Source organism: Ambystoma mexicanum, chromosome 5q, assembly GCF_040938575.1.
Source record: "Ambystoma mexicanum isolate Mex_15411 chromosome 5q, UKY_AmexF1_1, whole genome shotgun sequence".
Lineage (NCBI taxonomy): Eukaryota > Metazoa > Chordata > Amphibia > Caudata > Ambystomatidae > Ambystoma > Ambystoma mexicanum.
This window is the reverse complement of record NC_090933.1, coordinates 635,144,970-635,217,058: the sequence shown is the minus strand read 5'-3', so window position 1 is coordinate 635,217,058 and position 72,089 is coordinate 635,144,970.

Genomic DNA, 72,089 nt, shown 5'->3' with positions numbered 1-72,089 from the left:
TGAGGATTCAGCATGGGGGGGGTGAGCCCATTTTTTCAAAAATTCCACACAAGCATTGTCCTATGTGGAGGCATCAATACCCATGCCCCCATGACAACCACACCCAGAGGCAAATGCACCACATAACAATGATGAAGAATATAGGGATGACAACGATTGAAAGAGATGAGAGATAATTAAATGAACTCAGAAAATTCTGATACCCTGCAGTAACAGCGACAAACAAAAATGAAGATCTGGGGTATGTTGAGCTGGTCAGATGGTAAAGACTACCAACATAGCTCCCCAGGGTTTATCCAAAAGTTTAGAGTGGCCACATCATCAAGTTGAGGTTGATGGTCAGGTTGGGGGGCGGGAAAGGGAGGGTAGGAGGGTTATACGATTGTTCAATGTTCAAGCAAACCGGATCGGTAACAGCCCGGTAGTTATGGGGAGAAAAGTTGGAAAAAGTAGTGGCAATTGGTGTGCAAGCTCGGTTACATTCAACAATAGACAGGGTATGAAACAATGAATAGCAGAGGGATGAGGGAGACTATGGAATGGTATGGCTGATATCCTTAAGTTGATTTTGTGGAATGTGAGAGGGCTAAATAACCTGATAAAAGTGAGAAAGATCTGGGCATACATCAAACAACATACACCCAACATAATAATGTTCCAAGAAACTCATGCACTGGAGGCCACTCACAGGCAGATGGCACAGAGAAGGGGAAAGAACAGATTTTACACAAACTACTGATCACAAGCGAGGGGAGTGATAACGTTAATACACAAAAGCATTGACTTTAAGGCCGAATCAGCACATATTGACCAGGAGGGCAGGTATGTTGTAGTATCGGGCACAATCAATAACAGAGCACTGACCCTAGTAAATACATATGGTCCTAACACAGATGATCCTGCATTCTATATTAAAGTGGCAACTCTGATAGGCCAAACCCCCGGCACCCCAATTCTCTGGGGGGCGGACTTTAACACAATACTTGACCTTTCCATGGACAGATCAAGCACCAAACATAGAAGCATGACCAAAGCCTCCCTCACAATAAAGCAGATTATGACCCAATACGGATTAGTAGACGTTTGGAGAGCAGAACATCCTACTTCCGCGGAATACACATACTTTTCCACTGTGCATGATACCCATTCCAGAACTGACCTCTGGTTCATGTCTGAGCCCTGGGTAGACGACGCATGTGAAGCCACAATATTACCTACCACGCACATGCTCAGATCACTCACCAACGGTACTCGAAACACATCAGACATACACACCTAGACCAGCATCCATGTGGAGAACGGCCCCGGCAGCACTGATGGACGATTCCTCGGTAGAGACACTTAGAATCTATATTGAAGCATTCTTCGCAGAAAATGAGAGTTCAGTGACCAGATTTTCCACAGTGTGGGAGACATTCAAGGTATTGTTCCGGGGAGTGATGATTGCATCAACATCTGCAAATTTAAAAACCACTAGAAGGGAACTGGGGAAGACGGAAGAGGACCTTAGGAGTTAGAAAATGAATATGGTAGAACACACGACAGGGCACTACTAGGGTTATTTAAAGGTAACAGACTGAAGTTCTGTGACTTAGCGGATCGAGAAACTCGGTTTATGGCAGAGAGAGTGCAAGCCAGACTATACGGTGAAGGGGACTGTCCCGGCCGGCTGTTGGCAGGGATAATTAAAGGGGAACGCAAGGCACAGCACATTAGTGGGATCACGAGACCCAATGGGCTAACTACCGTCAAACCGGACGAAATAAATGACATGTTTAGAGAGTACTATCAAACATTGTATTCAAACAACGACATGGCGATGGAGGAGGAGGTGGGGGACTACCTGGCAAACACTAAACTACCTACATTGGACAGTGAGTCCAGCAGTAAACTAAGCAGCCCAATAACAAAGGAAGAAATAGCCGAAGCTATAACCTCTGTAGCGTCCAGCAAGGCCCAAGGCCCTGACGGCATCAGCATTGAGCTATACAAAGTTTACAAAGACATCCTAGCCCCTAAACTGCCCAAAGTATGGGAGGAGGCTTGCAACTCTGGTGCACTGCCACCCTCCCTTAACGAGGCGTTAGTAACAGTCCTTGCAAAACCAGGAAGACCCCCAAACGTAATGTCCTCATATCGCCCACTCTCTCTAATAAACATGGATGCAAACATTTTTACAAAAACACTGGCCAATAGACTATTACCCTACATGTCCGAACTGGTACACACGGACCAAGCAGGATTCATCCTGGGTAGATTAACGGCCCTAAATTAGAGAAGACTGTTTGGCACCATGGCACAGATCAACTTAGAGATTCCCGCAGCAGCGATGGTGCTGGATGCTGAAAAAGCTTTTGATTCACTGTCATAGAACTTCTTATTCGGGGTCCTAAAGAGCATGTGACTGGGGGAGGAATTCAATAAATTTGTAAGACTGCTATACAATGACCCCAAAGCTAAGATACGGACTAACAGGAACTATTCCAAGGTAATTAAGCAGAGGGACCCGACAGGGATGCCCATTCTCCACTTTGCTCTTTGCATTAACAATAGAAGCTTTCACAAGTAGAATTCGAGAGTTTCACAGTCATAGAGGAATACACATATGGGGTCCCCCGCAGATAATATCGATATACGCAGACGATACCCTAATATACCTAAAACACCCTGAAGAAAACATAGAAACAGTCCTTGCTGAAGTCAACAAATTTACAGTATATAAAATGAAAATCTGAATTTTTCCCACTTAATGACAAAAATACTGATGCAATTACATGGGATGAAATGGGCGTGGGAATCTGTGAAATACCTTGGGGTTAGGGTGGCACGGTCACACAAACTTCTATATGAAAATAACCTTGCAGACTATCTCAACACACTTGAAAACAAACTTAATTTATGGGGTAAATTCCTGCTGTCACCAATAGGCCGGATCGCCGTCCTGAAAATGATAGTTGCTCCAAAACTCCTATATTTCTTTAATACTATACCAATCTGGCCAGGACGACAGTTCTTTAATACGCTCTGGAAACTAGCGGTGGGATTCATATGGGCTGGGAACACTGCCCGGACAAGATGGGAATCCCTTACTGAACCATACCAAAGAGGGGGGCTGGTGGCCCCCGACTTCAAGCTGTATTATTTGGCTGCTCAAGCCCATTAGACGGGCCTATGGTATAGCCCGGACAACAAATACTCTCATATCGACCCTGAGAAACGATCCATAGCGCCAAATGACAAACACTACCCTGATATCCAAGTATAGGGTGGACCCCTGCCCATTCGACCCTCTGCGCACTACATTAGATGCGGTGAGGCATGTAATGGCAAGACTAAAAATCATGAACCCATATAGGAAAAACATCCAGTTGTGGTATACCCCTGACCTTCCCCCTACTATAGATGCAGATGTCCAGAATGCATGGGGACATAAGACGATGAAACTAGGAGATCTCTTCGCCAAAGGCAGATTTGTCACATTAAATGCATTTAAAGATAAACTGGGCGACAACCCTGTGAAAATACTGCAATACTACTGCATGAGAGCGGCTGTAAGACAGAAATGGCCATCATACCCTGCCGAGCTAGATTCAAACAAATATATGGAAATGATGATACAATGTGACAACAGGAACAAACTACTGGCGAGACTATATTCAAAGATACAAGACGGTGCTCCCCCAACAAACACACTGAGGGAAAAATGGGAAGGGGATACAGGGTCAGCGATCGACAAACACAAATGGCAGAAAATGTGCAACTTAACCAGGGAGGTATCACTCAATGCACGATTGCAGTTGATACAATATAAGGTGCTGAATAGGCTCCATTATACCCCCAAACATATCACCAAATTCAACCCACAAAATGTGCAGCTCTGTCCGAAATGTTGCTCCAAAGAGGCTGATACGATGCACATGTTCTGGAATTTCCCCCCCAATTGCCGATTATTGGCAACAAATTGCACAAACGCTATATGAAATGGTAGATATACCCCCGACGCTGTTGCCATTAAAATATCTTCTGGGAGATATTGGCATGGCAGGAACAACAATCTGCAGATTTTTTAATATAGGCTGCATAATCGCCAAAAAATGTATACTACTTAGATGGAAAGCGAAAGAGGCACCAACACTAAAACAACGGTTCACTGAAATGGCATATGTGAATGATAATGAGGAGGGCTATGTACAGACTGTGGTAACAACGTCGCGGCCTAAAGACATATGGGCCCCATACCGAACTTATTTGGAAAACACAACCAGAAATTGATGTCAGTGAAAAATACTGTAACAGGCAAACAGTCTGAACCGTGTAGGCGAGAGCAAATGTATAAATGCAAAAGATGATTGTAACACTGATATATGCAATGGAAACATATTCAATATGCACTACATGACTGAATGAACCTCTTGTATACAATTGCCTACATGTTAAATAAAGTTTAAAAAAATAAAATAAAAAAATAGGTGGTTGTGCAACAACTGCTTAATAAACACCCACCTGTCACCTTTCTTACAGAAACACACTTTGCTGGGTCCGACTGCAAGTCCATTACACGCACAAACTATCACACTGCACGACACGCAGGTTTTTCCATGGGAGCGATAGGTACCCTTATGTTAATATTTATTTAATTTATTTATTGGGTATTTATCAAGAGCATATACAGCAGAAGGTGTTTCAAGGTGCCACAAGACAAAAAAGGGAGGCGAGGGGACAGGGAAGAAAAATAACGATAACAGTCCTACTAGACCTTGTGTCAATCGGATCGTGCAAATGCATTAACAAGAAGTGCGAGGGAGGAGGGAGTGGGGAAGTGTCTGTTGGTGCAGAATGCAATAGTGCTAGAGTAGGAAGGGCTGTGCCGGGAAGAGACGAGAGAGTGCAGGAGGTGAGGAATGAGGGCCTCAGGGGCTATGCAAGTGCTAAGGGGAGGGCAGGAGGGCAAGTGCCAGGGAGTGAAGGTTCCCATGTTAAGTGCGACGACAGGGATGGACTGGGTGGGGAGGGCCTGGTGCCCTGTAGGACTCAGAGGGAACCAGGCAGTCAGACAGGACATTAGCAGGGGAGTGGGAAGGAAGAAGAGAAAAGGAGGGTCTTGAGGAACTTAAGACGGTCCGGGTCAAGCTTGAGAGGGGCAGGGAGACCATTCCAGAGGGAGGCATTAACACCCCTGCCCCCGGCAAACCCACTCTCTGCTTGGAAAAGCATCTGATCTGCAGAGATTTTATGCTAGAAAGGGCTCTAGCAGGGAGGTATTCAGGGAGAAAGAGTTGGATATAGCGGGGTCCTAGACCCCAGAAGGATTTGTGGATGATACAGAGGGTCTTGAACTTGATCCTCACAGCAACCGGGAAGCAGTGGAGAGATTTTATGGCTGGAAAGATTTGGTCCCTGGGCTTGAAGCCAAGGATACGTCTCAGAGTCCTATTCTGGATTAGTTGAAGGGGGCGGAGGGAGGATAAAGGAAGATTGAGGAAGAGGCTGTTGCAGTAGTCCAGAGCTCTGGATACATTGGGTCTCATTCCGAGTCTGGCAGTAAAAATCTGGTGTTACTGTGATGGCGTTCCTACCAGGTCCACCACCGTGTGGTGCCGGAAACAAGGTAGGATTACGGCTCGTCAGTCGCACACATCCCTTATCAGCAGAACCGGTGGCACCGCCATCACAGTAACACCGGTGAATACGGGTGTACCGTCACAATATGCCTCGGCCGCATGCATGCAGACCTAGAGACACTGCGTACACAGAGCTGTAAACACTGGAACCGGAAATAACGTGATCGCCGGAAACATAAAGGGCCCGGCGGCCATTACAAAAATCACAATCCACTCCAATCTCCCTGTTCCTGAGGCATCCAGCCTTACTGACTGCCACAATACATCCAGGGACATGTCATTAAGGAATCCTCAAACCCACCAGCGGAAGCCACGCTTCAGTGAGGCAGAGCTCACCATGCTGGTGGACCACAAAGTGGACAATGCTGGGGAGCTATTCTCTGCAGACCAGTGCTGCAGCACGCAGCTCTGACGCAAGGCAATCTGGGCAGAAGCAGCCCGGAAAGTGACAGTTGTGGGGGTGATAGCACGGAGAGTGAAAGACTGCCACAAGCAGTGGGATAACCTCTGGCTAATGGTGCACAAACATCTGGCTGCTCACCTCCACAAATGCACAGCTACAGGTGGCAGACCACCCTCACCACTGAAGCTGCTTTCCTGGGAGGATAAGTCCATCTAGAGGGCATCGAGGGAATCAGCGCAGCAGAGGCAGGAGCTGGGACACCTGTCGAGGCTGGACCGTAGAGAAACTGCCTCCCCTCTACCATCAATGCACATAACTGCCCATAGCATTGGCCACATTACCCCGACCAGATCCAGCACTACCATGTCCCCCTCACTGAATTAAGTGCAAAGAAAGTCACATGCCCTGCCCCCAAGCATGCCCGATACACAACCACAGGACAATGCACCACACATAACTGCGTGTGAACTGACACGCCAGGGAGAGGCCTGCCCGCCTGCTGATGGTAGAAGGAGATGCAGGATGAAATCCATCAGGAAATAGAAGGTTTTGAAAGTGCCTTTCCGCTTTCAGATGGGCCAAATGTAACAAAAAAACGGAAGTCTGCCGCAAGAGCTTGGTGCGTGAGATGTATTTTAATGCTCACACAATGTCTAAAGTGTGCAAAGAGTGCTCTGCCAGGGAACTCAGTGAAGCAAAGAATGCTGGCAACACCACAGGCTCAATGAGGTGAAATGTGGATGGAACCATGGGCACAAATGAGGGATTGGTATGTAGCGGTACACCCTGTTTCGGCGCCGCTGGTTCAGCGCAGGCCGATTCGCCGCAGCCAGTTCGGCGACGGGATGTTTTGGCACGCCAGTACATGCATATACTTGGTGGGATTCATTTCTGTGTAGAAAAAAAAAGTCTCCATAGCACGAGTGCCAGCCAGAGCAAGTAAGAAAAACATATGTCTCCATGGTTGGATGCTTGCAGTGCAGAGACTCCTTTATTTTCAGTGCACGTGTGATCGAGTCATTCTCTTTGGTTGCAGGCTATGACCAATGGTAGGTGCGCCCTACAAACTTTTAACCTAGATCTTGCCAGCATGAATGTGGAGATTGCTGCAGGATAGAGGGAGTGCCAACGTGTCACCTCTGTGGGCAAAACTAAAGAAATGGGAGGACTGAGGAACGTGTTTGCAAAGGCAGTGATGGGGTGTTTCTCCCGTTAAAAGATTATTACAATAACTTTAACATGATGAAGGGAAAGAAGGAGGAACTGATAAACACAGATTAGATGCAGGTGGGGAGGGGGATGCTGGTGCCTCTGAAAGGCATGCCGAAGCAGAACATTTCGGTGCGGCCAGTTCGGCGCGGGCTGCCGCGCCGAACCGGCTCCCGCACCGAACCGGCCGCGCCGAAATGTCCTGCTCCGGTAGGTAGAGCCTGCAGTGAGGTATCCGAGGGATGCAGCAGGACATCATGCCCAGTAAGAACTTGTAGCTGCGGACAGATACTGATGGCGACCCTGAAAGGTGTTGCACATTTGCTAGAAGAGTGTTTACCCCTTCCTTTGATAGGGTCACTTTGCAAAATATGGTATCTGGATTTGCACCCAGTTACAGCACCTGTTGAGGGAACGAGGCAGTATTTTGGGTAGTTTATGGAAAACCCCAGTGCCTGTAGACAGCAGATGGTTTGAGCAGTGCTGTGAGCTGCCTTGGTGTATGATGTTGCCCTCACCAACCAGTCAAGCTATGGGTACACATGTGCCCTCTCGACAGAGGTGCGCTACCACTGGCACAAGGCATTTTGTGAATACTTGCAGTGCTGACCGCAATCTAAAAGATAGGGCTTTGAACTGGTAAAGTTGGCCTGCTACTACAAAACACAGGTAGCAGCAGTGTGTTCGATGAATAGGGATGTGAAAGTAGGCACCCTTTAGGTCTAGAGACACCAGGAAATCTTTGTGCTATAGCTGCGACAGCACCAGTTTTAAAGTGACCATACGGAATGTCTGAGCTTTTAGATATTTGTTCAGCAATCTGAGATCTAAAATAGCCCTCCAACCACCAGTCTGTTCTTATCAGGAGGTATCTGGGAAAAACTCCTCGACCTCGCTGTGCGTGAGGGACTCTGTTTGTATGGCTCCCTTGGCAAGCAAACATTGGCCTTCCCACAGAAGCATAAGAAGGCATCTTTCTGCCTTCTTGTGTGGGCTGGGTGGTGGTAGGTGGCGTCCTGGCAAATCCCAGCGTCTGGCCCTGCTGGATGAGGGATAGCACCCATTACTCAGTGGTGATGTTTCTCCACTTTTGTACAAATTCCAAAGCCTTCCTCCGATTTGGGTGCTGAAGTGGGAGTGAATAGCCTTGGGCGTGCCCGGGCTCCTTGGACGACTGGCACCTGGACTGAGAGGAGCCACACCAGTTTTGGTTTCCCCCTTAGTTTTGGAATTTTTGCCTATAAGGGTCCGGTGAGGTGTAGGCCAGAGCTTTGTAGGACCGAGACAGGAAGGTCGGGGCGGTATTGTAGTTGACATCAACAAGACCTTTTCAGTCATTGACGGTGTGGTTGACTAGGTCGTCTTGGTAGACAATGGCACTGACTGTGATGAGGTCTTGGTCGTCGAGTTGCAAAAGAGGTGTTAGTGGGTTGCTTGGGTGTGGTTTTTATCAACAGTGTTGACAATCTAGGTGCAGCCAACCCAGATGTATGCCCTTTTCCCATCAAAGATCCAGAAACTGACCTACCGTCTTCATGTGGCATGGACAGGGTAAGAAGTTTCTCAAATGTCCTGGTAGACGTCTACATTGCCTCTGACTGGGAACTGCCAGAGGGTGCTCCATGCATTTTGCCGAGACATCATGTAACCTTGACCTCTTACTAGAGGTGGATCACTGCGTAGACCCACCCTTTCTCAGAGAAGCACGACTCTGTATGGATACAGAGTCAAGAGGCCTCCTGTGGTATCGCCGAGCCATGCCACAAGTATCCGATGACGGTTCCTTCCAGTTTTATTGGAGGATGGACAGACACATTTCACACTCCTCAATGATATGAGGGTGAAGGCAGTAGAGGTACTTCTCACGTAGATCTAATATGAAGACATTCTTTAGCTCACATTGGGTGCAGGACTTGACAATACTTTTCTTCTTTGCTGCCGACATTGTGCTAGGGCCGAATGTCATAGTTTCTAAAGGTGTCTTTCCCCTCTGTGGGAGGACTGAGGATAGGTCTGAACAACACAGAGTAAAACTCCCTGGCACTGGGATACACGATCAGTCGAAAAACATTTATCTTGATTTTTTTTATATTCATAACTTCTAATGAAAAGAGATAGAAGACTCCCAGCATGAAAACGTGCAGTGATAAAACTGAAGATGGCCTCCAGTGGTGAAGATAAGGAAGCCTTTTCCGGTGGCTGTGGGCAGTATGACCCAATATGTTGACAATAGAGCACTAAAGTGACAGATGTTTTCAGTTTAAAAATTAAGCTTCTCGGGGGGGGCGTGGCCAGCAGTGCGATGGGAAAGACGCGAGTCTCTCCAGCTCCCGCGACCGCCAAACACATCCTGATTAAATTGCCTGATTCCTGCATGCTATAGAGGCACAAACACTCCGGACGGATGTCGGACCCCCCCCCCCGGGCTAAAGTGAGCCGGAAAGCAGCTGAAACCGCGGCTGTATCACAGAGCTACCGGCGAGAAGAAATCTGAGCGGGCGCCAACCGGCCCGACTTCAAGATGGCCGCCGGGGCTGAGCGCTAACTCAGTGCCTGAGAAGCGGAGCTGTACGGCAGGGGGACTCGGCTTGCCGCCTGCCCGCTGTCGACGTCGAGGGCAGGCGAAGCTCCGACTTGTATGCAACAACTGACCAGCCTGTTGGAAGAACTACAATCCTGCGCACCTCTGCTGGGGAAGACATCCCGAGCCGAGGCGGCCTTGATACGCGGCCCACGCCGGTGGAAGGGGGGTGCGAGCCTGCCGTCGTAGTGAGCGGGCTGGCGGATGAGTGAACGCGAGTGGCCGTCTGCACTCGCTCAACCACAGGCCAGGAGGGTCAGCGACGAGCGGAAATAGAGGTGCCGGGGCTGGCCGGGGCAGAGTCCCAAAGCACACCAGCAAGCACACCAGCGCAAAGGACACCGATGGCACCCCGCAACACCAGTGTGCCGCACCGCCTTGCAGTCTACCGGAAAGCTGTGAATCCGATGCTCCCCCGCTGGTGGGGGGTAACCGGGCTGGGGCGGCACCGGACTGCGGGAGACCACCCGCAGCAAGGGCCCTAAGCACAGCAGCACACCCACTGCCAAGAGCACGGGGCCCTGAGGCCTGCATCGAGGATTCCAGGAGAGCTGCACTACACAAGACCATCAACCGCACCGTCTGTGGCGAGGGCGAGGGCACCCGAGAAGAAGCTACATCTAAGAAACAGGCGAGCGGCACTGGAGAGCAGACATGAGTAGCAGTCCCGCAGCCCCACCACTTGCATCGGCCAGGGCAACTGGCCAACAATCTGCCGGGGCAAGGGGGTAAAGGCACGAAGCGGACTCGCCAGGCTGTGAGGAAGCCATTACATGCTCCTCCACCCCGCAGATAGCAACGGTGCGTGGCCCCCGGGACCGAAGTGGTGGAACTCACTGGGGCCAGATTGGGTGGGCAATCCATGACCAGTCCCGATGCCGGAGCAGGCCAGTACGCTACACAGAGGCAACAGCTCAGTTCGCAGTCCGGTTGCTGCACAGCGATTTCCACACAAAATCCAGACCCACCAGGCGCAGTAAGAAACATGGGGAAAGACAGATCTAGAAGACTGCCCACGCAAAGCAGCATGGACCAATACACAATTCCTCCTCCACAAGCTCCCGACCTCCACTCGTTGTCCTCGGAGGAGGTGGAGACAGACATTACGATCTCCCTCAAAGACATAATGACCGCCATAGCGCAATCCCGCACGTCCATGGAGCAGAAAATGGACGGAATAAGCATGGACGTGTCCCTTCTCAGACAAGACCTCCAAAAGCTAACGGCATGCACGGGAATGGCCGAACAACGCATCTCGAACACAGAAGATGGGATTCACAACCTGAGACAACAACTCCAGAGTGTCACGTCCAAACTCAAGGTGCTGGAGGATAGAATTGAAGATGGAGAGGGGAGATCTAGACGCAATAATGTGCGAATACTTGGTATCCCCGAGAAAGCAGAAGGTGCCTGTATGGAATTGTTTTTGGAGCAGCTGCTCGCTGACCTGTTCGATCTGGACTCATTCTCCAAGTTCTTCTCTATAGAGCGAGCGCACAGAATGCCCACCGGCAGACCAACGCCTGGGGCTCCCCCGCGCACAGTAATTGCAAAATTTCTAAACTTCAGGGACTGAGACTCATTACTGCAACATGCACGTGCCAAGGGCACGATTACCTTTAATGGTTCCAGGATCGCCTTTTTCCCTGACTACACTAGGGAAGTGCAGAGGGCAAGAAAATCCTTTGACCACCTCAAGAAGCAGCTTCAATCAATGGGAGTGAAGTATGGGCTGCTCTTTCCCACGCAATTAAAGATCTACCACAAGGGAACCACGGTCCACTTTAATGACCCCAAAGAAGCATGGTGCTGGGCTGAACAGCATATAGAGGGCGACTGGTCGTCTTCGCGCGGCAGAGGGGGAAGGAACCACGTGCCCCCGCCTGCCCAACAGCGCGAGCCCTTCAGCCTCCACCACAAGACCCACCGGAAGACATAGGTGGCTGACCCATGCCCAAATCTCTATCCAGTGCCCCGGTACTCAGCAGTAAGCTCGAACTGTAATATGGCACCTTATGCGGCAATACCCATCTTAAGGTAACACACACTTGAATGTGGCGGTTGCGGGGACGTCTCGCACACGCGCTCTGTAGGCCCCCCCGGCTAGTAAGTTTCAAGTTAAGTGCTAAAGGTGTCACCCCCCCCCCCAGTCATAGTTTGTAGGGGGACCACCTGAGCCTTAGGCTGCAATTGTCTTATGTAAGCTGTCCAGTTGACAGCCGGTAGTGTTAAAGTTCGGGCGACCGATGCTTCTAGTTGGGAGAAGCATAGGGAGGGTGGGGTTGGGTTTATTGAGTTTAGTTAGGGGAAGGACCAGTCTAGCACATAACACACTAAAATCACATAAGAGGGTTATAACACGGAGGCGCGCGGTTGCCGGGTACCTGGCGTCGTCATCAGCAGCACTCACTCCATTAGCCAAGGATAGATATGGCATCACGTAATGCAAACAACCAGAACACTGAAATGTATGACCTGGAACATCAATGGCCTCGGCAATGCAATCAAACGGCGATTGGTGGGGCAATACCTGAACAGGCACGCACCGGACGTCTCTTTCCTGTCCGAAACACACCTTGCAGTCACAGAATGCTCCCTATTCAGACGCCCAAATTATGCAGTCCATGCAGGCTTCACAATGGGCTCAAGGGGGGTCATGGTACTGATACACAAGAATCTCCCTTTCCACCTGAACACAGTAACCCAGGACACTGGAGGAAGATACGTATATGTGGCTGGCACACTCTGGGAGCACTCTGTCACACTACTAGCGATTTACGCACCGCCCACTTTGTTGTCACCGCTACTCGCCGACATTTCCCCCCTGATTACCGCAGACACTTCTAACATCATGATAATAGGAGGGGACTTCAACGAAGTCATGGACATATCCCGGGATCGCTCACACCTTCGAAATAGAAACCCCAGCGTGCCTACCAAGCTTGCAACGTTCACGAACGCCATGGGCCTGTGTGACGTATGGAGAGAACTCCACCCTAATATCAGGGAATACTCCTTCCACTCGGGGGCTCACGCCTCGCTCTCCAGATTGGACTACTTCTTTCTCCCAGCAACCTACCTACACAGGGCACATGAAGCATGCCTAGTCCCCAGAGGCATCTCCGACCACTTCCCACTGGTGATGCAAATCACAACATCCAGGCCGACTCCCCCGCCCTGCTGGCTCCTGAATAATTACTACCTGGGCAATCCAGACCTGGTGGTCAGGCTCCAAGAGACAACGCAGACATACTTTGAGCTGAACACAGAGTCCGCATCAGACCCAGTGTCACTATGGGAGGCCTACAAGGCAGTACTGAGGGGGGAACTCATCTCATGGACGACCGCACAGAGGAAACAATACCTACTCAAGGTACACGCAACGGAACAACAGGTGAAACAAGCAGAGGTAGCACACATAACCCAGAACACACCCGACACAAACCGGGCCCTGTTGCTGGCACAAAAGCAGCTCCAGAACACTGCACTGGATAATGCCAGGCATGCACACTCGACAATGCGTGCAAGAGTTTATGAAACGGGCGATAAATCCGGGAAAATGCTAGCGTGGCTAGAACACAAGGAACAGGGACGCAGTCATGTCCAGCAGCTACAGACAGAGGGCACAACCCCACTTGTGGCAGATCAGGACATCACGAGGGGCTTCGCAAATTACTATGCTGAACTGTATAAGTCACCTAACACCCCCGCAAATACCTCAATCATAGAGGAAATTAACTTCCCCACCTTGAGCATAACACAACAAGAATTGTTGGAAAGAGACATAACGGAGGACGAGGTGTCGAATGCCATGTCCGGCCTCCAAGCTGGCAAGTCCCCAGGTCCAAACGGCTTCCCGATTGAGCTGTGGCGGAAAGTGGCAACCAACATGATTTCTCCACACCTACTGCAAATGTTCCAACATGCAAGAGAACAGGGCACCCTTTCCCCAGATCTTAGGGAAGCCACAATAATATTACTACCCAAACCGGACAAACCCCCTGAACACTGCAGCTCTTACAGGCCCATTTCACGTATAAACAGCAAAACCAAAATACTTGCGAAGATCCTGGCAAACCGGCTACAACAAGTCATCCCCTCCCTGGTCCAAACTGACCAATGCGGCTTCATGCCCGAGAGATCGACACACATGAATCTCTACAGGTTGCACTCAGCACTAGAAAAAACTGGCAGCATACAGGGTCTGCTGGCTTTGTTGGCAATAGACTTTGAAAAAGCTTTTGATTCGGTGAGGTGGGAGGCCATCTGGGACATAATGAGGCACATGGGTTTTGACGCAAACTTTATCGGCTGGGTTCAACTACTATACAAATGTCCAATAGCCAGAACTAAGGTCAACGGCTGGCAATCAGACCCCTTCAGATTGGGCAGAGGAACAAGGCAAGGTTGTCCCCTGTCGGCCATGATTTTTGCACTTGCCATCGAACCACTGGCCATCCTTTTACGAAATACCCCACTCTGGGAGGGCTTCCGGTGGTCAGAAACATGGGAGGATAGAGTGTCCCTCTACGCGGATGATTTGCTTATCTACTTGAAAGACACACGCAACTCCTGCCAAAATGTTACCCAAATGCTGAAAAGATACGGAGCCTTCAGTGGCCTACGCGTGAACTGGTCAAAATCCATCCTATTTCCCATAGGAAGCGTAGCTGCCACTTGCCCCATAGACTGCCCCTACCAAATTGTTACTGATCAGTTCAAATATCTAGGGGTGAAAATCACAAAGCACCTCACAGACTACACAGCTCTGATTCTACAACCAGTCGTGGCAAGATTCACTGAGGACACTTGCCACTGGAGCTCACTGACACTGATGGGCAGAGGTGCCCTATTCAAAATGATCGCCCCTCCCAAGTTCTTGTATGTTCTGCAAAATGCACCGCTGCATATCCCGCACCAGGAATTCCTCAAAATAGACCGTATCCTCCAGAAACTGCTTTGTAGTGGAGGGCCCCCACGGATCGCTCTTTCCACCCTTCAGAGATCTGTCTGGGAGGGGGGGGCGGCTGCCCAGGCTGCCCAGCCAGATGGCGGTGGTGAATGACATGCTCCATGGGGAAAGGAACCTGCCGCATATCAGAAGGTTTAACACCAACAGCAGCATAACACCCCTGGAACTTCTATACTGTGGCATGGGCCGCACATCAGCTCCTACCATGGAAACGCACATCACACATATCTGGGCGGAAGCAAACCGGCATGTAGGCTGGGAATCGAAACTGACACTGCCCCAACCATTGTGGAACAACAGGCTTCTCCCCGAGTTACAGAAGCTGCCGAAATGGCCCGCCTGGGCCCAACCTGACATCACCAAAGTAGGAGACGTAATAAAAGAGGAGAAATTGGTCCCCTTTGAAACACTGCGTTTGGAATTCGCCCTCCCATCCTCGGAAGGATACCATTATACGCAACTGAAACACTCGCTGCACGCCCATCAACAGATCATCAGCGACACGCTAGAATGTACCCCGCTGGAGCGTAACGTAGTCTGGGACCAAATACAAAGAAAAGTCACTTCAACCATGTATAATGTAATCACATCCTTTGCTACACCCAAGCTCGTCAGCTTGAGGGCCAGGTGGGAGCGAGACGTTGGCCCTCTACAATCAGAAGACTGGATGGAAGCCTTGATGTACCCTCGTGAGGCGACCATTTCATCGAGGCTCCGACTGGTCCAACTCAAGATCCTACATCGTATTTACTATCCGAGAGTGGCACTCTTCAGGTGGGGCAAGGTCTCAGACCCTCGATGCAGGCGCGAGGAAGGAACCTTCTTCCACATCATATGGGAATGCGACGAAATACAGCAACTATGGCGGAAATGCTGTGACAAACTGTCCAGAGTCTTGGGCAAGCCAATACAAAGGGGACCAAAGCAACTCCTGTTAGGGATCTCCGATGAATGTGACCTGACCCGGTATGAGAAACTGCTCTGGTCAACTGCTACAGCGATACTGAGAAGGAACATTGCACAGCTATGAGGATCGGAAAGAACACCTAGTTATGATCAATGGATCACGGACGTGGACATCTGTGTAACAATGGAGCGCAGGGTATACGCAACAAGGGGATGCCCGCAGAAAGCGAGCAAAATCTGGCAGAGATGGGAAGACGATGGCTAAGCCCCCGAAGCAGCGTCACTGGCAATGGGAGCGTTAAGAGCAAGGTGCCCATGGACTGGCGGGCCTGGCGCATGGGGACTGTGTCCTGTGTTCCCTCATCAAAGACTAGATGGTCCAAGGGGCAGAGGCCCCTCCCCAATTTTGTTTTGACCCCCCCCTTATGGTTTACCCTCTGTTTCTTCCTTCCCCTCCAATGCACAGTGTTATGTGTAATGTTTATGTATGTGTGGAAAATGTAATACACATTTTTTGATCAAAAAAAAAATGAAACTTCTCGATGTTACCGAGGATTCCCAGCCTAACGACCGGGAATGTTCACCACATGTGAATCTATGAAAGATCCAATGCTGGAGAAATATCAGAAATTGAAATCTCTTTCATCCACTATCAATACAGTAGGCGGAACATGGGAATGTAGACTGGTCCATTTCTTTGGATTGCAACAAACCACAAGATGAAAGAGGAGGTGATTAAGAATTAAGGCTGAGACAAACCAAGGCCATATGGATTTTTAAAACGAAAACTATCAAAATGAGATTACATTGTTAAATACACTTTCTGCATAGTTGCAATAATACCATTCTCTGATTATGAGGTACTATTAGTTTAAAATACAAACAATGGATAGTTGAAACTGTGTCCTGCATATGACTACTCGACGTACTATTGTTGATTTTGCAATCAGGTGTAAACTATGCTCGAATTGGCTTTATGACCGTCTTAACAATGTTAGATGAAGTAAAAGAAAATCATGGGACAGCATGATTATGTACTCCACCTTCATCTCTATAGGTAATAGGACAATACATAACCAATGCTGTAAAACGGCGTTTCAAGCAAGTGACATACCTGCAAAATGAGCATGTCGCTTTATTTATTCTCTTAAATAATTGCAAGCACAATGTGAGCATTTTATTTATGGAAATTACAGGGAAAGCAATTAATTTCTGGCACAAAAATGGTTACAAAATGTTTAACATTGATTTACAGAGCTGAGGAGGCTCAAAAAACAAATCGAAAAATAGGGGGGTGGGTTAAGGGGTAGGGGGTTTGGAGAGCAGGGACTAGATAATAGTAAAGGGGTACTGGGGAGGAGCACCCCCAAATAATAATAAAAAAATGTGATGCGTTCTTTCGGCCAACACGTTTTGGCAACAAACTCCACAAAAAAATACCTGGCGATGTAAGAACTTAGAACCGTCCTTAACAATAGGTGAGAGGATATGGATATAAGACCAGATGATGCAGGGTATGTGGAAACATGAACCAGGGATGAGGAGAGTAAAGCATGATATAGGAATGGGATAGTGGAGGAAGTGGTTTGTTTAGGATGATGGAGTGAGGGATAAGTGCCTTGGGATTGTTGTAGAGAGGTAGGGGGAGATGTCATGGCCTAGAATGCTAGGAAAGTGGTACTTCAGAACGGCATAGAGCTAGGAGTTCATATTTAAATAGTTAAGAGGCAGAGTAGTGCAAAGGGAAAGATCATTTCATAGTAAGGGAGAGAGCAGAAGCTAGAGGGCGTGCAAGGGGTATGAGGTGGCAAGGAGGTGAGGATGATCGTAGGGAGCAAGGGGAAGAGTAGGGAGTGAGATGGGCCGCTAGGTAGGGTGGGGCAAGTCTGTGTTTAGTTTCGAAGATTAGAATGAGTTTATACTGTGCCCGGTCTCTCAGATAACCAGCCCAACTAATGACAGGCTAGGAAGATGGGCGCGAAGCAGGGAAGATGAAGAATTTACCGACAGTAAAGTTGATGACTTTTTCAAGAGTTGAAAAAGCATAGTTGGTAAGACATAGAGGAGACTGGCACAGTAGTCAGATTGAGAGAATAGTTAAAGAGGAGATTAGGTGCTTAGCAGTGTTGAAGGGGAGGTGGTCTTATTTTTCTGATGTTGAGAAGATTAAGTATGGTTGCAGTAGCAGATTTAGAGATAAAGAGCAAGAATTTGTGAGATGAGTCAAAGACGATACCAAGGTTGAGTGCAGAAGCAGGATAGGGAAGTTGGTCAGGAGAGAAGAATAGAAGAGAGGAGAGGAAGAGATAGCCAGTTTGGATGAGAAGTAGAGAACTTCAGTTTTAGTGGAGTTGAGCATGAGTGAGATATCATCCAGTATTTGATAGCGAGAGACTTTTTTACTGTAGATCGTCCAATGTGGAGGGAAAGGGGTTGATCCAAGTGTCATCGGCGAACAGTTGATATGGAGAAGCTGTATGAGATCAATGTGCCAAGTGCAGAGGTCTAGAGAGTGAAGAGAAGTGCACCCAAGGGAACACCAAGAGTAAGAGGGGTGAGTGGGGAGGTAAGGCTGTTCTCCAGGACACCTGGAAGTGTCATGGGGTGAGATATAAAGCAAACCAAGCTAGGGCATTACCGTAGATAGTGTTGAGAGATCAGAATGGTGGACTGTATTGAAGGTAGCAGAGAGGTTCAGAAGAATAGATGGACACATAGCATGACAAATGTGGCTGATGTTGAGGATAGCTGACTGAGTACGCAGGTCGGAATCCAGATTGAAGAGGGTCCTGGAGACTGCGTGGATCAAGGACTCTGTTTAATTGAACACTACCTGCTCTAGGACTTTGGAATAGTTAGGCAGAAGAGAGGCGGGATGAAAATTGGCATGACAGTTAGGATATAGGCCAGGTTTCCTAAGGCTAGGGACAGTAGAAAACTTGTAGGATGATGGAAAAGTGCCACTTCCAAGAGAGGAGTTGACGAGGGAATTATGATACAGGGCAACACTGGGAGCTATGATTTTCACTATGTTTGGAGATAGAGGGTCTATGGGGGGACATGAAGGGTAAGCCCTGAGTTGGAGGACACTAATCTCATCCGGGTTAGTGGGGGGAAAACCTAGAAATCACAGGGGAGGATAGAGGTGGTGAAGAAAAGTGAGCAGGTAGGGGGAATAGAAGGTAATTTGCAAGGGCAATTTGAATGCAGGAAATTTTTGTAGCAAACTCGAGAGCAATATAGTTACCAGAAAGAGTAGAGGAGATGCAGGAAGGTTTGGGCAGTGAGAAAATTGAGTAGATTGATTTTTGGAGGGCCTAGGTTGAGACGATTGAGACAAAATGAGAGATGAAGTCACATTTAGCAGAGTGGAGACCAGAGGAGTAGTGGTGAAGGGTAATCTGGTACAGCTGGAGATCAGAGGAGTGTCGAGATCTGTGCAGAGATTTTTAGGGTGCAGATGGAAGGTGTAATCCAAAACCGTGTAGGGGAGGGTTTAGGAGTGAATGTAGTAAGAGAGAAGTGAAGTGAGAGGAGAAGGGAGCAATAAAGTTAGTGAAGACCATCAGTGGATGGAATGGTGAATTTTGCATTGGAGGAGAGTGGTGTAGGACAGAGGAGTAGATAGGTAATTTGGAGGAGGGAAACCTGCGCTTGGTAAAGGAAGTGGTAAATGGCGAGAGAGAGGGGCAGAAGTAGGAGTGGAGATTGAGGCAAAGACGATAGAATGATCAGAGGGAGTAGGAGCTGAAGAGATATCAGCGGCAGAAAGATGAGAGATGAAAATAAAGTCAAGCGACTTAGCATTTGAATGTGTAGGCAAAGAGTGGACAGAAGAGGGCTGAAGGGAGTGGATAGATGAGTGGAGAGAAAGGGGAGGTTAAAGTCACCAGTGATGAGGTGATAATTTGGAGGGAGTCAATTCGTTGGGAGACCTGGTCAATAAGATGAGCAGCGGGACCAGGAGGCCAATGGAGATAATATGAATGCCAAAGGGGTCAGCCATTGTGAATATTGTATTTAAAGGGGAAAGAACTTGCGGGAGGTAGGGGAGTAGGAGAGATAGGAATTGTGAAAGATGAGAACAGTCCTACAGCAGCACCCCCTGCCAGTTGGGCAAAGAGAGTGGGCAACGTGTAAAGCAGGGTCGTGAACGGCAGCAAGGGTTGCAGAATTTGAGGGAGAAATCCAGACTTCTCTAAGGATAATGAGGTCAAGAGAAGGAGAATGGGAAAAAAGGAAGTTTGAGGTAAAGGAAGTCTTGTTACAGACAGAATGTGCATTCCACAGATGTCAGTACCTCCAGGTTCTGAACCTACCCTCTCACTAACCTCCCCACACCCATCTCTTGCAGAGCCACGCGAACACCTGGAGACTACCCTTGTACAGTAGCGGTGCGTGGTATAAATCAACATAACATAAGGTTTAAGTTACTTACCTGTACTATGGTTCTCCAGCATGGGTCTGGCATGGATTCACATGCTTATTGCCTGTCAGGCTGGGAATACTTGGTAAAATAAAAAAGTTTCACTTTCACTTTAAAACTGTATTTCTCCTCTAAACCAATCATTGTATTCTGGGTCATACAGCCCCCCTCGAATGACAGCCCTCTCCCTAAACTCCACCCCTGGTGGCCATCTTCAGATTTGGTAAGCACATAAAGTGGCAGTATGAAGCAAGGTTTTTCATGTGAATCCATGCCAGACCCATGCTGGAGAACAATAGTTACAGGTAAGTAACTTAAACCTTCTCCAGAATGGGGTCTGGCATGGATTCACATGCCCATGAATAACGATTACACAGCAATACATATACACAACCACGGGGCGGTGGCAAGGGTCAACAGAAGCAATAACACTCACCTCTGGAACAGACTGATCTCAAACAAACAGGTTGCGTAACACTGCTTGGCCGACTCAGGACTCCTCCCTGGAATCCCTGCGAATGCAGTAGAACCTCATGAAGGTGTGCGTGAACCTCCACATAGCAGCCCTGCAGGTGTTGAGCAGGGGCACACAAGAGAGAAACGCCATTGTTGCTGCAATGGCTGTGGTGGAGTGGGCGCTCGGCCGCCTGGCTGCGGCCTGCTCACCAGTTGAGGACAGTGAATGATGAATGCCAGAGAGCCATCTGGAGATGGGATCCTTCGGTAAGGCCTTTGCTTGATTTAGAGGTCCAAAGTTGACAAACAACTGAAGTCCTCCGAAAAGTTTTAGTACGTGCTATGTAGAACTTCAAGGCACATCCAGCGAATGTAAGGGTCTCTCCCCCGGCGACAACAGATTCGGGAAGAAGACTGGTAACACCAAAGGCCTGATGAGGTAGATTTCCGAAGGCACCTTTGGCATGAAGGTGGAGTGTGTATGCAGAACCACCCTCAAAGTATGGAAAGACAAGTAAGGCTGCTTGCAAGACAGAGCCTGAAACTCCCCGACCCTCCTGGGCGAGGCAATAGCCACGAGGGAAGCGGTCTTCCACAATAGAAACTTGAGCAGGACATGATGCATAGGTTCGAAAGGCGCTCCCATGAGCCTAGTTAGCACCACATTGAGCTCCTACACAGTTGGAGGCGCTTTTACTGGAGGAAAAGTCCTGAAAAGTCCCTTGAGGAACTCGTTGACGAGTGTGAGACCACAGTGAGGTTCTGCCTGGAGACCTAGTGTACCTGTATATGGCGGCGAGATGCACTTTGATAGAGGCATGAGCAGCCCCACCTTGGCCAAGGAAAGCAAGTATGGTAGCAGATGAGGGGCTGTGACCTGCAGCAGAGTAATCTTCTGAGTCCTGTACCACACAGAGAAGTGTTTCCATTTATGACCGTAGCACTTCAACGTAGACGAGGCCCTGGCCAGGATGTCCTTACAATCGTCGGGTAGAGCATAATCCCCAAACTATCTAGGGCTGCATGAACCATGCCCTCAGGTTCAGAGACTTTGGGTCTTGATGCAGAATCGCTCCTCCCTCTCTGGCGAGAAGGTCCGGGAAAGGAGATAGCCTGATGGACGAGGCCACTGACAGATGGAGCAGGTCTGGATACCAGATTGGTCTCGGCCACGCTGGGGTGATCAGTATCATCCTGCAGTGACACTGCTTGAGTGTGTAGTTCACACGTAGTAGGAGAGGAAACGGAGGAAATGCGTACAGGAACCATCCCTCCCATGGGAACAAGAACGCGTTCAACCTACTGGTGAACCTTTGGCATTTGGTGTTCACCCCCGTTTGCGAAGAAATCGATCTGGGGTCGACCCAATTTGTTGAACTGCAGATTCACCTGGTCCTGGCAAAGCTCCCACTCGTGGCAAGAACATAGTTCCCTGCTGAACGAGTCTGTGATGGTGTTTTTGAATCCCGACAGGTGAAACGGAACGAAGCCCATGCCTTGATGAATGGCCCACTGCCACAAGTCCTGTGCCTCTTTGGAGAGTGCCGGGGACCGGGTCCGCCCTGTTTCCAGATGTATAACATGGTCATGGTGTTGTCCTGCGGGGTGGCCGCCACTTCTTTTCTGAACTCGCTCTCTTTCAGAGCCGCAGTGGACGTCGTTGATTTAGACAAAGTGCTTCTGGCTGCCTTTGTCGATGGTGCCATCGTCGACTCAGTTGACTTAGCCTGGTGTGAAGCCTTAGCTGGCTTCGACAAGAGTCCTCCTCTGACTTTTCCCTCGTTGGATTATGTGCAGACACAGAGTTTGGATGGGGCAAGTGACTCTCTTTAAAGGTGCTCCTTTCATTGGCAGGCTGACCTTGGAGGATGATGGTGATGGCGAACGCCTTTTGTCCGGATCGGGAACCTGCATCAGTGGCGAACCCAGCGGAGCTAGGCCTTGTCTTGGACCACCATAGGCGGGGCATCCTCAAAGGATCTCTACCTTCTCCTGGAGGGAGAACGCTCCTCGGACCGGCCATTCCTGGACAAGTTATGACCCTGCCCGAGGCTGCATAAGAGGGCTTGCTCTAATTGAGCCAACACCGACAGTCTGCTGTACCAGTCTTTTTTGGTTTTCTTTGAGAAACCTCTGCACACCTCGCTTCCCTCTCTTCATCGTGGTACGGGTGCAGACAGTATAAGCATTCATGGTGTCAATATTCCATGAAGACTTTTTTTTAAACCACACTTTGTGCAGAGCTTGAAGAGGCTGCAACCTTCCTTCTCCTTGGCCATGCTAAAAGGGCGCCCCAACGCTGGGCCTTCTCGAAACTTCAATGATCCGACGGTGGATGAAGATCTTTGCAGGAAGCAGAGCCCTGCTGCCGGTCTCTATCCTTCGTCGAAGACGATAAAGCAAAAATCAGTCAAATTCTAACTATTTTGCAAAATATTTACAAAAAAACACAAAATTAGCTCAGAGAGCAACTTGAGGACTCCCAGCACTGAGGCGTGCAGTACAAATATGAAGATGGCCCCCAGGGGTGAAGCTTAGGGAGAGGGATGTCATTGGATGGGGGCAGTATGATCCAGAGTACAATGATTGGTTTAGAGGAGAAATACAGTTTTAAAGTGAAAGTAAAAAACTATTGTTTCTTTTACCGAGGATTCCCAGCCTGACAGGGAATATTCATGATCATGTGAATCCATGCTGGAGAACATAACATTGCAAATAGCAATATGAAGAGTGAGATGTAAATGCATAGTGATGTTGAGTCTGAAGTGGAGGCTCTGGGGGTAGATGCGAGAAGAGGGGAGAAGTCAAGGAAAAGAGATATTAGGGATGGGAAGACAGTTGAAATGGTATTGAGCAGAGGAGAATGAAGAAACAACTAGAACCCAACTAGAAGAGAAAGGTAGAGATGGTAAAAGCAGTGCATGGTGAGAGCAGAGATGAGTAATGATGTAGTTGGTACTTACACCAAGTAGCAGTGACAAGCAAAATAATAGCCCAAAGGCGTAGAGACAGAGGCCAAAGGAGAGGCTGGAGGTGAGCCCCTAACGGTTAGCCCTTTGCTGGATCTCCACAAAGTTAGGAGTCAAGTGGTGGTTTTGAGGTCAGAGGTCATCTGAGCAGCCCATACATCGATCCTGGTTGCTTCTTGAAGGTCTCCTGACCTCTGCAGGCAGCCTGCGGCAAATGGAAATAGTGCCTATGGTAATGTTGTGAAGAGTACTGTGTTGCTCTCGGCCCAGTTGCAGCCCATTTAAAAATAATTGCAGGAAAAACAAAAATACTAATGGAACGCAAGCCATTCTTACCAAGGTATAAGATAAATAATGATTTATGTTGAAAGTAAAAAAAGCTTAACATTTTAATAAATACTCATTTGGAATTCTGTTTTTGCATAAGATTGGAGAAATGGAACGAACAAATTACCCCTGGTAATGTTCTTTCTAGTGGATGTGCCTCCCACGGATTCCTCATCTTAGATATTTATTCTCCTGCTTTCAGCTCTCTGAACCTTTTGCCCAGCAGGGGGCGTCATGTGCACTGGCGTCGATGGTTGAGTCTTCGTCATGACTGGTTGTAATGTCGATGTCGATGCGGGTACAAAAAGCATGCTCGGCGCCCCATGACCTCAGTTGTCGTTTATTCCCCATTACACAGCCATGTTATGCATTAGAGACAAAATTAACTGTTTGAGCGTTACAGGAGAGTCATTGCATAATCGTAGTAGGGAGCTCCTTAATCGTGGGGTAGGCTCGGAGGGCGATGAGGAATCCATGGGAGGAATATCCACTAGAAAGAATATTACCAGGGATAAGTAATTTGTTCTTCTAATGGATTGTATCTTCCCACGGATTCCTCATCTTAGATAGACTCCCATACCAGTAAGACCATTACGGGGGAGGGAAGGATTGAACCCCATGGCGATTATGTCACCACTTGTTGGAGGACAGCCCTGCCGAGACAAGACTCATTTGCAGATAGTGTGTCCAGGAAGCAGTGTTTTGCAAACGTGTGTATGGATGACTCCATTGTGAACTGACAGATATCCTTTACAGGTACCCCTCTTTGGAGAGCAGACGTAGCTGCCACACCTGTATTGGAATGTGCCCTGAAGCCTTCAAGGATTTCCTTACCCTCTCTGATGTAGCACTCCGACACAAAGCAGAATCGATCTATAGATGGCTAGCTTCGTTATTTCTTTTCTAGTTTTCGGGTCTATGGGCCTCATTACACGGTAGGCGGTAAACCATGGTGCTATTAGCGCCATGGTTCATGCCGGTAATTTAGCACGACCGCCTCGGATGAAAGGGGAATTACCGCCCTATTCCAAGGTTGGGAAGGCAGTAATTCCTCCTTCCTCCATTGCCCTTCCCCATTCCCATTTTTGCCCCATAGGGCATAATGGGAATGGGGAAGGCGCAAATTGCGGTACCGTAATTAGCACCCTGGTCCCTTTGCGGGTTGGATTTTTAACGCCTGCAAAAAAGCAGGCGTTAAATTCCCCAACCCGCAAAGGGACCTCGTAGTAAGGCGGTAAGGATTTACCGGTACCGGTAAAATACCGGTACCGGTAAACCCTTACCGCCTACCGTGTAATGAGGCCCTATATATTCAATCAACAGCTGGTCTGCTAGCCTGAATGGTCTTGCCCTGGGGATGTAGAAACTCAGAGCCCTCTTGGGGTCAAGCCTATACAGCCTTTCTTCCTCCTTGGATGTATGAGGACGTGCATAGAAGGCTGTCAGGCAGACTCTCTGCGACAGGTGAATCTCCAATATGACCTTTGGAAGGAACAAGGGGCACACTTTAAGAGTCACCTTGTCGGTGGAAAAGACTGTAAAAGGTGACTCACAGGGCAGGGCCTGAAATTTGCAAAATCTCTGGGCTGAGGAAATGGTGACCAAAAAGTCTGTCTTCCAAGATAGTAGCCTCAGAGGACACAAATGTAATGGCTTAAATAGGGAAGCCATGAGAAACGTTAACAGCAAGTTAAAATCTCATGAAAGTTAAGTCTAAAAATTGCACCACCAAGGGGATTGAGAAGTACAATCCGTGTTCTGGCGTGCGCTTGAAAATGGAAAGCAATAGCCCTTGATGGTGTCATGGCAGATGAAGTAAGGACAACACCCGTGAGGTGTCACATAAGAAAGGATCCACTGCCTGTGCTCTGCATCAGCTGCATCATTTCTTCCAATGGCAGCAGTTTAGAGCTTTAGTTGCTGGTCTTCTGGCCGAAAGCAACACCTCCATCACATCTACCAGAAGGACCCCAATCCCTGCTCTCTAGCCTTTCAGAAGCCAGATGTGCAGGTTGAGTGTGTGCAAACTCGGGCGAAGAACCAGCCGCCTCTCCTGCAAGAGAAGGTCCAGCCTAGGGGAACACTATGCCAGTTTGGGGCAATCAGGATCATGGTTGGTCTATACCTTTTCAATCTCATCATTTGAGGGATGATGGAAATCGGTGGAAACTCATACAGGAGCTGAAAGTTCCAGTCCACTACTAATGTGTCCCCCAATGCTCCTCTCAGGGAAATTCTCTGGAACAGAAAAGCAGAACCACTTGAAGGGTTCCCCAAAGGCTGAAGACCTCTAGAAAAGCTTCCCGTCACAGCTCCCGCTCATGGGAGACCGAGCCCTGCCTGCCTGCTCAGGGTGTCCTCCATCGTATTCACCTTCCCGGTGAGATGAGCTGTCAACAGGAAGATCCTATTCTGTAAAACCCAAAACTAGAGCTGCATCACCTCCCTGCACGAATAGGGAGGGGGGGGGGGGGGGGTGGGAGCAACGCTACACCACCTCTGTTTATGTAGTGCATGGCCACTGTGTTGTCCGTTATGATCAGGACAGTCAGCCCCTGTGTGGAGGGCAAAAAGGCAGTGAGAACCAGTCTGATCGTCCTCAGCTCCAACATGTTTATATGACGTTTTGTCTCTGCCAGAGACGATAACCCGCTCACCGTCAGCCCGTTCAGAGATGCATCCATCACGACAGTCGCCTCAAAAAAAAAATCCTCATGCTCAGCCGAGTCTCTGACACCAGGTAAATGTAGGATGCCATGAGGCCGAGCAAGTGTAGGAAATCTAGGGCTGGCAGATATAGTGCGTAGTGGAATTTGGTGACCATCTGCAGGATGTGTAAAGCCCCCTCCTCGGGAGGGAAAGCCTTGCCCGAGGGACAATCCAGGACTACTCTGATGAATTGGAGCGTCTGAGAAGGTGTCAAATGAGACTTCTTTAAAATGAGGGAGATATCCAGCTTGTGGAGAAGATGGCAGGTGCGACTGAGATGATCCAGGGCTTGAAGCGGCACCTGTGCTCTGATTAACCAATCATCCAGGTAGTGAAATACATGGATCCCCCTTTCCTGAGACTAGCTACCACTGCTGCCAACAGCTTGGTGAAGACCTCAAGCCGGAGGTAAGCCTGGTAGTGAGTGTTGCCTATGATGAACCTTAGGTACTTCCTATGCTTTTGATGGATTGGCACATGGAATTAAGTGTCCTGTAGTCGAGTGACACCAACCAATTCTGAATTTCTTGGGCCTGGAGGATCTGCAAGTGTTATCATCTGGAATCTGTCTTTTCTGAGGAACTTGTTCAAGCGCCTCAGGTCCAAGATGGGTCGCAGACCTCAGTCTTCCTTTGGGACCAGAAAAATAGTGGGAGTAGAACCCCCTGTTCCTTCCCTGTATAGGTACCAACTCAATGGCACCTTTCTCCAGAAGAGACAAAACGTCCTGCAGGAGCAGTGGGTCTGGAACAGGTGGTGGGGTATGGCCAGAGGGGGAAATCCAGAGGGCACTTTACAAATGGGAGGCAGTAACCTTGTGAGACGGTCTGAAGCACCCATGTGTGCGAAGTAATGCTGCACCATTCATGCGAATGGTGCAACAGATACCTCCTATCGGTGTAGTGTGGCAGAAGCAGTGGTCGAAGTGTAAGAAAACAAGTAGTGTAGCTATATTCCCTACAGGCCTGCCCCGCTCCTCACAAACTCCATTGCCCTGCCCCCTCCCACACACAATACAAACCCCCAAACACATGTGCCTGCTGTTTAAGGGAACGTCCAGTGCAGTGCACTGAAAGTGCAAGTTTCAACTTCTTCCTACACTGTTATTATAAAACGAAACCGTTCCGGAACGGTTTCTTTTTAAAATAAAAGTATAGGTGCTGTAAAACTTAATTTAAAAAAGTAGAGGAGCGCCACTCCCAACCGCTCCTGCTCACTTCGATCACTGGGCAGAATTCCTTAAAGAAAGCGGTTTTGCAGCCGGGGCCACACCGGAGGGGATAGACACGGAAGCGCTCCGTGTCTTACCTCCTTTACCTCTAGTGGTCTTTGACCTTGGCCTTGATGGGTGGCAGGCTGTTTACATTTTTGGCCATAATTGTAACAACAAAAATGTTTACCCTTCCATTGAGTGGAAGTTTGAGCAGGCTGTCTGATCGCTGCACCCAAGGACTTTGCCCGCAGCTTTGGATGCCTACAATTTTTCAAGGCTGTCATTGTCCTTTTGTCCAAAGAGATGTCAAAGGGCATGTCAAACAGCTTTGCTTGGACGTCCTGCACAAACCCTGAATTTGAGCAACGCGAATCTTCGCATGGCAGAACTCACTGCCATAGATCTTCCGACACAATTGGCCATGTCGAGTCCAGACTTCAGGGATTGGCGCATTGCTTCTACTCTATCCTATGTTGAGGAAAACCTTTCCTCATTTCACCCGCAGGGATGTGCTCAATTACCTCAGCTATCACAGACCAAAGAGTATGTGTGTATTTCATCATTGCACATGAAGCATTAAACCCTTTAAGTGCCATACTGCCAGAGGCAAAAACCTTTTTGCCAAAGCCTTGTAACGCTGCTCATCCTTGTCAGGGGGTAAATATAGATAGGTGGTTGCCTTATTGCCCACAGTTGCAACCTGTATTACCAGACTATCATGTGCTGATGTCTGGTTAAGAATTCCGGATCAGATAAGGCGTGTCTTGTGAACTGCTGACCCGGAGCAGGGAGTCTTCATAGCTCCATGAGGGGATTTGTTATGGAATTATGTAATGGAAGGACAGTTTCAACAGTTGTGCCCCTGTCTAAAATGTCAGTCAAGTCACATATTATGTTGCCAGGTAGGGGGCACCAACCTGAGGCATCCATTACTTAAACCATCATTGTCCATCCTGGCACATTTGTATGGGCTCCATGGTCTCCCTGTGGGAATTCCACTTCAGGAGAGGTGTCCAAGTCACTTGCGTCATGCAAGGCTAAGGCCAAATCAGACAGCCTCTTTTCCTCATCCTGAAACTCTTCAGGGTGTCGAGTAAGGCCCAAGGGTGCGGAGCCGAAGGGAACCGGGTCATCATCCTCATCAAAAATGCCCTGAAAAGAGGACATACAATTCCTAGTAGATTTTTGAATTAATCTACGAGAGGAATCCTCGACTGTCGTTCGTTGATGGATTTTTCTGTGAGGTCAAAGAAGCCAATGGAGCTGATGGAACATCAAAAAACGTATCAGCCCTCGAAGTGTCGACCATCGGATCGAGGATTTCACCGGTCTAAGGAGCTTGGGCGCACAAGTTGGTTGGTGAGTCAAATCCCTCCTGGCTTTATCGGGCACGGTGGGCTCGATGGCCTTACCGGAGGAAGAGAACGGGCAGACACGCTTTCTCAAAGCCTTGCATCATATTGATGCAAAACTCTTCCCACTTCTCTGTCGAGGCTGATTTAGACAGGAATTATACCAGTCTCTCCGGGGATGATTCTGTCGACTAATGCTTTCTCCTTCTCTTCCTACTTCGAAGGGGAAGGAGAAAGGGAGTCGCTCTTTGAGTGGGATCTCAGTGGGTTTTTTTTGTACTTTTTTCTCCTTCTCAGATGATTTATCGGCCACAGAGCTCTTTTTGTCGGGTCGGATCTTCCATGGTGTCGTACTTTGAGACTTCGAAGATGAGCGACCTAGGGATAATTTGAGGTTCTCCCTTTAAGGCCTTTGGTGTCATAACCGGACAAGAGCCACAATCTGCCACAATGTGGTCGGTATCAAGGCTCTACAAAAAGTGTGTGAGGATTGGTGAGCAACATTTTTGTGCTGCAATCACAGCACTTTTTTTAAACTGAGGATTTCGGGCTAGACATGACTAAATCTAGTAAAAATTCAATTGAATTTTTGAAGAAAATAGCTGTCTGAGGATTTCTCTGGAGCAAAGTTCCAGAGCAGCGTGCTAGGCTAGCAGAAAAACAAACTGTCCACAGGGTGCCGAGTGCGCTATATTACCCGCATCGACATTGCTTCCTGTCACAAAGAAGTCTTGATTATCGATGTCAGTTTGCGCAGCGCTCCCTAATGGGAAAGAGTTTGAGAGCCGCAAAGCAGGAGAATAAATATCTAAGATGAGGAATACGTGGGAGGGGACCATCCATTAGAAACAATCTTATTAGTTCCTGGGTATCTTACTTGCACACTTATTGAAAGACATTATTCCAGCTTGTGACACAATACATTAACAAAATCGAATACCCTTAAACCACACCAAGAGCATTGTTGCTGAATTCTAGGATAACCTAATATTGTCAATTTCCGTAAATCCCCAAAAATTACGAAATAACTAAATATATTCTAGCTAAGAAATGCTTAAGCTTAACTGGTGAGGCTCAATGAATGCTAACTTGACCGTGGTGGAAGTTGAGCAATCTGATTTGCATGTGAAAATCATCAGCGCACATGACGAGGCTCAATTTCACTGCATTTGAGCAATGGTGGAGCATTCCATCACTTTTTTGGTTGGGGCTTGCATACACAATTTAGTACAACATTATTATTTGACAGACTGAAGAAATAACTTTTGGAATACATCATCTAGAATTACCAGGCTTTTAGTTACACATATAATGATGCATTGACTAGATTGCAGTCTTACAACTAGATATTTGAAGCACTCAATAAAACACGACAAGGTCTTGCAAAAGAGGGTAGAAAAAATAAAGTGAAAACTCCAGCAAGATCATATTTAATGTACTAATATGCTCCACGTGAAAGTTACATAATAATTGGCTTACGTAACTTGCCCATATTGCTTACCATAACACAAAGGAAAAGTAGGATCACTTTACCTACATGAAGCTGAACTTCGGATAGTAATTACTCATACAACTGGTAAGCATTAACAATGTATCAATACAAGCCAGTTCAATACATCAAGTAGATAGGATCATGAATCTGTTACAACCCAATTTGGTGACTGCTTAATCTATACAACCCCAGATTGACTAGTAGAATTTGTTCAATTATTTAGAACCTTTTAATTATTTTATCATGCATTTAGATATATTGATTTACAAAACCAACTAATTTAGTAAAACTCATTATCTTAAGGTGATATGCTAAAAGACAGAATTATATTTAATCAATTGGAACCAAAGGCTTTAATGAATTGTTTGGTTTTTCTTACTCTTAGTGTTTTCTTTGTTCGCTTTTGTGTGCATTTAACATTACTATTTTTTAAATAACAAAATGAGGTTTTCTCCTGGGCATTTCCTTGATGTAAAACATACAGATAACGCCTTGCGAAAGCACCACTTGTGGGAAACATGGGTCAAGTGTAGACATTTATTTTGATAAATTAATTTCTCAGTTTGTGGACTTTGGCATGTTGGCTTAACTCAAGCTACGGTTCCATTTTGTACTTGCCTTTTCTTATAATGATGTATATGACTTTAGTAATAAATGTACACTATTGCCAAATGTTTCTATAATAAGCTAATTTCAAGCTAAACATTCTCTTCTGAATTATTTTGCGTATTTGTTCTAATAACTTTTCAAAAGTATGCAGCGCACACAGAGCCATTGGCAAGTTTTCCATCACCTATAACACTTCACTGTGCAGCCTATACTCCATTTACATTATCCATATCGGATTAACATGATTTTAGGGGAGCGGAGTAACAGACAAACTAGCAACTATATGTGATGATGCCATCGCCAGAAGATTGGAGTACCACATCCTCCAAGACCATTATGGGGCAATCGGGATCTTAGTGGACAGGCTCCACCTCCAGAGAATCAGTGGTATGTGTTATATGTAGATTTACGTGCTTTGTTTCATCGTTTGTGTGATTAACAGGCTCAAGAATGTTTCTACACCAAACATTCCTGGTTTACTGTTCAGCTATGTAAGGGCAAGGGTGTTTACATCTAACCTGGGTTCCAGGGCAGCAGTTTGTGCTGGAACTGTGAATAAGGTGCTGCTCCTTGAGGGATCTATGTGATCATTGCGACGGCCGAAAATGCCGACTTTTTTTTCCTTAGCCCTTTACACCACATATATATGTAGGGGGAGACCCCCGCACCCTTGACCATATTAATATTATACTCTAAACCCCCCACATATATATGTGGTGTAAGGTGGGGGTTACATTTTTTTTTTTTTAAGTCAGCATTTTCGGCCGTCGCAATTCCCAGGTAGACATTTTAGTATGATTCCCTCCTAGGGGCCTCGTTGCCCACAACTTCTGTGCCTTTTAACAGATGCTCAGAGCCTTAACAGCGTCTCGTCCACTTTTCTTATAGTAGGATAGGAACAGATGTGTACTGTGAAGACATCATCAAGTAAGACACAGACAACACTTAAAATTCAACCAAAAGATAAGTATTAACCTAAATGCCAGGATGGTTGAAGGCCTAACTTGCCCTATGCTAAACTGGGATTTCCCTACCTGAACAAAACTAAGGGAAGTCTGAGTCAAAGAGTGCAACTTAAAAGTCCATCTGTGTCCAAAACCTACCCTCACCCTTACAAATAAAGCTAAAAAGTGTGTAGGGATGTCAAAGTCAAAGGACATGGTGATCAACTCAAAGTTCTGAGCTTCACCCAGCTTACAACATTCATTCAGCTTTCCTACACCCAAGCATAAGAAAGCTCCATGAAAAAGTCTCAAAGTTCACCTTTCTCCAGTTTAAGGTGATCCAGTTCAGAATCAATTCTTGGGGCCCCCTTCCCCACGTTTCAAGAAACACAATCCAAAGCAGAAGGTCTGAGACTCTGTTCCCAAGACAACAAGTGTAGTCCTTTAAGTCTCAAGGTTCCCCTCCCCAAGACTTCAATGCCATTGTTTACACTTGCTTCAGTATTTTCAAAATGTCTCAAAACTGGATCAACCTGACCCTATGTCTGGCTTACCTCGCCAGTTCCTTCACAGTGTCCTCATCTTTCGCCATTCAGAGCTCTCTGGTCTAGGTGCAGTTGACAGACCACACGCCCACCCATCATAGGTCTGGCAGCCAGGATCCCTGGTCTCCTCAGCCCACATAGGTTCCTTGGCACTTGCTCCTGTGCACCAAGTCACCCTTAATGAGTGCTCTGCATTGGCCTCTTGGCTTAGTGTGAAATCTTAAAATCCTCTGGCTTCTCCTTGATAGCCTCATGGCTCTGCCACCACATGTCACACACTGCTTGCCAAACATTGGCCTTGCCACAGTGCATTCACTCATAAAAGTTCACCGCTTGGCTTCCTTCAGTCGTCAATGTACTGGAGTCTAGCTTTGAGCTAAATTGTTGTGCAACATATATTAATCTTGTTTACTTTCAGTTCAGTGTTCAATAGGTACTTACGTTTAATTATGTTCACTATTCCATATGCACTTATTTTCTTCAATATTATGTTTATTTAGTTCAGTATTCAATATGCATTTGTTCTATTCAATATTAAGTTTCCATTTGGTTTGGTATTCAATATGCATTTATTGCCTCTTTTATAGACGTACTCACTTGCAGTCCTTTAGGAGTGCCTTAGTGCTTGAGCACCAGTCCGCCACTCGCCAGCCTTTTATGTTTCTCTCTGGTGGCTCCCACGTCTTCCTCCCAGCTTCAGAAGCCAGGAAAACCACCAGTGCGAGCCCCGCTTGCTCGCCATGTGTTTTCTTCCAAACTCCGGCATTACCAATGTTTCTTTCTGGACGCAGCCATGTCCTCTGGGCTCCTCAGCAGCTCCTGCTGCTCACGTTGAATTACAGAGGTTCCCAGGATTGTAGAAAGCACACATTCCACTCACACCCGGTCTCACAAGTCTTCTGGGATAGCTGCCAGCGCCCTGGCCCGATCTCCCGTCCCACCATGGCTGCCTCTTCACAATGGTATCCTGCAGTCCTCCCTGTTGCACCCTTCCCTGCTGGTCTTGTCTCCTTTTATACACCTTAACAGGCTCCAGGTGTGGATGTCCAATTAGTCCTGCCTGACCACAATCAAAGGGACATTCCCGACCCTCATAACTCTTAGCAAGCATCTTCCTTGTCCCAGTACCAGAGTGTTGAAAGAGTGTAGTTTACATCACTCTTAGTTGCTTCTTCTTCATCCCAGTACTTTCATGGGTTACATGTAGGAAAATGAGAGGAACTGGCTTATAGCCCATATGGGGAGGGTTAGGTTGGTGGTCAATAAGAAAAGGGGATACCATGTCTTGTCTAAGTGCACCCCACTCCCGATCCTCAAGGACCCTCACCCAGGTGATCCTTCCTCTCTTCTCCGCCACCCAGGGTCAGGATCCAAAAGCAATGGCCTTTCTCTGGCCACCTGTGCAGAGGATCCAAGGGGAGTAGGAGTGTGAATACCCTCTGGTTTCTCACTGTATGCATGAAGGGGTCTGAAATTCCACTCCTCTAGAAAACCACCCCCCACCCCCTCTCTGAGGAAATTACTACCACCAGAACTGCTTGTGCCTCTTGTTTTCCTTGGTCATGTACAGGTCTACTTGGTGGGTTCCCCAAAAAGTGAAGATCACTGAAAAGTCCTCTGGGAAACCAAACTATACTTGCTGATAGCATCCATCATCACACGCTCTGTCCTGGCCAGATAGGCTGCAGAGACCAATGCAGTTTCTTCTGTGCCCACGACCACAGATGCATTGCTTCCCTGCACAGTGTCAGTAACCAAACACTTCTCGTTGAGGTAATGCATGGCCACCATTCTATCCATTAGAACCAGAACCTTTCCCCTGTATCAAATGAAGGAAGGCCATTAGGACTTTTATTCCCTGCAGTTTGACAAAACGGCCCTGGGACCAAATCCCACCTACTTCCAGTGGATGGAGAACGGTTGAGGATGTAGCATGAATGAGTCCTGGAGTATTTCTACCATCTGCAGTAAGTAACCCCCATCCCTATTTCTGCACAAGGAAATAGTAGGAATACCAATCATTTCCTTCCTCTGAAGGTGGCGGCAGCTCCACCATCCCCTTTGCCAGAAGGAAGACCAGATTCCCTAGGGGCACTTGCTCCAGGGTATAAGAAGGGTGTGATGATGGGTGATTGAGGCTTCCTGATAATAGCTGGCAGTTACCGGTCCTTACAAGTTGCAACATCCGTGCATTCAAAGTAGTGGCTTGAAACTCTTGGACATGCAAAGAAATGCAACTGACAAGCAGGATATGGGGGAGGGTACATCAGTGCCTTCACCGAGGATACTGAAGCAGTCAAGAACTGCCCATTCCATGCTCCCCTATTATCTCTGCCTGGACACATCTTCGATGGATGGTCTTAGAAGAGGCAAGGCAGGGTTAAGGTGTCTGAAACTCTGACTTTCCTCAAAAGAAGCTGCAGTGGATGGTGCGGTTTGCTGCACCACCATCGGCAAGGACTTCATGGTGGCCTTGAACACTTCAAATTTCTCCAGTTCTGTCTGCTTTAGGATAAAAGAAGTTGGGGCTTTCAAACAGCACGTTTAAAGACTTGGCCTGCACATCTGGGGCCAATCACAACACCCTTACCCATGAGAACAACACAGATAAAATTTACCTGCCCACTGTGAAGGGTCAGAAATGAAAGCCGGACACAAAGTTGTCATGTTTTTGGTTAAAGACTTATTAAATTAAATGGGTTGGGAAAATGTCCCTGCACTAAGAGGAGTTTCCCCCCATCTTAAAAATAAGAATCTGTCTGCGTCACGAGATCAGAGATCAAAAACTGTCCTTGTGTCCAAACGTGTTAACCTGACCCTCACACTATAAACAAAATAAAATGAAAAGGGAAATGTCTTTAGCCTGCTACTTGTAAAAATGAGTTACTCACCGTAGTGACTGTGCTTAGTCCCCTTTCCTCCATACTGCATGGGCGTCCCTTCCAAGGAACAGGAGATGGAATCTTTTTCACCAGAAACAACCTTCTTCCCCTTTAAATGTATAGGAACGCAGGGGTGCGGCCCTGGGAGCATGCGCTGCCCTGACTTCGCCCTCCGGCGCCACACCTCAGTCCCCATAGATGCGTCAACAATAGATTAACATTGCCTAATGACCAGTTTTATTAGGGGGGAGGTTGGTGGGACGTATGGAGGAAAGGGTAATAAGAGTACACTAGTCACTAAGGTGAGTAACTGAATTAGTCTTACGTCCCGTCCCCTTTCCTCCATACTGCGTGGGCGATTACAACTGAATGTAGCCCCAGTGAGAAGAGGAGACCGTCCTTAAGCAAACAGGTTTCTAAGAACCGCCTGTCCGAAAGCTGCATCAGATCTATAGCCAGCATCCAAACAGTAATGCTTGCAGAAAGACGAGGGAGAGGCCCAAGTGGCCGCCCTGCTTAGGACTTGCCAGGGGACATGCTGCTGGAAAGTGATGGCGGTTGCCTTGGCTCTGACCGTGAGCGTGCATGTTGGCCGGCAGTGGCTTATGCTGTCCCTCGTAAGCTTCTTTGAGGGCCGAGACCATCCAATGGGCTATGGAGGCCTGATACCCCGGTCTTGATCCGCCGAAGGTGACAAAAAGTCCGAATTGCAGAATCCCTTGGTCCTGTCCAAGTAGAATTTCAGGGTATGCCTGACATCCAGGCAGTACAGAAGTCTCTGTGCCTCATCTTTGGGCTCGGCAAAAAACATACGTAGCACTATTTCTTCGTTCAGATGGAATGCGGAAGGCATCTTGGGCAAGAATGCTGGGTGTGTTCCCAGGACTACCTTATCCCTGTGAAACGTAGTATATGGCTCTGAGGTGACAAGTGCCTGGATTTCGTTGATTCTGCAAGCCGAGGTGAGGCCGACTAGCAAGGCCATCTTAATGGTGACCAGCCTGATGTCCACAGACGCCATTGGTTCAAATGGTTTGAGTGCCAGTGCACCCAGAACTATGTTGAGATCCTACACGGGGTGTGGCCTCTTGATGGGCAGGTAGAGTCTGGCGAGTCCTGTCAAATGTTTCCTGACAATCGGGTTGGAAGCCCCAATGGCTGCCAAGTACGTGCAGCAAGTGTCCACCTGCACGCCTGAGTGGGCGAGGTGCGGCGAGAAGGAGAGCATGTCATCCAAGGTACATGCAAGGGGGTTGATACCCTTTGAGTCTGCCCAGTGACAGAAGCTGGTCCACTTGCTCTTACACTGGGCCCTGGTAGACTTGCTCCTGGTGCCTTGTATGATCTCTACATTATCCTTGGAGAGGCTGAGGTGACCAACGTTACCTGTTCAGGAACCACGCTGTGATGGCTAGTTTCTGTGGTGCAGGGTGGATGACCCTGCCCCTCTGCTGTGCCAGAAGATGTGCTGTGCCTGTCGGGAGGCGAATGGGCGGCCTCCCTGAGAGGCTGAACAGCTCAGAGAACCATGGCCTGGACGGCCACCACGGTGCCATTAGAATGATGCTGAGGTGGTGAGATTCCTTGATCTTGCATATCACCCTCTGTATCAGTGGAGTGGACGGGAAGGCGTATACAGTCATTCTGTCCCACTGAATCTGGAATGCATCGCCCAGGAAGCCAAAGAGGTCCACCTGGGGGTGTTCCCATTTGTAGAAGAATTCCTGCAGAACTAGGTCATTCAACTGCCCCTCGTAGTTGTATGCCCCCAATCTACTGAGCCTGTCTGCCTCCAGGTTGGATTCCCCCAGCAGGTGGATAGCCATGAGGTAGATGTTCTCCAGGGCACATTCCCAAATGCTGACTGCGAGCCTGGCCAGAGGAGAGGTGGTGGGGGGGGGAGAGGATCTGGTACCTCCCTGCTTGTTGACATAGAACATGCTGGTCGAGTTGTCTGTCTGAATGAGGACGACCTTGCCCTCGATAACCGGAAGGAAGGCTCTGAGCGTCAGCCATATAGCCCTCAATTCCAGACAATTGATGTGGTACTCCTGCTCCTGCCATGTCCAGGTGCCATGGACGCAGTGGTTGTCCCGGGTGGCCCCCCAACCCTCGAGAGAGGAGCCCGTGGTGATGTTGACCTGCGGGGTAGGTTGCCGGAAAGGCTTGCCCAGCCGAAGGTTGCAGTCCCTGGACCACCATGTGAGGTCCGAGTGAAGTGATGGAGGAACGTTGATCATCTCTGACTGAGAGCCCCGCTCCTGGTTCCAAGAGGCTGCAAAATGCAGCTGTATCCTCCTCATCCTGAGTCTTATGTGGGGGACAACCATAGAGGTCTACTGTCATGAGACCCAGTAGGTGTTGGTACCACCAGGCCGAGGTCACTTCTCTGCTGAGGAAGTGTGCAGTGGCCCTCTTGAGGGCCGTGATCTTGTCCTCCGATGGAAAAACTCTCTCGGAGCATGTGTCCCAGATGAGACCCAAGAAGGTCAGTCTCTGCATGGGCTGCAGCTGCGACTTCTTGAGGTGGAAAAACCCAGCTCCTGCAGCGCGTTCATAAGAGCGTGGGAAGTATGGTGCACTGCTTCCGGAGATGTCGCCCTGACAAGCCATTCGTCGAGGTACGGGTAGATGTGGTGGCCCTGCGACCTAAGGAGGGCAGCCACCATGTTCATCAGCCTGGTAAAGACCCCTGGGGCTGAGTTGAGGCCGAAAAGAAGCACCTTGTATTGGAAATGGTAGCCCATGATCCTGAATCGTAGAAAAAGAACGATGAGGCTGCCAAATCAGGGCATGCAGGAATGCATCGTACAGCTGCAGGGAGCACATCCAGTCTCCCTTGCACAATGTCTCCGCTATCAAAGCTGGCGTAACCATCTTGAATTTTTGTAGAGGTAGGGAGAGGTTGAGGGTGGAAAGGTCCAGCACAACTCTTGGGCCCACCTGGTTCTTCTTCTGAATGGGGAAAATCCTGGAGTAAAAGCCCTAGCCTCACTGGGAGGCTGGGACTTCCTCCACTGCCTGGCTCTGGATAAGTGACCGGATCTACGCCAAAAGAGTTGCTGACCCAACCTGTGGGAGTGGAGAGGAGGAGGGAGGAGAGGCTGGGAGAGGCTGGGAGAAGGAGGCGGTGCCCATGGAGACAACAGAGAGGATCCAGGCGTCCACGAAATTCTGGCACCAGAAATGTGCATGGAAAGCAAGCCTGCCCCCAACTGGAGACACATGGACCCGGAGGGGCATGTCGTGCCTTCTTTCCCTCTGAGGCTGTTGCAGGGGAGGGGCACTGGAAAAGCCCTTACCCCGCCTTTTTGTTGTTTGCGGCGAACGGTCAGGCTGCCTGGACCTCTGCTCTTGGAAGCCGCGGTACCCTCCGTATGTATGCCCCTGGTCCGAGCGCTGCTGTAACTGGGTGCATGTTTTTGGCATGGTCTTTATCAAGATGGATAAAGACTTGGCCGTTTGTGAGCTGCTTTTCTTTTTGTCCAGCTCCTCGTCCTTTGTGGAGTGGAAGAGGTCACCCCCTTTGAACGGAAGATCTAAGATGCGATCCTGGACATCCGGGATGAATTTCGTAGTACGGAGCCAGGCCGTTCTCCTCATGTCCGTGGCAATGCAGATGGCACGGCCAGAGGTGTCAATGTGGGCCACAGTGGACTCCATGATGTCCTGCGCCGCCATCTTGGCCTCTGCCAATCCCGCCTTGAAACGTGATTGGCTCTGTGGTGGAAGCGTTGGGAGGAAATCTGCAATTTCCTGCCAGAGCATCTGGTTAACAGCTGCCAGCATTGCATCCACGTTGGCTTGACGAAGGTGCAAGGACGCGTTGGAATACAGCTTCTTCCCGTACGCCTCCAAGATCTTCTCCTCCTTGCCTAGCAGCACCGCAGAGGATGCGGCTGAGGACAATTTAGACTTGGAGTATAGTGATGCTGCAGCGAACAACACGGAGTGTGGCTGAGGATGGGCCAATAGCAAGAGTGTATCCCCCTCCATCTGCCTGTACTTGGCATCCAGGCGTTTATTCACCGGCTGGACTGAGTGAGGCTTGAGCCAACCCTTCTTGGCCATGGCAAATGCCTCCTTCTGCATCAGGATCCCCGTTCTGGTCACGGGACGTAGCGTGAGGACTTCTGCGAGGACCCCCTCTTCTGGTTGCTCGACCTCAGGTTGAGGAAGGCCCAAGTACTCTGCCAGCCCTGGCAGACGTTCGTGGAAGGCCTTGGCTGAAGATGGCATGTCGGGATTCTCCTCATCATCTGTGTCTGCCTGAGGGTCCTGTTGCTCAGGGAATGGAGGAGGGGAGCTGGGAGCCGGGGGCTGCAGTGTGGAAACAGGAGGCTGAGGCGGGACCAGGGACGTCTGTGCCAGGGCCTGCAGCGCCAGAGCCATTGGCAGGAGCAGGTCCCTGATGGCGTCCCCCATCAGAGAAGATTTCATGAGCATGAGGAACCGTTCAAATAACCTGTCCTCGCAGGTCAGAGCGGTGGTAGGTGATATTGACGGGGTAGCGAGAGGCTGCTGGAGCCGGTGTGTGCCCTGCCCATGTGGACGCAGTGGGAACCTGCCTTGCGCGAAGGAAGGGTAAGCTGTAGGCCACATACCTGGTTGACACCAGTCCCACCTTGACACACTTTCCTCCACCTGCTGCCTTCCCTGGAGAGGCGTCGGCCGGATGTCTGGATTTTCTGGCACAGTTGCCGTTTTGTCGAGCTGCCTTCCACGTGCCTGCGTCATGTTGCTCAGCTCACTGGGCCCCGCCCCGTCCAGGACTCTTCAGTGTGGATCTTGGGGCCTACCCTGTTTCTCAGGCCGATGTCTGGATTAGCCAGTAGAACGGCGTAAGGGCTTCCCCTCGAACATGTTGCCAGTACTAGAGCATAGCCCCTCGGGTAAAGACCTGGTAAAAGAACCTTCCAGTCCCTCAGCACTGTCGACGGGAGGATCTATTTTCCCCTCGGCCTGTAGGCCGGTAGCTGATTCATCCTCGGTACTTGTGCTGGTGTAAGGACCTGGGCGGACGCTCCCGGAAGGGCGAGTCCTTGGGAAGGTGTCTCCCTTGCGGGGTGTACTGGAAAGAGCTGCCCTACCTTGGGCCTGGATCAATGATAGACAAAGTCCTTTAGGTCCTCTGGAGGCAATCTCTGGAACAGCTCCCTCCACTTGGCCAGTCTGTTCTTCAGAGCGCTTGAGAAAAGCGCGTTGCACGCAGTACACACTTGCCAGTCATGATCTGGTCCAAGGCACTGTAGGCAGAGGGCGTGGAGGTCTTTAGTCGGGAAGAGTCCGTCACAAGATGGACACCTGCTGAACCCTGTAGAAGTCGACATGCGCCGGGGAGGAGCGTGATTCCTAAGGACCGAGTTCCTGAATGATAAAAAAAGACACAAGAGAAGTATCCGTGCTTGGAATTACATGGCCGAAGCCAAACCCAGGAGCGTTGGTGAATTTGTCTTGTTCCCGTCAATGCGGAAAAGGTGACTGGGGTGTGGCACTGGAGGGCAGAGTAAGGGCAGCACATGCACCCAGGGCCGCACCCCAGCGCACCTCTAAATTTAAAGGGGAAGAAGGTTTCTTCTGGTGCAAAAAGTTCTGTCTCCCGTCCCTTGGAAGGGACGCCCATGCAGTATGGAGGAAAGGGGACGGGATGTAAGAGTAAGTGTTCATAAACAAAAATAGAACTCCAACATAAATGTTTTCCAAGATGGAAAGACCTTGGTTCCAGAGGGGGGCTTCCCTTACCCTGGATTCTTTAACAGTGTAACAATGTCTCTTGGACTATCAGTTCCTTGTGTCTTTCTAGGTCCACAACAATCCTGTTGAGGTTAAAGCCTTTTAGCATTATTAATACTTCAACAACAAAGGGGGCTCTGATGCGCACAACGTCGATGGCCGCCTGAAGGGAGAGCTCCGGCCCGTAACATATCCTATCATAAAATGAATCCTGTTCGGGGCTACCTATACACCAATAAGCATCTGTTATCGGCAGCGGAAGACCTGCGGCACCATTCCAACGATTCCCCTGCAGAAATGCTGGCTCAATCCTGAGATATCGGACTGGAAACCTACACTGTGAGCGCGGCGGCGGCGGCAGCATACCCGGACCACAGTTCCAGAGAAATCATGCGACAGCCGGAGGCGACAGCTTGCCTACAGGCCGGAGAGGGGAGGAGCCGCGCTGCACGCCTTTTTGCTGCTGGGTGCCTTCCTGATACACTTCGGAGTTGCCGGTGAATATATCCTGCTGGCCCCCGGTTCTCCTCCCAGGTGTACACCGCAAGCCCGGTCCGGACGGAATATTACTCTTTTTCAGCGGGGCATCGACCTGCTTCCTGAGCCGTTGCTGGCCCGCAAGCTGATCCTTAAACTGACAACCGAGTCGGACCTTGCCAACAGCGGTGTGCCTGCTGCGTTCGCTCATCGGGACCTGCTGATAACATCATAAGGTGGGTGCCCTTGCCGTGGCTCCTCCCGAGTCACTCTGGCACATTTCCTCCGCACATAGGAATATATATGGACCGCAGGGAAAAGAAAAGTATGGGCCCCAAGAAAACTGGTCCGATGGACTCCTTTGCCAGCTCCCGGCCACATGGGTCTTCCGAAGCACCCACTGAGCCCCCGGGCGGCCAACCAGAATCTCCAATGAACGAGAGAGTGGACAAACTATTATCGATGGTCCAGAGTGGATTCCTGGCGGTTAACAGCAAACTGGACGATATAGTGGCCACGATCAGCTCTCTGAAGGCAAGGGTTGACAAGGAAAGTGCACTCACTACGGAGGCGGAGAACAGAATTGGAGTCAACGAGGACTCGATAGCACAACACTGCAGCGATATCGCCCAGTTAAAGGGTGACCTGCAGAAAACCCTGAGTAAGTGAGAGGACTTCGAACCTCATTCCAGGAGAAACATCCGCCGAATCCTTCGGAAAAGATTCCATGGAACGCCAGGTGGAAAACCTCATGAAATCCCTCTTGGGCCCCGATGCTTTCTCCGATCATTTTCTCGTGGAGCGGGCCTGTGGCGGAACCAGAAGACCATGCTGGCTGATAAGACTTACTCCGCACTGCATTGCCAAAAGTTCAATAACCAGTTGACGGCGAGGTGGCCCTGTCCACCAGATATTGTCAGAGGGCCGTGAGCCCCCCCCGATGGTGGTCGGTCACGTGAGTACAGCTCACACCCCCAGGAGACTTCCCAAGTTATGGTTGATGGGATACATCATCGGGTTGGGGTTGATGATGCGGGTGGGGGTTGGCGGGGGAAACAGGTAAAAGTTTGTCCTGGTGTTATCCCAGGCATGGTTGGGGATGTTACAAAGTTAAAATCAGGGGACTATTTTCCAGCAGGACTCTTACATCACTTAAGACAATGGCGCCATACTTGGCAAACGCTCCTTCCGATAGGCAACTATGGCGCAGACTAAAAGTGGCTTAAGCATTAGACTACTCTCTTGGAACATTCAGGGTCTCAACAATCCAGTCAAGGCAAAGAAAATTGCTGCATACATTACACGCCACAACCCCCACATCCTTCTGATACAGGAAACACATGCGCTGGGGAGTATCAATACCAAATTCCTCCCATGATGGGGTCCTCATAGGTACTTCACAGAGTACTCGGCACAGTCCAGGGGAGTCCTGACACTTATACATCCCAGGCTATGCTTCAGGTATCTTTCTAGTAAGATAGACGCTCTAGGTAGATATGTGTTGGCATGGGGGGAGGTGGCGGGACGGCAAATATTACTGATTAACACATACGGTCCTAATATAGATGATCCGCTATTTTACTGCACAATCCTCGATATGCTGTCCACATCGGGAGAGGCGCAAATAATATGGGGTGGGGATTTTAATATGATACTTGATCACTCCCTGGATGGCTCATCTTCATCCCCCAGGGCCCCGTCCAAAGCGGCACTTACTGTTAGACAGATGATGGAACAGACCTATATAATTGACGCATGGCGCACGTTACATCCATATGAGAGGAAATTCACTTTCTACTCATCTGTTCATGACTCCCACTCCCGTATAGATTATTGGTTCATTAGTTCATCCCTCTCTGGGGCGATCACTGACTGTGCAATACACCCCTGCACGCTCTCAGACCACTCGCCGATAACACTAGACATCAGCCTAGATGACTCCCCACCTCCGGCTAAAAGGTGGAGAATGCCCTCTGCGATCCTTAGGGACCCCAATATCTGTGAGGCACTACATATTGAAATTGAGGAATTCCTGGAGTTGAACGAGGGTTCGGTGAGCACCTATGCTACCCTATGGGAGGCATTCAAAGTTTGGATCTGTGTACTATACTGGGTAAGTCTATGGGTATGCTGAAAGCAGTGAGAAGGGAACTGGGTGTGGCCGAAGCCACAATAGACGCATTACAGACGGAATATAGCGCCACATTGAACAAGGAAACCCTATCTAAGATTCATGCTTCCCTTAAGGAATTCAATGAGCTAGCCAACAGGGAAGTCTTATACATGGCTGGCCTGGCTAAGGCCCGCAGGTACGGGGAGAGTAATAGAGCGGAGAGGTTTCTGGCTAACATGCTTAGAACAGACAGGCACCTTAACCCAATCGCTAGTATCCAGAACCCGGCTAGGGTCACGGTCAATAAAGAAAGGGACATTAATTCTACTTTTGCTGATTTCTACTCTGCTCTGTACTCTGATCATGATGTTAAAACCACGGAAGACACGCTCAGGTACCTAGACTCCCTCGATCTCCCAACACTTACCCAAACGACACAAAACATTTTGGATCAACCTGTTACTATCAAAGTACTCACTGCTGCCATTCAATCTCTATCCGGTGGCCTGACCGCCGAACTGTACAAAGAATTTCAGGGTGAGCTGGCCCCACTATTATTGAAAGTGTGGGAAGAGGCTATGAAGCATGGTATCCTTCAAGACTCAATGCGTGAAGCAGTCATTACGGTCCTCCTGAAGCCACGCAGAGCAGCACAGGATATGGCCTCTTACAGGCCCCTTTCCCTAATCAACACTGACGCAAAAATCTTCGCCAAAGTGCTGACCACCAGACTCCTGCCGTACATGCCAATCCTGGTCCACCCTGACCAAGCTGGCTTTCTACCAACCAGATCTACGGCTTTAAACCAGAGACGATTATTTAATGTCCTGGCGCAAAAAGATCCGGAGGCAAAAGCGGCTGTAGTAGCCCTAGATGCCGAAAAGGCCTTTGATTCCATCTCCTGGACATACCTTTTCCTGGTACTCGAGAGGTTTGGACTTTGGCCATATTTTATTAAATGCGTCCGGCTGCTATATACCCAACCATCTGCCAAGGTCCTAACTAATAACACCTTGTCCCCTTCTTTCCAATTACACAGAGGGACCAGACAGGGCTCTCCTTTCTCGCCCATTCTCTTTGCACTCACTATTGAACCGATGGTGGAATACATCCGTCAGCACCACTCGCACAGAGGTCTCAGGATGACTGGCCCTCCCCAAATTATATCACTGTACGCGGATGATACGTTGTTATATGTCCGGGACCCACATGAGAATGTGCAACACATTATGTCTGATATACACGAGTTCTCTGAATATTCAGGATATAAAATCAATGTCCCAAAATCTAAAATATTTCCATTGACCCCTAATACAGGTGACCTATCTCATATTACAGGGTTTAAACCTGCCCCCACGCAGGTAAGATACCTGGGAATCATGGTGGCCAGAGATAGACAGCTGCTGTACTCGCATAATCACAGCGACTTACTTCTCACCCTTACGACCAAGCTCCAACTATGGGCTAATCTCCCTCTATCCTTATATGGCCGAGTGGCCCTACTTAAAATGGTAGTTCTACCCAAACTCATATTTCTTCAACAACATCCCGATTTGGCCCGGTAAACCCTTTTTTGCGAAACTTAGATCATTGGCGTCTTCCGTTATTTGGAACGGGAAAACTGCTAGGCTGGGCTGCGACAAGATGGCGGAGCCATACTCACAGGTCGGGATTGCGGCACCTGATTTTGAATTATATTGTATAGCAGCACAGGCACAATTTGTGAAGCATTGGTTTGACCCCAAAGACACAGCCCCACACATTCTTCTTGAAAAGCATGCAGTCCGCCCTAACGATATACAATCTGTCCTCCTGAACCCCACTTATGGTAACATCTGCCCATTCAACCCGGTATACACCACCACACGAGCTTGGTCCAGGATCTACAGGAGAATTGGCCTGGAGATCCCCTATGACCCAGATATACCCCTGTGGAACTTCTCTAGTATTTCCCCGACCTTTGACAAGGCCCTTCAGCGAACCTGGGACCCAAATAAACTTTTCAGGATGCGAGATATGTTCCCCGATGGCGTGTTTTGTGAACTCACAGATTTCCTGGGTGCAGTGGGGGCTGGCCAGTTTAAGCGCCTTCAATACTATCGTATGAGAACAGCTTTTGCTGCTAAATGGCCTTCCTTCCCGGCAGAACCCCAGACACACGAATGCATTAGAGCTGTGGTGACGACGGATGGTCATAATAAGGGAGTCTCGTCACTATACACCTTGGTGCAAACACATTCCCCCTCACGAAACACTATTAGAGAAACCTGGGAACGGGATGTGGGTACCCAGATTGATGACGTGAGATGGGCCCGATATTGTCAACTCACCAAATCGGTCTCTATGAACACAGGACTCCGACTGATTCAATTTAAAAACCTGAATCAGTTACATTACTCCCCGGCTAGGCTGGCTAAGTTTGTGGAGGGTTGCACAGGGACATGTTCGAAATGTGGCGCCCCCGATACTGGAGCGTACCATATGTACTGGTCGTGCCCTGTTATTGCAGACTTTTGACGAGAAGTGGCTGAGCTCCTTGAGGAGATAACGGCAATCCCAGCCGCTCTGTCCCCCCTGAAATACCTGTTTGGTGACATTGGAAAGGTGAAGGAAACCACAAGAAGGTTTATTAATATCTCATGTGTTATTGCCAAACGCTGCATCATTAAATGTTGGAAATCCGCGGCAGGGCCTACCCGATCCAACTTCCTGAAAGACTTATGTATGGTGAATGACGATGAGGAACTTTTTGTCTTATCAGTCCCGACGCCCTGTCGTCCCAAAGATAAATGGTTGCTGTTACATCTGTACCTGTGTGATCTGATGTCTGATGCTGGTGTAACACCTACTCAGTCACCCTAGGTGACGATGCCTGCCTCATTGCCATAGATATATGCCATTGTCGAAATTATGCTCATGCTATGTCGCACTGCGTATGAGAATTGTCTTGCTGTGAACCGTTCCCTTAATAAACAAAGTTTTGAAAAAATACTTCAACAACAAGTATCTTCTTTGTTAAACAAACACTGTCTTCTTTTATCTTTAATCATAAATTTGCACTTTGCCTGGTATACTCCCTTGCCAGGACTCTTTATGCACTTCCAATTACCTGGTGTATTGTCTTGTTAGGACTTCTTGTATACTTGTAACTTCCTGGTGTACTCTCCTTGCAGTACTTCTCTTCTTGCACTTTCAACTGCCTGGTGTTAGCTTGCCAGGACATTCTCATGTGTTAGAGTTCTTCTTTATGACCAAGTACCATATATCTACTTGCCTTATTTAAGCTTTTGCCACATTTACATTTATTTATCTTTGGGGTTTGGGTTGTGACTCTGCTCTTTTGTTTCACAAACAATTCCCCTTTGCATTTCACTTTCAATAACTTTATACAGTTAAAATTCTCTTAATGCTCAGAATGATCTTTGGCACAGTCACTGAAATGCCCTGCGGTCCCAACTCTGCTCTGGCGGATCCACCAGCTTTATATAGTGTCTTCGGTTTGCTTGTGCTTACGCAGCGGTCCTCTGCCGCTTCCTCCCATCTGGGTGGCTCCGACATCTCTCCTGCCTCTTCTGCAGTTCCGTGCCTGCATGATGGCTTCTCTTCGGCCCCCAGTAAGGACCACGTTGCTTCTCTTGGCTGCCGGATGCCCAGGGCTCCTCTTGCAGTTCCCAGCATCTCCACAGCAGGCATCTCTCGCAGCATGTCTCTGTTCCTTTCTGCTGGCGAGCTCGCTTGGCCAAACCAGCTCACGTCTCCAGCTTCTGCACCCCGGCTTCAATGGAGAGGCCACGTCTTATCTCTCATTTGGTTGTCATATTTAAAATGTCCTGCATACAGGTCTTTTCCTCCAACAACTAGCACAATGACTGTGCTAGTTACTCTTGTAAGGAAGACATGGTATCAAACAGTGAACACAGACACAAGTGATCACAGTTCAAGGGTGTTTATTGAACTTCAAAGGCTTGCTTTAAGGCCTATCTAACCCTAAATCTAAGGATGGGAGCAAGCTATGACCATCAAATAACAGTCCTAGTGGAGTCTCTCAAAATAAAAGGGCCTATCCTAATGGACCTATTGCCAATCCTTACTTCTAAATACAAATTGTGTGCGACAATAATGTATGCAAAAAATAAAAGTGTTCAAGAAATTATATGTAAGGATAGTTGAGCAGTCTGCTTCCCTTCCCCACGTTTTCAGCACAGGACAAGGCGGCACACTCGAGGTTCACACACACTCTGGCTTCTCTGCCACAAGGATACAGTTCAAAGCATAGGTATCAGGGCCTTTTGTGCAAAGTCTCTCCTATGAACAGTCTCCTATTCCAGAGGGCTAACGTAACAAACAAGCACCAACGTTCCTTTCTTATAAGGATTTTCACATTCACAAGTTTCACAATTGGTCTCCCTCGTTTGGGCTTGGACCACGGATCTCCCTCCTTCAGGTTCAGACCCCTTTAGCACAATGTTCAGATACAATTTGTCTCCCTGGTTCGGGCTCGGACCATGTAATCTTACTTTCTCTCTTTGTATCAAGAATCAAAGACTTGGAGGCATGGCCAGCAGCGCCACCAATGTGGAAGCTCTGCTAATGACCTCCACATGAAGCCCATCTAAAAGTACTGAATCAAAGGTTTTGTCGCAGCGTCGAATTGCCTCCATGCTACCAGAGGGATCGGAGACTGAGGAGCACAGAATGTGTTAATTTCGATCAACATACAGCCTGGAATCCACCTGGGAACAACGGTAGAAGGAGAGGCAATCGGGCTGCGGCGCCCCCACAAAATGGTGGGGAGTGACGGCAGAGAACCCGTTCCGAAGACTCCAGCCCCATAATAATCTATTTTCACCCAGGCGGCCGCCCACCCTTGCGGGTTCTTGCACCAAAAACCCTGCCAGCAAAGGAAAGGCCCACCAGACCCGTCCGACCCACCTAATGTCGGCAGGGACACCCAGAGGTGCAGCCCACATGGAACCCAGCAGGCTGCAGGAGACAAGCCCCTCCATGGTGGCGGCAGAGTGCGGGCGGCACTAGCTCCTCAACCTGCCATGGCATCCGCGAATGCAAAGGAAGCGCTGGACCCCGAAGGCTTCGTTCCTGCTGGCAGCCTCATCATCCGGAAGCCTGTTCCCACGGTGCCATTGCAGGAGATGAGCTCCAGCACATAGCCCTGCATCATCAGCCGGACACCGGAGCCAGCCTGCAGCTCCCGGCTCATCCAACTTTCCACCACGGCTCTTCAGGGACACACTGGGTACCCCTAATTCCACAACACTGGCACTGTGAAGCAGAAGCCCACGCACCCCCCCCCCGGGTAAGGGCTAACGGAAGCAAGCGCCTTGGGCACATCTGGGTGCTTCTGGGTACTGGGAGCAGGGGCTAAGCAGCACTGCAGCAACCAGGAGCAGAAAGGAGGAGAGAGGGGTACTATAGGACTCTCCCACTTGTGGGACAAAACAGAAACCAGCGGCCCCTCACAGATGGTGAGACAGCGCAGGGGAGCCCCATCTCTCTTCCAGTGGAAAGCAGAACTGAAGTAGCACACATCTGATATCCAGCTCTCCACCTGCTTGTCTCATGGCTCACGGAGAAGAGGAGAGGAGACATATATGGGGGCCTGGCACACGGCTGAGCAGCTTTTGCACAGGTGAGAGCCTAGGGGGGAAGCAAAGTGGTGGAGGGAGTGGAGGAACTCCTGTAAACGCATCCCTGCACACCTTGAATCACCCTGGCGAAAACCCCCATGGTATTAGAGACATTTTCAGCACTCTCCGGGTCACCGCCAACTTCAATTGCTAACATGTCTAAACATTTAAAAGCGCAGAAAAGTGGGGACATCACCACCATGCTGCTCAAGGCTGAGAAGGAGTAGAGACCAGAAATCGGGAAATCCCCACCTCATTTATCGCTGGGTCCCTCGGGACAACTTGCCACCAAAGAGGACTTTCAGGCATTCATGCTGGATATCAAAGCAGAATTTCGCAGTTGCATGACCGAGTTAACTACCAAAATTGAACATACAAATCAAAGAGTTACAGAGCTGGAGCAAAGACTTGGGGACCTGGAGGATCAATCTCAGGAGGAGGCGGCCTTGTTATTGGAAGTCCATCAAACGATCTGCACCCTGACCAATCAAAATTAGATCTTGGAGTTTAAGCAGGAGGATCTGGAAAATAGTGCTTGTAGAAATAACTCCGGATTAGAGGAGTCCTGTCATCAGTCCAAGACTGTGACCTGTCCGAATACATGAGATAGTTGTTGTTACATTCCCTTCTCCCACATCTGGGGAAATCACAGCTACAGCTTGACCGCACCCACAGATTTCACCCCCGAAGGGGCCTCGACTTGGAAAACCCATTGGACATTACCAGAGTCAAATTTTTACACAACGAAGCAGGAGATCCTCTCGGTGGGTCATGCTCGATAAATTGACATTCCAGGGCTCCCCCCCTGCATATTTTTCAAGACCTATCGACAGTCACGATGCAAAAGCCGAAACCTCTTCGACCCCTGACACTCTTTCTCTGTGACTAGATCATCAGGTACTGCTGGCTATTCCCCACAGCTGTGCATTTCTCGTATAAAGGAATCAACAGATTGATTGCATGCTTGGAAGATGCAGAAGAGATACTCAAATCTTCTCCATCAGAGGAGGGAGGGGCTGGTTCTCCCCGGGATGCTCTCACAGGTCTGGAAGACCACCCACCAAAGGCAAGATGGCCAGTATGGTCGAGGGGACAAAATCTCAACAAGCCGCCCGCACCCTCCTAAAAAGCAGACCCTGACAGTGGCCGGAACGCAACACAGCCACTGGAAAAGAAAGCATATAAGAGAATCAAAGAACAAAATGCATGATGGCAAGATGGGCTTCATGCGGCCTAAGCCTATCCCCAAGGCAGAAAATGTCTAGGATCCCTTGAGGCGTTACTCAGACAGTTCTCAACCGTTGGACAGTTTCGAGTCCATGGTTGGGACTCGGTCTGCACAGTTTGAAGTCGAAGTTAAACTATAAAGTTAAAATCTCAATGGGAGCTGAACCACACTTCTTTGCAACCTGGGAATGGCAACCACAGCTCACCTGACCCGGCCCTGCCCCCCCCCGCTGAAGACTGCAGAAAGAGTAAAAACTCCTCACCAACCACTAAACTTTGTCTCGTTAAACGTATAGAGGCCCAAATTCCAAGATGAAATGGAAGTCTGCCTCAAAGTGCCTTATAGATTTGGAGGGATCGGTAGTATTCATAAAGGAGACCCATCTGTTTCTGCAAGACTTCTCTGCCTTCGCACAGTTCTTTCCCTCAGGTGGCACTAAGAAAGGAGGCTCAGCTATCCTAATGGCAAGGGGTGTCTCCTTTGAGTAACTGGACACGATCAGAGACCTAGAGGGCTGATTCATCGGAATAAAGGGATTATTCTATGGTCAGCTATACTCCCCGATATCGGTTTATTCGCCAAATGTGGGCCAGGAGCACTTCGAGGGCCTGGTAGCCTCTTCTGCCCTTTCTGGAAGGACTAACCATTATTTGAGGGGATTTCAACAGGGCCCCCGACACTGATAAGGACAGAACTTCTACTGCTTCCCCCAAAAGACTTCAGGCTGACATTGAGCATCATGCACCTCTTTAGAACGCTGGGTGTGGTTGACACCTGGAGGGTTCTGCATCCAGATGATAGGGATTTCACTTTTTTCTCTCTCAGGTCCACTTCTCTTCATCCCGAATTGACTTGATCTTGGTGTCCCCGCAATTGCTGTCCTTTACAAATGAAGTGGTCATCGCCCCAAAGGTTCTCTCTGACCATGCTCCGGTATGCTTACAGACCAGGGCCTGGAATCCAGCCCCAGAACTCAGACCACAGTGGCATCTATATGACCCAATCTTGAATGACTTAGCCTTACACGATGAGGTAGCTAAAGCTGTTAAACACTACTTTCAAGAGAACCCTGTGGAAACACACTTATCCAGCAATCACTTGGGATGCCATGAAAGCTGTTATTAGGGATATACTGATCTCACACACGGCAGCCTACCACAGACAAAGGAAACAGAGGAGGCATCGCTTGTAACAGGAAATCTTGGAGATTGAAATCAAATACAAACAGGGTTGGTCCCCCAAAGTCCACGCTGCCCTTCGTATCGCCCGGAATAAACCACATTTAAGATAGTGCTGGAGAGGGGGGAGGTGGGGGAGAGAAAGGAGAGGGAGGGGGAGGAGACAAACAATGTAGCTATCATACTATGTCCAAGGACAATTCTGATAGAGTAAGTGTATAGAGTAAGAAAGGGAGAGGAGAAGGGAGCGGGAGAAGGGAGAAAGGAGAGAAGAGTAAGCAGTGAAAAGAGTGGAGAAGAGGGGAGTGAACAGTTGCAGGAGTCGGTAATACTCATAGTGTTGCAGGGAAAAATCAGAGGTAAGACAGGATTCAGGAAGAAGATGAGCACAGCATGATACAGGATCACCATGAGTATGTGATGCAGAGGAAGTCCGGCATGAGAATAGAGATGGGAGAAGCACCAAGGGTCAAATGAGTCCATAAAGTCCAAGTCAAGCATTTGCAAAAACACAGTGATGGTAGAGCAATAGTGTATCAAGACAACTCCTGGAGTGGAATGATATGATGTGTGATAAAATATGGCATTTATAACACACCTATACACAATTGTTTCAAGGCGCGATGAGACAAGGGAGGGGGGAATAGATGGAAAATGGAGACAGCGATCTTACTAGGCCAGGTGACATTGAGATCGCGCAAGGGGAGGTGGCAGGGGGAGAAGTGCAGGGAGGAAAGCAGAGGGTTCAGTGCAGTACATAGGACAACAGTAAAAATAAATAAAACAAAAAGTGCAGCCAGCTGGTGGCAAGTGCAAGGGAAAGTGCAGACACCCGGTGTTAAGTGCTGGTAGGGCGCTGTAGGGATACAGAAATGGCCCAGAGTGTAAGGGTTGCCAAGGGGATAGTGCAGGTGTGCAACGAGCTGGGAGCGGCCCAGGCCCTGCGATCAGAGGGTAGCCAGGTAACCAGTGCAGTTTCAGTTTTAGCCGTGCTATCAGCAGGGGAGAGGAGGAGAGAAAGCAGTCTTGAGGTGCTTCCAGAACCAGAGATGGATCTCCTCAAGTTTCAGAGAGGCAGGGAGGCTGTTCCTGAGGGAATTGGAGGCAGATGAGAGTAGAGCTCGAGAAGGAAGATATTTAGGAAGAGAGAGAGTGATGAAGGGGGGCAGAGGGAGAGGGCTAAGGGGAATGAAAAGTAGGATAGACAGGAATAATCAAGGCAGGAAACACATGCATACAAGAGGGGGGTGGCAAGGGAAGGACATACAATACCACAGGCAACCATGGGGGGGCAAGGGAACAGCAGACAACACCACAGGCAACCATGGGGGGGGGGGCAGGGGAATGGCAGACAACACTAGAGGCAACGATGGGGGGGTCAAGGGAAAGGGGTAGAGTTTCGGTAGCAGACGGGGAGCAGACAGGGGCCTTTGTCATGGGCCTTACAGGGCCGGCTCCCTCCTCCCGGTTGATGTGATTGGTCTATCAAGATCAAGGCAACCAATGGGAGGGTGAGTCGGGCTAAACAAAGGAAGAAGCACGCCTGAAACATTGCAATACGGCCATTTTGAAAGGCCAAACGACATGGGTGAACAAATAGACAGATGTAGAATGAGGTAAAAAAATAAATTATATGAAAATCGGTTTAATCCGCCAGGTGATTGCTCTAGTTACAATCATCACTGGAACAGCACATTTTTCCAATTTCCTTTGAACGTTTTCTAAAAATGCGCGCCCCGGTGCGGTAAGCAACAGAATGTCTCATCTTACACCAACAAACTGTACTACGCACAGGTGAAGCTTCTAGGATCGACCAGGGCTGCTGAAGCAGGAAATCAAGCTCCGGGTCATTGTGAAGAGAAGCAGGAATGAGTGAACACCTGATGCTCAAATGCAATCCTTTCCTAAATATTTTAACATACACTTCCAAAGTTGGTTATTTCACAGTATGATCACAGCTAATTACTCCTCCCCAAGCACCCTATTACAGGTTAACCAGATGCGCTGAGCCCCAATCCCCCTGATGTGTGACACACGACAGGTCTGCCCCCTCTCCCCTCTTTTGTTCACCCTGGTTATGGAACCATTAGTCCCACATATTCGACGCAACAATTCGATCAGGGGGGTATAGACTCAAGACTCCTCACACAAGATCCCTCTATGCTGATGACGTGCTTCTCACCATCTCTGATGTCCAGCCATCCGTCAGGGCGGCCATTCAGGAACTCAAGGCGTTTGGTAGCATGGCAGGCTTCGAGATAAACTATAGGAAGTCAGTAGCCATGGGGGTGGGGTTGACCCCACAAGACATTTCTGCCCTCCAACCCATATACCCGATTCATTGGGACTCGATTGAATACTTAGGGGTCCGGCTCACGGCCTTGCCGGCAGATCTCTATGCAGCCATCTTCATCTTCCCCCCTCTCTTTAAGCGGTTTGAGAAAGACTTAGACAGATGGGAAAAACAAGAGATATCCTTAATGGGCGGAATCACAGCTGTAAAAAATAACCTACTCCCTCACCTACTGTACTGTTGCGCCTCCCTCCCAGTGGTAATCCTTAAAACTGCAACAGAGCACCTCAACGGAAAGGTATGGGATTCATTTGGCGGGGCAAAAAGGCTAGAATTCCAAAAGAAAGTTATGAAGGGAGGTGCTCGCTTGGGAGGTTTGGGGGGTCTCAAATCTACGGATATATAGTGAGGCAGCTCACTCACTCACACTATCCTGTCCATAGGCCATTGGAAAGTGGCTGGGGCCCCATGCAGGCCAAAAGGGAGGACTTTGAACTGGAATAGTCCCAGGGGCGTTGATAAAGCTGACTTTTCCTCATCAGGTCAATGTACGGTGATCTGTCAATATCCCTTGGTTAAGTCTAGGGTTGATAGGAACATGGCAGTACAGAGTTGATCTATTAACTCATTGATGCAGGGCATAAGATAGGCATCGAAGGCGGCGATGGCGTTGACCTGCTTGAAGTTTATGTGAAACCTCCAAGAATGATCAGGTTTAGCTACCAACACAATATGGGAGGACCATGGGCTTGAAGAGGGCTCGATAATACTTGCCTTCAGCATTTTTTTCACTTTCTCAACCATTTGTTTTCGGGCTTCTGGGAGTCTATAAGGATTTACATTTTCCTTTGGGGTTCTGATATAATGATAAGTGCCATGTACTCTCCCTGTTTTCGTGCAGAAAACATCTGGGAATGTCATAACTAGTTTGTTGAAATCTTGTTGCTCTGTCTAGCTAGTTCTTGGGGAATAAGCTCAGAATGGTCTCTGGTACCAAACAAGACAACATAGGGGTGTAGGTAGCAAAAAGATTTTCTTTCCACCCTTTAAGATATTTACATGGTAGAGGTGGGTCTTTTGCTTCCTGTCAGGTTGGGCTATTTTATAGGTATACGTTCCTGTTTGCTCTAGTACCTCATATGGCCCATGCCACTTTGAGACAAGTTGATTTTCAGAGGTAGGCAAGAGGTCCAATACCTTTTGTCCCATGGAAGAGGATCTTAAATGTACTTTCTTGTCATAGGTGGACTTCTGTTGGACTTGAGCTTTTTCCATGCAAATGTAAACTAGATTTTGAACAAGTTTCATATGCTCTTCCAATCGGGTAGCTGTTTGCAAGAGGGGAATAGTTTCCTCTTCCCAGTTTTTCGGGAGCATGTCAAAGGGCCTCATCACGACCCAGGCGGTAAGGGGTTAACGGCGCCGTAAACAGCGCCGACCCTTACCGCCTGAGTACGAGGTCCCTTAGCGCCATGGCGAATTTAACACCTGCTTTTAGCAGGTGTTAAAATCCATGGCGCTAAGGGACCATGGAGTTAATTACGCCACCGTAATTTACGGTGGCGTAATTAACGCCTTCCCCACTCCCATTATGCCCTATGGGGCAAAAATGGGAATGGGGAAGGGTAAATGGGGATTGGGGACTTACCGCCCCGCCAAGGTCCGAATGGGGCGGTAAGTCCGCCAACCACCATGGCGTAAACGTAGTTTACGCCATGGTGGTAAAGTCACGGCCCAGGCGGTAACTTACCGCCTGGGTCGTGATGAGGCCCAAAGACTTCTCTTGGTTCTCTGCCATAGAGTAATTCAATAGGAGAGAAGCTAGAAGATGACTGAGGGGGTCTTCCTTACTGCACATGGGGCCCAGGGTATGATGCTATCCCAGTCCTTTCCATCCTGATCTACCAATTTTCTCAAAATCATTTTAAGGGTTTTGTTAAATCTCTCTGCCAATCCACCCATTTGGGGATGGTAAACTGAGGTTCTTAAGGTGGAAATATACAGTAATTCCTTAACTTCACCCATGAGATTGCTCATAAAATTGGATCCTTGATCTGTTAGAATTTCCATGGGGAAACCAACCATAGAAAAGAATGGTAGTAGGTGTTGTAAGATTTGCTGGGTTGTATTGTTCCATATGGGGAATGCATCTGGTTATCGAGTAGCATAATCAACGATCGCGAGAATTTACTTATTACCCAGTGTAGAGGTTTCCAATGGTCCAACTATATCCATCCCAATTTGGGAAAAAGGGACTTCTATGTTTGGTAAGGAATTGAGAGGGGCAGGTAAGGGAATGTGTGCGCTGGTTTTCTGGCATATTTCAAATGTCTGGATGAAGTTCCTTATGTCTGCATGGATACCTGGCCAGTAGAATTTCCCACTGATGTGAGCTTTGGTTTTAGGCTGTATTAAATATCCCCCTGTCAAATGAGAATGTGCAATCTACCACAATCCCACAATGGGTTGTGGGGATTACAAGTTGAGTTTTACTTAGACGTTCTCTGCAGGTTTCCTTTCTATATAGTAATCCCTGTTTCAGGAAGAAAAAGGGGCTCCCATTTCCTACTCCTACTCCTCCCTCAGGAATTACTTGTTAAAATGCTGCACGATTTCGCTGGGCTAAGGCTAGATCGGGAAAGATGGTAGGTTCTTCTTTCTTTGCCTCAGTGATGGGTGGTTCATCAGCCTCTCCAAAGCCAACGCTACCTCTCAGTTTCTTCTGGTTCACTTTCTTCCTTAAAATGGGGAAATAGAGCCCTCAAGAATTCCCTATGCAATTTTGTCCCCACAATGTACTTGAGATTCACCATAGTTCTGCAGGAGAACCTTTACGTCTCCTCAGAAGGCGGGATCTATGACTTCTGCTAGAACATCCAGATTTTGGGGTCAATCTTGTATAACAACCCTCAGGAATTAGGACTAAGTCCGTGGGAATCCTCCCTCTTTTTCCTGGAGGGATAGTAGCTTCTCTGCTGCTACCAAGATCAAGGACTATGGATTCTTTCGTGGCGGTAGAGGGATCAGAAGCTCTGACTGTTTCTGGAATTCAAGGGTCCCCCAATTTGTCTCAATTGAGTCACATCCTACTCTTACACCACATATAAGGAAGGCATGGTATCACAGTGAAGACAGACAAGTGATCACAGTCCAAGGGTGTTTATTGAACTTCAATGGGTTGGTTAAACGCTTATCTAACCCTAAATCTAAGGATGGGAGCAAGCCACAACCATCAAATAATAACACAGCCCTAGTGGAGTCTCTGTCAAAATAAATGGGCCTCTACTAATAAACCTATTGCCAATCCTTAATTCTAAATACAAATGGTGTGCAAAAATGTAAGCAAAAAGAAAACTTCAAGAAATTATGAGTTACTCACTGTAGTGACTAACGTACTTAGTCCCCTTTCCTCCATACTGCATGGGCGTCCCTTCCAAGCGATGGGAGACGGAACCTTTTTCACCAGAAAAAACTTTCTCCTCTAAATTTAGAGGCGCACAGGGTTACGGCCCTGGGAGCATGCGCTACCCTGACTCCGCCGCCACTACTCGGTCCCTATTGACGCATCAACAATGTTTAACATTGCCTAATGGCACCCGTATTATTAAGGGGGGGATGATGGGACGTATGGACGAAAGGGGACTAAGGACTATGAGTAAGTTACTACAGTGAGTAATTCATAATTACTCTTACATCCTGTCCCCTTTCCATCATAATGCATGGGCAATTACAACTGCAGGTAGCCCCAGGGTGGAGAGGAGATCCTCCTTAAGCAAATAAGTTCCTTAGAAACACCTGTCCGAAGGCCGCGTCTGATTTAGCGCCGGCATCCAAACCGTAATGCTTACAGAAAGCCGAAGAGGTGGCCCAGGTAGCTGCCCTGCTTATGACTTGCCACGGAACCTGCCGCTGGAAGGCGATGGCCATGGCCTTGGCTCTGACCGCGTGAGCGTGCATGTTGGCTGGCAGTGGCTTGTGCTGCCCTTCATAGGCCTCTGATGGACGCAACCATCCACCGTGCAATAGAAGCCTTGGATGCCTGATAACCAGGTCTGGAGCCCCCAAAGGTGACAAAAAGTGTGTCCGACTTGCAGAAGCCCTTGATCCTGTCCAGATAGAATTTCAGAGCATGTCTGACATCCAGACAGTGCAAGACTCTGAGACTGGTCCTTGGGGTCAGCGAGGAACGTAGGTAGGACTATTTCCTCGTTTAGATGAAAGGCGGGTGAGTCCGCAGGACATACTTATCCCTGTGGAAAGTGGTGTAAGGTTATGAGGCCACCAGAGCCTGGATCTCGCTGACTCTGCGAGCAGAGGTAAGTCCCACCAGCAAAGCAGTCTTAATAGTGACCAGCCTGATGTCCGCGGACGCCATTGGCATGAATGGTTTGTGCGCCAAGGCGCCCAACACTACATTGAGGTCCCACACGGGGTGTGACCTCTTAATGGGTGGGTAAAGCCTGGATAATCCCGCTAGATGCTTCTTGACAATCGGGTTGGAGGAGAAGACCTCCTCCTCCAGATTTTTGTAGGCCCCTATGGCTGCCAGGTAAGTGTGACATGTGTCCACTTGAACGCCTGAATGCGCGAGGTGAGCCGAGAAGGAGAGCACATCAGCCAGCGTGCACGTGAGGGGGTCGATCTCCTTGGAGTCTGCCCAGTGACAGAACCTGCTCCATTTGCTTTTATATTGGCTCCTGATAGCCTTGCTCCTGGCGCCCTGAATGATCTACAGGTTGGCCCGTGATAGGCTCAAGTGCTTGAGGGTGATTCGCTCAGGAACCACGCTGCGAGAGCCAACTTCTGCGGTGCGGGTGGAGTACCCTGCCCACCTGCTGGGACAGGAGAGGTGCCGGACCCCGCAGAAGGTGAATGGGTGGTCTGTATGTGAGGCTGAACAGTTCAGAGAACCACTGTCTCGCTGGCCACCAAGGCGCTATCATGATGATGCTGAGGTGACAAGCTTCCTTCATCTTGCGAAGTACCCTGGGGATCAGGGGTGTGGGAGGAAAGTCATATTCTGTCATGCCTTCCCATTGAATCTGCAATGCATCTCCCAGGGAGACAGGGCCCAGCCCCTGCCAAGACGTGAACTGATGGCACTTCCTGTTTTCCAAAAAGCAAATGGATCCACCCGAGGATGGTCCCATGTGTTGAAGACCACCTGCAGCACCTCGTTCATTTGCCATTCGTAATTGTCAGCTCCCAGCATGCTGAGCCTGTCCGCTTCCAAGTTGGGACTCCCTTGGAAGGTGGACGGCCGTGAGGTAGATTTTTTCCAGGGCCCATTCCCACATGATGACCGCTAGGCTGCACAGCAGAGGGGACCTGGTACCCCCCCCCTGCTTGTTGACATAGTATATGCCGGTGGAGTCGTCGGTCTGGATAAGCACGGTCTTGCCCCCCGATGAGCGGAAGGAAGGCTCCGAGGGCTAGCCAGATGGCCCTCCGCTCCAGCCAGTTGATGTGAGACTCCTGCCGGGTCCATACTCCATGGACGGTGTGGCTGTCCAGAGTGGCTTCGCAGCCCTCTAGTGAGGAGTCAATGAATGTGGCCTGCGGGGCCATATGCAGGTTGCAGTCCCTGGACTACCACGTGAGGTCTGAGTGGAGAGAAGGGGGTATGCTGACCAGCTCCGCTTGGGAGCCCCTCTCCTGGTTCCATGTGGCTGCGAAGTACAGCTGTAGTCTCCTCATCCAGAGCCTTGCATGTGGCACAGCCAGGAGGACCAAAGCCATGATGCCCAGCAGGTGTTGGTACCACTTGGCCGAGGCCACTGCTCCGGTAAGGAAGTGCATCGCAGGCCTCTTGAGGGCCGTAATCTTGTCCTCCGAGGGAAAAACCTTCTTGGAGCTCATATCCCAGATGAGGGCCAGGTAGGTGAGGCTCTGTGTGGGCTGCAGCTGAGGCTTCTTGAGGTTGATGGTGAACCCCAGGTCATGGATTGTTCATAAGAGCGGAGGAAGTGTGTGTAACCCCCTCTGGGGATCCCGCCCTGACGAGCCAGTCATCCAGGTACGAGTAGATATGGTGGCCATGGGCCCAGAGGAGGGCTGCCACTGCATTAAGTAGGCGTCCTTCAGATCCAGGGAGCACATCGCTCCTGTCTAGTGAGGGAGGGCGAGGTTGTGGGTGGATAGGTCCAACACAACTCTCAGGCCAGCCTGGTTCTTTTTTTGTATGGCGGAAATCCTGGAATAGAAGTCTAAGCCTCTCTAGGAGGCTGGCACATCTTCCACTGCTTGGCTCTTGACGAGCGACCGGATCTCTGCCAACAGTTGCTGTCCCAATCTGTGAGAGGGGAGGAGAGGGAGGAGATGGAGGTATTGCTAGGTGGTACCTTCTAGATACTATAGAGAGGATCCAGGGGTCCGTAAAGTTCTGGCACCAGAAATGCACGCAAGAGGCAAGTCTGCCACCCACTGGAGACATGTGGACCCAAAGGGACGCGTCATGCCTTTTTACCATCTGAGGCTGCTGCTGAGGAGGGGGACTGGAAGAAGCCCTTGCTCCCCGCCCCTTTTTTGTTGCTTGCGCCGGTGCTGACTCGACGAATGGTCTGGTTGTCTCAACCTCCGTTCCTGGAATCCCCAGAACCCACCAAACACCCGCCCCTTGTCGGCGCGCCGCTGCGACTTGGTGTACACCTTGGGCGTAGCTTCTGTCAGGATAAAGACTTTGCAGTCTGCAACCTGTTCTTTTATCTAATTCCTCGTCTGTGGTAGCGTGGAAGAGGCCACTATCCTCGAACGGAAGGTCCAATATGCAATCCTGGACATCAGGGTTAAACTTAGTAGCCCAAAGTCAGGCCGTCCTTCTCATGTCCGTGGCAATACAGTTAGCCCGACAAGAGGTATCGATGTGGGCCTCTGTGGACTTCATGATGTCCTGCGCTACCAGCCTGGATTCTCCTAGACCCGCCTTGAAGCGTGCCTGGCTCTGCACCGGAAGTTCCGGAAGGAAATCTGCTATTTTCCACCACAACCTCTGGTTAGCGGCTGCAGGGAGGCGTTTGAGTACAGCTTCGTCCCGTATGCCTCCAAGATCTTCTTCTCCTCCTTGCCTAACAGTGCCGAAGACGACTGAGGCTGAGAGTAGAGTGACGATGCAGCGATCACTGAATAATGCGGCTGGGGGTGCGTTGATAAGAAGAGTGTATCCCCCTCCATCTGTCTATACTTGGCATCGAGGTGCCGATTGACAGGTTGGGCTTAGTGTGGCTTGAGCCACCCCTTCTTGGCCAGAGCCACGTCATCTTTCTGCATTGGGATACCCGTTTTGGTAGGGGGTTTTAGGGTGAGGACTTCTGTCAAGACCCCCCTCTTCGGGCTGCTCGACTACAGGTTGAGGAAGGCCCAAATATTCTGCCAACCCTGCAAGCCTGTCCTGGAAGGCCTTTGCTGACAACAGCGTTTCAGGGTCCTCCTCCTTGTTTGTGTCCACCAGAGGGTCCGGCTGGTCCGGAGCAGGTGGAGGAGTGCTCGGCACTGTGGGCTGCGTTGTGAAGACTGGAGCCGGTGGCTGGTGTGGAACCGCCTCTACTGTGGGAGGCAGGGAAGCCAGAATCGAAGGAGCCAGTAGGGGCAGCGGGGGCTGCGCTGGGGCTAGTGGTACCAGAGCCATAGGAGGAATGACTATGGGTGCTGGTGGAGTGACCGGAGGGAGAAAGTCCCTTACAGCATCCTGTAGGATGGCCCCCCCATTTGGGGGGGTTCGCATCAGCGACAAGAACTTTCAGAAGAACCAGTCTTCGGAGGCAGAAGAGAAGGCAGGAGATATTGACGGAGTGGCTGGGGGCTGCTAGGGCCGGAACACATTCAGTCTAGATAGCAGGGGAAACCTGCCCTGTGCTGCTGATGGATAGACTGTAGGCCGCGTACCTGGTTGACACCAGTCTCCACCTTGAAACTCGTTCACCGGCCTGCTCTGTTCCTAGGAGTGGCATTGGCCGAGCGGCCATGTTTTCTGGCGTGGCGGCCATTTTGACGAGCTGCGTGCCAAAGTTGTGGTGCTTGGCTCCCTGGGCCTGGCCTCCTCCAGGACTCTTGGTTGTGGAGCATGAGGCCTACCCTGGACCTCAGGTCTGGGCCTGGAAGGCATGTTGCCCTCGGCATTGCTGCCAGTAGCACTGCATGCAGGCTCCACGGACATGGAGACAGTACTGGGGAGTAGCCCCGGTAGAAGAACCTAGTGGTCCCTCAGCACTGATACCGGTAGGATCCAAAGAACCCCCCCCCCGGCCAAAAGGCCGGTAGCTGGGTTAGCCTCGGTGCGTGTGCTGGTAACAGAACCTGAGAGGTTCCTCCCGCTTGGGCGTTTCCTCAGGAAGGAGTTGCCCTTACGGGGTGCGATGGAAAACAACGGCCCGCCCTTGGGCATCTATCTCTGCTTGACAAACCTCTTCAAGTCCTCTGGAGGCGACCCTTCAAAGCGCTCCCTCCACCAAACTAGGCCTGTTCTTCAGTGCGCGGGGAGTCAGAGCGTTGCACGCGGTACAACCTTGTGAGCCGTGGTCCTGGCCAAGGCAGAGGAGGCAAAAAACATGGTAGTCAGACGTAGGAAAGAGGCCCTCGCAGGCTGGACACCTGCTGAAGCCTGCTGAAGTCGACATGTGCTGGGGAGGAGCGTGACAGTACCTAGACGACAAAGATTTAAAAAAAAATAGAAAAATCCAGGGAAGAGCACATGGAATTACATGGCCAGACCAAACCCAGGAGCGCTGGTGAAATCGGGCCGTTCCCATCGACGCGGAAAAGGGGACTGTGGAGTGGCGCCGGTGGGCAGAGTCAGGGTAGTGCATGCTCCCGGGGCTGCACCCACATGCACATCTAAATTTAAAGAGAAAGAAGGTTTTTTCTGGAGAAAAAAGGTTGTTTCCTGTCCCTTGGAAGGGACACCCATGCAGTATGGAGGAAAGGGGACGGGATATAGGAGTAACAATATATTAGGATAGTTGAGCAGTCGGCTTACCTTCACCCCGTTTTCAGCATGGGACAAGGCGGCATGCTTGAGCTTTGCACACACTCTGGTTTCTCGGTCACAAGGATACAGTTCAAAGGATAGGTATCAGGGCTTTTTTCGCACAAAGTTGCTCTCCTTCGAACATTCTCTTATTCCAGAGGGCCTGCCTCATGTAACAAACACCTTTCTTATAAGGATTTTTCACATTCACAAGTTTCACAATTGATCTACCTTGTTTTGGCTTGGACCAGGTCATCTCACTTTTTCCCTTTGTATCAAGAATCAAAGACTTTTGATTGTGCAATGGGTTTTGCTTAAACTGTGCAGGACCACTTCGATTTATCTCATTTCCCATTACACTTTTACTTTCACTTCTGCCACTTCTTGGCTGGATACCTTACAAAGACCGTCGATTGCGCACACTTGCAGTGCCTTGCCACTCTCAACGGTATTGTATCTTTTCTGTGTTAGAGTTAGAACGTCCATAAGCTATTCAGCTTTCCTAGCGTCTTTCATTACACGTGTTATCAATCTTCATTCTTGCACTCTTTATACAATGTTGCTGCTTGCAACCTTGATTTCGACACAGACCGGTCTTGCATCAGTCTCCCCAACTCACCTGCTGTGTTGATCTTTCTGGTGCTGCTTTGGAGCCAAGGATAGTACCACGGGGGCTGCAGCTCCACCCAGACGCTGTCAGCCGTGCAGGAGGGCCCCGGGTATCCCCAACACACAATAACTGAAAAAGTGATGCACAATGCACACCTACTTAGGGCTGTTGAATTAGTATTAAACAAACATAGTTTTGTCTTGATCACCGGTTGTAAAGATTTAAGGTGCAAGGGAGAAAAAGACAGTCGTGGCACATGGACCGTAGTAGTATATAATGTAGAATAAAAGTTCCCAAGAAGTGGAAACTCCCGTCCCCTGCACACTCTCAATGGCCAAAACTCAAACTATTATGACAAACGTTCATAAGTCTGCGTGATATGATATATGATATGATATGGCATTTGTAACGCGCCTATACACAAGTGTTTCAAGGCGCGACGAGGCAGGGAGGGGGGAACAGGGGGAAGACAGACAGACAACGATCCTACTAGGCCAGGTGTCATTCAGATCGCACAAGTGCAGGGGTAGGGGGAAGGGAAGAAGTGCAAGGGGGGGAGGGGGGAAGTGCAAGGGGGGGAGGGGGGAAGTGCAAGGGGGGAAGTGCAGTACAAGGTAAGTAGAATAAAATAAATAATAAATAAATAAGGAGGGCCAGCTGGTGGCAAGTGCAAGGTAAGTGCAGGTAAGTGCTGGGAAGGGGGGGCTGGAGGGATACAGAGACAGACCCGCAGTGCAGGGGTTGCCAGGGAGGCAGTGCAAGTGGAGAGTGGCTGGGCCCAGGGTCGGGGAGAGTGGCCCAGTTGCAGATTCAGTGCAGTTTCAGCGAAGAATTAGCAGGGGAGAGGGAGAGAGAAAGCAGAAGCAAAGAGGAAGGTTTTGAGGTGCTTCCTGAACCGGAGATGGTTCTCCTCAAGTTTCAGGGAGGCAGGAAGGCTGTTCCAGAGGGAGGCCCCTGCCGCGGAGAGAGATCTACCCCCAGCACGTTGCTTCGAGAAGCGGCTGACCCTGAGGGAGTTGGAGACGGATGAGCGAAGGGATCGGGAAGGAAGATATTTAGGAAGAGAGAGTTGAAGGTATTTAGGCCCCAGGCCCCAGAAGGCCTTGTGGACAATGCAGAGGGTTTTGAACTTTATCCTCGCAGCCACTGGGAGCCAGTGTAGAGATTTCAGTCCTGGAGAGATACGGTCCCTGGGCTTGAGGCCAAGGACAAGTCTCGCAGTTCTGTTCTGGGTGAGTTGCAGAGGGCGGATAGTGGAGGCAGGCAGATTAAGATAGAGGCTGTTACAGTAGTCCAGCTTCGAGAGAACCAGGGCTCGGGAGACAGTGAGCTTCTGAGGGAAGGAGAGGAAGGGAAGAATACCTCTGAGGAGGTGCAGCTGGTAGTGTGACTTCTTAGAGACGTCGGATATATGCGGAGAGAAGGAGAGTGTGGAGTCGAAGATAACCCCGAGGTTTTTTGCCTTGCAGGTAGGAACAGGAAGAGGGCCAAGAGAGGCCGGCCAGAGAGCTGCAGGGAAGGAGGGGGTGGGTGTGCTGATGAGTAGAATCTCAGTCTTACTGGCATTAAGGCAGAGGTCATTGGCGCCACACCATTCCTGGATAGCATACAGACAGTCAGAGATGAGGGAAGGAGAGGAGGAGGCCGAGGGTAGCCTGAAAATGAGCTGGGTATCGTCCGCATAGCACTGAAAGTTGGGGCAGAGAGCGGCGATGCGGTGGGCAAGGAGTGCCAGATAATGGTTGAACAGCCAGGGGGAAAGATTAGATCCCTGGGGGACACCACAGGTTGAGAAAAACATGTCAGAGAGGAAGGACCCCAGTTGGACCTGGGAGGGTCGATTGGAGAGGAAAGAGGTCAGCCACGCCAGAGCCTGACCAGTGATACCCAGATTATCACGGAGACGGTTGAGCAGGATGGCATGGTTGACAGTGTCAAAGGCAGAGGAGAGATCGAGCAGGATGAGAACACACGGAGTGTTGGAGTCGAGATTCAAGAGCAGGTCCTCACGGATGTTCAGGAGAGCAGTTTCCGTGCTTCTGGCAGCTCTGAAGCCAGATTGATGGTCATGAAGACTTCCAACAGATTCAGCATGGAGGTTAAGCTGGGAGATGGCCAGTTTCTCCAGGAGCTTGCCCAGGAAGGGAGTGATGGAGATTGGGCGATAGTTAGCCGGGCAGGAGGGGTCAGAAGAGGGTTTCTTAGGAAGAGGGTGCACAAGGGGGTGCTTAAGGGGGGATGGGAAGACTCCAGAGGCGAAGGAGTGGTTGCAAAAGTCAGCCAGGGCCGGAGCCAGGGAGTCGATGTGGTCCTTGATAGTTTTGGAGGAACAGGGGTGAACCTGTTTAGACGAGACTTTCATAGATCGGACTTGTCTGGAAACCTCGTCAGCAGAAAAAAGGGGAAAGGCAGAGAAGGAGGGAGGAGGGGTGGCTGCAGAAGGGCCAGAGGAAGAGGCGGGAAGGGAGGGAGGTGATAGGAGGAGAGTGAGGACAGGATGTCCTGAGGTTTAGAGATAAAGTGAGAGGCCAGTGCAGTGCAGAGGGGATAGGAGAGGTAGAGACAGCAGCAGGGATGGCAAGCTCCTTGCAGATTTTAAAGAGTTTGGCCGAGTTGTTAGATGCCGCAGAGATGCGGGCTTGGATAAGGGCTCTCTTCTTGGTGAGAACGGAGAGACGGTATTGCCTTTGGAGCAAGCGGCAGGCCAGTTTGTCAGAGGATGAACATGAGGCACGCCATTTCCTCTCTGCCACCCTGCACTTGCGTTTAAGGGTGACGAGATCCGAGTCATACCAGGAGTTACATTTGGCTTTGGGCTTCAGGCGGACTCTCATGACAGGGGCAAGGATATCAAGAGTATCAGATATAGCAGAGTGGAGCATGGAGAGGGCTGTGTCAGGGTGGGAATCAGCCGAAGGGGGGGTTGGGGGCGAGAAGGTGGTAGCGAAAGCCTCAACTGACACGCGCTTCATGGGTCGGATGACCGAGAAGGTGGGTGGCAGTGATGAGGGTGGCATTGCCTGTGGGGTAGGGAGGGTGAGGTGGGAGGATAGCAGAATGTGATCACTCCAGGAGAGAGGAGTGGAGAGAGGGACGGAGAGGGGAAGGTCGGAAGAGATCAGAGCATCAAGAGTGTGCCCTGCAGAATGCATAGGTCCAGATGGGAGAATAGAGAGTGAGAGAGAGTCGCAGAGGTCACGAAAGAGTCCCGTGGGGGGACAGGAGGCATCCAAGTGGATGTTGAAATCACCAAGAAGGAGGAGTTGAGTGGTTGAGGACAGGAGTGAGGAGGAGAGGTCAGCCCACTCAGAGAGGAAGGAGGAGATTTGACCAGGTGGTCGATAGATAGTGGCCACGGTAAGGGAATGGCTAGGAGAGAGAGGCAGCAGACAAGGCATTCGAAAGAGGAGTAGGTCTGCGTAGGAGTGACAGTGGCAGGAATCCACTCAGGGAAGATAAGGGCTACACCCCCTACACGGTTGGGTCTGGGCACAGATAGGATCTTGTAACCGTCAGGTAGGAGTATCAAAGCTGGTGACAGAGCTGGCTGTGAACCATGTCTCAGTGAGACCGAGGACATCAAGGTTCAGTTCCTCAAGAAGGTGACAGATATCAGAAGAATGCTTGATGGCAGAGTGAGAGTTAAGAGTGGCAAAGTGGAGAAGGTTGCCATCCTTGTAGGACTTCCGTTGAGGGGTACAGATCAGAGGTACGCCCTGCGGAGGTGTAGAAGAGGGAGGTGAAGAAGGAGCACGAGAGGGGGCAGGGAGGGAGGGTAGAGGCAAGGTAGCCGAGGACAGAGGAGGGGGGACAGCAGGAGAGAAAAGGAAGTTGATGAGGCGTGGGAAGCGTCTATCAAAGAGGTGAAGGTTGGCCTGAGGACCTTGGACCAAGACGGTCCCATTAGCGTAGACATTAATGATGGCCTTAGAGGAGTGGAGGGAGGCCAAGAGGACATCCCAACGGGTACCACCATTAATGGGAGAAGAGGAGAAAGGAGAGAGCACAGAGACCATATGAAGGGTCCATAGGTCAGGCGAAGGCACGAAAAAGAGGATGTCAGTAAGAGTTTCCTTAGAACAGGCACTAGTGTAGGTGTCAGCGATAGGGAGGCCTGGGTTGGAGACCAGGATGTCCTTTTTAAACTTTTTCCTACCAGATTTAGTGAGGAGAGCAGGATAGTCAATAGAGAAGCAGTTAGAGAAGATAGGCGAGATAGAGAGCACCATGGAGTAGGAGGGAGTGGGGGGGGGGAAGACAGACAAAACGAGAGTACGCAGGCAGGAAGTGAGCGGCAAGGCCAAGTTTACCACATTGCAGAACAGTAAGTGCGTATTAAGTACAGAGGCCTCCTACGTTTGACAATCCTGCGAGGAGGGAAAAAAAAGTCCCTACTTTACCACATTTAGCACAGTGAGTGCGTATTTAAGTACAGAGGCCACCTAAGTTTGACAATCCTGCGAGGGGGGAAAAAAGTCCCTAGTTTACCACATTACAGAACAGTGAGTGCGTATTTAAGTACAGAGGCCACCTAAGTTTGACAATCCTACCAGGGGGGGAAAAAGTCCCTAGTTTACTACAAATGTGAGACACGGTGGGTGAAGACACAATGCGAACGAAGTGACCAGAAAGGATGGGGTGGGCTGGGGGAAGGTGGAGATAGAAGTACAGGCGCCTGGCGTCTCCTGCGGACACCTGCAGACACACAGGGAGCCACGACTTTAGGAGTCGCCCTTGGCCTGGGGCCCTTAGCCGCAGAGGGCTGCCCAGGAGGGGGGTGGATATAGGCAGAAAGAGAGGAAGGGGAGGGGAGTGGAGGGGGGGTGTGGGCGGGCAGGGAGGCAGGAAGGGAGAGGAGGACCAGGAAGTGGGAGGGGGGAGCAGGAACAGGCACACCAACAACGCGCTCAGAGCACGAGAAACAATTAATCCTCTAATGAGGAAAAGACCCTCACGGAGGCCCGCAGGGGCCAGGCAGGGCTTCCTTAGCCTGAAGATTCCTCCGGGCTAACGGCGACCGCTCTCCCACGCTCAGCTGAAAAAAGAAGTGAGCGGGGGGAGCGACCGTCGAGTAGGCCAGAAGGGACCCAGGCACACAGCCAATAAGAGGGGGGGGTGGGCGGCCAGGGAGGCGGGAAGGGAGAGGAGGACCAGGAAGTGGGAGGGGGGGAGCAGGAACAGGCACACCAACAACGCGCTCAGAGCGCAAGAAACAATTAATCCTCTAATGAGGAAAAGACACTCACGGAGGCCCGCAGGGGCCAGGCAGGGCCTCCGTAGCCTGAAGATTCCTCCGGGCTAACGGCGACCGCTCTCCCACGCTCAGCTGGAAAAAGAGAGATAGACAGCCTTACCACAGTTTATGAATACTCTAGTTTTGGTAAATGAAACAAGATGATATGTGAAAATCAATTGATGTTTGTGAAAGAAAGATTTCCTTTGTTTTTCACAAATTCTCCTTCAAATGGAGAACCCTACACTATTCGAGCTGGTATGCTCTTCATCGGGGGTTCATGTGTGAAGTCTAACTGTAATTTAACAAAATAGCGGTATCAATGCAACTATTACTCATCATAATGTATGAATTACATATCTCTACATTCCAGAACCAAAAGCATCTTAAGCTTGATGGGTCACCTTATAGGTAAAGGCTCCAGAAATGTTCTTGTCTTGTGTACTCCAGACAGACATGGTCCAAATTTGTTCATCAATAGTGCCCCAAATTTCTACAAGGAGGGGCAAAAACTACTGGGATAGCCGAGTTGTAGGATATACACTGCAAGCTACCGCTACATTGTAAGGTCTCCAACTAGGGTAATCTAAACACATTCTCACCTTCTTGCTCGAATTTGGTGAGTCCACTTGGAAGGTAAGTGTGGTCCGGGGTCTCCACTGTTGGCGTGCAACTCCAGAGAGGTCCGACCTGTGGAATAATTTTAAAAAGGGGGATCTGTTTGGGAAAATCCTAACCTGCATGATGTCAAATCTTCCGAAAGTGGATATCAAGAATTACTTACTATTCAATCTGTTGCAGACCGATATGCATGAAATGGATATGCTGCCGCTAACAGCATTGTCAAGAATGGCTATTGCTATAAACAGAAAGTGCGTGTGATGTGCTGACATTGCGCGCATTCATGCATCATATCAAAAAAGTATATCCGTGCATCGCGGTTCACTGTGGGATGGCTCAAACTGTGATGAGGTGGACATCGGCATGTGTGTCTATGAAGAGTAATTGATTCAGAGAGAATAAGTGTCTATGAACATAATGCACATATCAGGCCTAACCCGACATGGTGCGAGCTCTTAGGTATTGGCACACTTGGTCGGGCCAGTTAAGCCTCAAATTGATTGATCAAGCTTATGAGGTTACAATTCAATAGATAATTTTTATAGTGTGCATATCAGGTGTAACACGACATGTGTACAAACATACTGTAAATTGTGTCCTTGTGCCAACTATTCTTCTAGATTGATAGTCTAATATTTAACATCTTAATTTAGTGATATGGGATTTTAGGGGAGCTGATGTCATGACCCTTATAATCCACTCATAAGTCTAACCTACTGTTTGGGTCATACAGTTTTTAGAGGTAAGATCCTAGGTAGAATTCCTCATTCATTCCCAGGGGACTAAGGGAGTCCAAATGGTAGATCCAAAAGAGTTCTCGCTGTGTGAGTTTCTTTCGTAGATCCCCTCCCCTAGGTAAGGGGTGGATCACTTCAAGAATCACACATTTCATCTGTGCTACTGTGTGTCTGGCTTCTTTGAAGTGTCTATAAATTATAAGTTACTCACCGTAGTGACTAAACTACTCTTAGTCCATAGTCCCCTTTCCTCCATACTGCATAGGCGTCCATTCCAAGGGACGGGAGACGGAACCTATCACCAGAAAAAAACCTTCTTCCCCTTTAAATTTAGAGGCTCGCAGGGGTGCAGCCCTGGCAGCATGCGCAGCCCTGACTACGTCCTCCGGTGCCACACCTCAGTCCCCATTGATGCGCCGACAATAGATTCAATATTGCGTAATGGCACCAGTATTATCAGGGGGGAGGATGGTGGGACGTATGGAGGAAAGGGGACTAAGAGTATGGTGAGTAACTTATAATTACTCTTATGTCCTGTCACCTTTCCTCCATACTGCATGGGCGATTACAACTGAATGTAGCCCCAGGGTGGAGAGCAGACCCTCCTTAAGCAAAGAGGTTCATGAGAACCGCCTGTCCGAAAGCCGCCTCAGATCTAGAGCTGGCATTCAAACAGTAATGCTTGCATAAAGCCGAGGGAGTGGCCCAAGTGGCCTCCCCTATTAGGATTTGCCAAGGGACATAGCGCTGGCCCTGACTGCGTGGGCGTGCATGTTGGCCGGTAGCAGCTTGTGCTGGCCCTCGTATGCTTCTTTGATTTCACCGACTCTACGAGCTGAGGTGAGGCCTACTAGTAAGGCCGTCTTGATGGTGACCAGCCTGATGTCCGCAGACGCCATTGGCTCAAACGGTTTGTGCGCGAGGGAGCCCAAGACTATGTTAAGGTTCCACACATGTTGCAGTCTCTTGATGGGCGGGTAGAGCCTTGCGAGCCCCGTCAAATATTTCTTGACAATAGGATTGGAGGAGGAGACGATCTCCCTCCTCCGAGTTCCTGTAAGCCCCAATGGCAGCAAGGTATGTACGGTAGGTGTACACCTGCACACCAGAGTAGGCGAGGTGCGCTGAGAAGGAGAGCGTGTCATCCAAAGTACATGCCAGGAGGTCGATTTCTTTGGAGTCTGCCCAGCAGCAGAACCTGGTCCACTTGCTTTTATACTGGGCCCTGGTAGCCTTGCGCCCTGTATTTCCAGATTAGCCTGAAAGAGGCTGAGGTGCCGCAGCGTTACCTGCTCAGGCACCACACTGTGAGGGCTAGTTTCTGAGGTGCAGATGTCCCTGCCCCCCTGCTGTGCCAGAAGATGTGCTCGGCCCGTCGGGAGGTGAATCGGAGGCATCTCTGAGAGGCTGAGCAGCTCCGAAAACCATGGCCTGGCCGGTCACCATGGAGCTATTAGAATGTTAAGCTGGTGAGACTCCTTGATCTTGCAAATCACTGAGAATCAGCGAAGTGGGCGGGAAGGCGTAAGCCGTCATGCTGTTCCACTGAAGCCAAAATGCATCGCCCAGGGAGCCGGGGGCCCTGCCCCTGCCAGGAGGCGAGCTGAGGGCACTTCTTGTTGTGCCAGGTGGCAAAGAGATCC